General features: G+C 33.0%; 2 protein-coding genes across 2 annotated transcripts; one reads left to right on the top strand and one right to left on the bottom strand.

Annotated features, from left to right (window-relative positions):
• Window positions 1-16,184: 16,184 nt before the first annotated feature.
• On the bottom strand, window positions 16,185-22,976 carry LOC132742840 (uncharacterized). The gene is made up of 8 exons (XM_060731335.1): window positions 22,258-22,976; window positions 21,372-21,669; window positions 20,724-20,891; window positions 20,147-20,320; window positions 19,516-19,668; window positions 18,407-18,512; window positions 17,480-17,601; window positions 16,185-17,058 (listed from the first exon to the last, which is right to left on the bottom strand). Exons 1-8 carry the CDS (start codon window positions 22,863-22,865, stop codon window positions 16,774-16,776), a joined length of 1,914 nt encoding a protein of 637 aa, XP_060587318.1. The 5' UTR covers window positions 22,866-22,976; the 3' UTR covers window positions 16,185-16,773.
• A 16,147-nt stretch (window positions 22,977-39,123) lies between these two features.
• Window positions 39,124-68,438, top strand: LOC132742839 (uncharacterized). The gene is made up of 6 exons (XM_060731334.1): window positions 39,124-39,415; window positions 45,552-46,152; window positions 46,509-46,667; window positions 52,961-53,545; window positions 59,724-59,754; window positions 65,603-68,438. Exons 2-6 carry the CDS (start codon window positions 45,577-45,579, stop codon window positions 68,209-68,211), a joined length of 3,960 nt encoding a protein of 1,319 aa, XP_060587317.1. The 5' UTR covers window positions 39,124-39,415; window positions 45,552-45,576; the 3' UTR covers window positions 68,212-68,438.
• Window positions 68,439-72,089: the final 3,651 nt, after the last annotated feature.

Raw genomic sequence — 72,089 nt, 5'->3', positions numbered from 1 at the left:
TGACCTTCAAGGTAGCGACCCAAATTTTGCACGCGACACGTCGTCTCAATATCGTGATAATTTCTGTGAAATACTAGTAGTTGTAAAATCCAGCTTCAAATAACAATGTTATGGGCCGGACACGAACTCGAGACGTACGTACGGACGGAATGGCGAACGGAAGGACTGACAAACGGACAGACTGACGGAGGGACGGACGGACAACCCGGCGACTACATGATCCCCCGAAAAAAATTTCGGGGAGCATAAAAACCAAAAACCCTCATGTGTCAATAGTCATACTATAGAAATATATTGATGTGCTGCAAAATCAGTTTTTATCGCAGATAACGTGTTAAATCATAATTTGAATGTTTTAATCCTTTTAATTTTTTTTAAATTCTTAGTATATTTTCTTCATGCTTGATTTTCTTTAATTTTTTTGCTCATATGGAGGCATGCAGCTTTAAACCAAGGCCCGGTATATGCTATGTTTTACACTTCAATAAAACTTGCATCTTTATGGATGTATCTTGGACTTTTTTCCGATGAAAATGATACTTATATCGGTCAAACGAATTAGATTGATCCCATGTATTTTCTAAAGAATTTTCCTAACTTTGATTTCGTAGGGTCATCTACGAGCAAACACAAGAATGTCACTGAGCCATTCGTATTTTCAGCACCTACTGTACAATCGAACATCCACCACACAAGGAGTTCTCTCGATTTTTAATAATGTATAAATAGTGTTGAAAATATTTAGATGATATTTATGGTGGCTGATTTGTGCCATTCGTTTTTTCGTCTGCGACTCCGCTAAGCGAAAGTAAAAACTGCGGGGGCGCTGAGCGAAAACACGCTAATAAGCGGGGGGTCGGGGAGGGGCGAGGGGATTAAAAAATTACCCCTCGCCTCACGGAGCGAAATGGACCTTATGTGATGTAGATATTCAAAAAGCTATATCAATAAATAAATACCCTTGAAATCAACCAAAAAGTACTACCTGATATTTATTATTCGTAGTTAACTTCTTAGTATTTGGGATTATTGAACTATTGGAAGCATCAGTGTCAACAATCTCATCTAAAATAATACTATATATATAGATAATTTATGATAAAGAACAGTGTTAAAAAGACATCATTAGTAGCGGTAAACAAAATAATTCGATGATATTAACGAGGAAAAAAGGTATCAAATACCAGAAAGGTTGACAGGCGGTTTATTAATTTATTAAACAGCAGTATCAAATCAGAGATAAGGTGCAAAGGTTTTTACTGAGAATAGAATAGAAATTTTATCCCCTGTTAAAAAATCTGTTTTTGAACTTGATAACTTGATGCAACATGAATTAAAGAATTGCTGTAACTCTATATTTAGAGTAAATCTTAATTTCTTCAGTACTTGGTGTTTAACTTCTCATTTTCTCTTTCAAGAGTACCTTTCTACTTTACTTTTTATAGGTTAAAATAATTTTATACAGTTGCAAATATGTATCACAAAAGTCAAATAACAACCATTTTTTAATGCGCAATGGCATCTAAATTTGAAAGGTGAACACAATATAATGCACCTACATTTTAAATATTTTTAAAAGATACCATTTACAATATTCCATGTAATTGCGGTTTATTTTAGTATAATCCATACTGAAATGCTTGTATGGTCATTAAAAAGGTTTTTCTTAAACAATTTCTACTGAGATGTAGATGCTCAGTTTGCTTTATTAAGTAAACACATCTTAAATCAACCGAAAGTCATAGTAGTCATAGTAACTTCTAAGCCTTTAGAGGCATCAGTGTCAATAATCTTTTACTTAAATGATACTTTATGGGATTCATATATATTTTACTATAACTGTTCTATTATTTACGGTCAAACACAACATATAGATGGCATCATTAGTAGCAGTAAACAAAATATTCGGTGATAATCAGCGAAAAAATATGGTATCAACTACCAAAAGAAAATTCAGGGCAAGGTTGACTACCGGTTAATAAGATATATTAAAAAGGCGGTATCAAATCGAAGATGAGGTGAAGTTTGTTTGTTTAAGATAGTTACTGTATAAATATGACATCTCACACACTTATGTTTTACTTAAAACTTTGCGTTTAACAAAATGGAAGTTTTACAGATATTCATTTATTTTAGGTGTGTTCTCATAGTGATAGGGCTAAAAAGCATGCTTACTAATGAATCGTTATCAAATTACAACAATTCAGATCTAGTGTCTATTTTGATAGCAGAACAAAGTCGAATCTGCCCTTATATTGCTTTGTGTCATACATCAAACAGCTCTTCTTTTCAATTTGATAGATATATGCTAAAATTACCGTGCTGCAAGGTATGTTCTTGTCAGGACACTTGTGTTCAAGAAGGTTCTTGTTGCCTGGATTATGTTAATGCAGAAGGTATAGGTTTTAAGGAAAACCAGACATCACATGATAAAAATAAGAAACCGGTTAATGCTAGTGCTAACACAACGTTAACACATTCACATAAATGTGTTAAAGTACAACATGGTCGGATACAAAATCAAGACGGTTACATGATGGTATCATCATGTCCACCCAACTTTGATGACATTGAAGTAAAACGAAAGTGCGAAATGAAGATAGATCAAAGCAACCGCTTCGACATAATTGACAACGTCCCAGTAACATATGAAGATCAAAGAAAAACATATAAAAATCAATACTGCGGACAATGTAACTTGCAAGAAGATGTAGTTCCTACATTTTGGCATGTTATGGTCGTGTGTGATTTACATTACTTTTCTTTCAAGTCCATTTCCGCGGTTAATCGATTTGAATTCATAGAGGCCGTTCTATTTACACTGCGTGGGAAGTGTAACGTAGTCTATGAGTATGAAACTACAAATATTAGTGTAAATGCAGTACCTCAAAAGTGTGCATACGACACAATGATTGATACCTGCAATGAAGAACATTCGAACACTTTTCTTCAAACAATTTGCAAGAACTATTTCTGGCCTATCACTGTGCAAGTCATTTCTAACAGACAATTATACAAAAATTATGCATGCATTCTCTGCAACGGGATAAGTTTCAGAGAGAAGTGTACAGTATACAAAGAACGCAGACCAGTTGTTATTCAATTTACATCTGTATTAAACATCACTCGGCAACCATCAACTTTCGTCGATACTTCGAAAGATGAACAACATATTATCAATCGTTATTTTCCAAACACAGACGGGGAAATTCGCTGCAAAAAAGGATTCGCACATGATATTAGAAAGGTATTGAAAATAAAAAAACAATTGTATCGTGTATGTCTTTGTACCCATTGCTTTATTCAACAAAACATTTTTGTTATGATTATATAAAAAAATACCCGGAACGCCATTACAGGAAGCTATTTTACGTGGCGTGCTGAGTCAGGCTTATTAAAGAAATTGGAACGACGGCGTGTTCACACGTGATATTCTACGTAAATGCATGATTTTGTGTCTGTACATGTATACGTGCGTGCGTACTACTTTTAATGCATGCAAGAATATAGTTCATTTCATGAATTAGTAAAATCATATATAGAAAATTATTCTTTTTATGTAATAATGCAATATTTTTTAACATTTTTCTTGTCTCATATACAACATTTTATAATAATTCTAATGGTACACCAAAACAGTATACACAGTTGGGCTTTTCAAATTAATGATTATCCCATTAAAATATTATGATTACCGCTATATACCGTAGATGCATTGTCTTAATGTAACAAAATGCTAATAGGCTTTTTTCTGACTTTCCAAACGCAATTCAAAACAATAAACGGACATTGACTGCTGTTGAATAAAGAGGTCATTAAACATATTTGTCTTTTCAATACTTATTTTTTTACTCTTTAACAGCACCTCAGCCGGTATAAGTGATACAGTTGTCTACTACTCCATTTCTATTCAGTATAGTACTCAGCAATATATAATAACAGCAGTTAGCAGTCAATGGTCTATTAAGTATTATGTATTTCTTAAAACTTAATCCAATTAGTTGGGAACTTTGAAACTCTACGTAAACAAATCTTGTTAAAACACCGACACAGCAAATATCAACAAAAAAAACAACATTGTATCATAGATGAAACTGGAAAACGTTTACGGTAAACACGTAACCTATTGATCATGTCTCGAAGGCAAGTCTAATTCTTACGGATTAAGCGTCATTGAAATTGATAACATGCAATATTAAGGAAGCATTAGTGTAATGGTTTGGTTATATATTTATCCATAACATACTTTTTTTAATTGTAGGATGTGTGCCGACGTGTCCTGTGTCCTTTATACTTCATCCTTGCCGACGAAGTATGTTTACCGCTGTTTTCAAAACTACATAATGTTCATTACCTTATTTTGCTGCAGGCAGATGTTGTATCTGCGTCGGGATATTTCCACGACGGAGAAATAGAAGTTGCTCTTTTAACAAGAGGGCTTGATGACATATTAAGTGAAAAATTAGGTAATGCACTTATAAAGTTCTCTATTTGGAAGGACGAGAATTCGCCTTTGAAGCGCCAGTTTTTTGTAACAATTACTGTAGCTGACGATTTTGATAATGGAAGATATATAAACATTTTGAAATTTATGCATGATATTATAAGACACAGTCATTATATCAATAAAGATCTACAAGTATTGTTCAGCTTTAACTCTAAAGTAGGTATAGACGAAGCTGCTTATAGATTTGAACTTACACTGAGTGGATTTTTAACTCCTCTTCTAATTTCACATACCAGTAAGCAGGTAAACACGAGTGAAGAAATGGCAATGCCGTTATACATTTCAGCATCATTTCTTTGCTATAGGTTTAAACTTAACAGAGACGAAATAATAGAAGATTTTGGTTCGCTTATGTCCTTTTACCTAAAAATAAAAGTGTCTCAAGTGAATTTTCAAGTTTCAAAAAATGGCGATTACATCATGTGTTTACAAGAAGGCTTACACAATGCAATCAGTGCAATGGATATATTTTCAAACACTAACTCCTCAAATTATAAATTCATCTCAAAAACATCAGGAAAAACCCGAAATGATATATCACCAAAAGAAAGTAAAGGGAAAAGTGCAACTAATGATATTGGTGAATCTCTAGTAGCAACTATTGCGACAGTTGCTGTCCTTGCGTTTATTCTTATAATCAGACGTGTACTAAAACGATGTACGGTTGATCAAGTTGATACAAATCTAGTTGAATTTGCTAATGACAGAAATACTCAATGCTCGGAATCGCTTGGTCAACATATGAGTGGAGAAAATGAGACTGCATTTAATGGTGACAACTCGGCAGGAGCAGTGGTTAGACATGTAGAGAAAGATGGACAATAAGGAATGGTTGGATGATAAAGGCGCTGTTTCTTTAACCTTTTACCCCATGAGCATATTGCGAAAAATGGCCGTTTTCATTAAAAAGCCTCCTGTAACAAGTTCAAACTGCTATGAACCTATGAAAAATGCTTCAATACAGATGAAACTTGGCACAAATGTTGACTACACCATAGCCTCTGTAACAGCATGCTCAATCGTAAATTTCCTGTTACCATGCAACGGGGTGACGTCTCAAAATTGCCAAAAATCACTATTTTGCATTCCATCAAAACTGATTTCAAAGTGCTGCAACTTCTCAATGAATTGAGATAGAGTAAAAGGCTTTTCAGCGTCGGTTACTAGTTACCCTAAGATCTACCTGAGGCCATTTTTAGCCTGTCACATGTCCAAAATTTTCTTGGCGATGAGGGGGACTCCGCCCCCCTTAACCTCCCCCCAAACAGAAGGGGGCACATCCCCCTTCTGTCAACCCCCTGATGTAACATTTGGATGGGGGACGGCGCCGAAAAAGTGGTCACTTTTTTAACAACATTTCTCAAACGAAAACCAGTGTTTGGGGTCTAAAAAGGGCATTTTTTTCACTGTTTGAGGCCTCAAAAAGGGGGGGGGGCAAAGAGCCTTCAAAATACGCTTATATAAGGGAAAAGGTTAAGAACAGAACAGAACAGAACATACGTTTTATTTAGACTTGTACATAGTACATCGTCATGCATATAGATAAATAAAACAATTATCACGTCACGTGATCATGGTAACACAAAGTACAATATGATACTTAGAATATATAATAGAATGTACATTGTTATGAGTAATAAGTAAATATTTTCTCAATCATAGCAGTACTAGAAATTCTACTGGCAACCTCACAGGATATTGTATACCATATTTTACCCAGTGAGTCTAACCATCCCACTGAAAGTAAAACTCCCTCCCGATAGAGGCGAAGGATAGATGTTAACCAGCAGCAAAACTAAATACTTCTTGAGCAGTTTCTTTCTAGATAGAGAACAGTATCATTAAAAGTTATACATGTTAACACACAAATATCATATGATAATGTATCAAATACGAGAAAATACCTTTAATATTTAAGAACGATGCATGATTACACAAAAAAACATGATGTTATAATATATGAGATTAGTAAAAAAAAAAAATTATTTTCCAAGAGGATGTTAAAAAATCAAATATTTAAGAGAGTATTTCTGATTGCCAAACTTTCTTTAATGTATCTTGCTAAATTCATCAATAAAAGCTTGTTTGAAGTTTGCAATAACTGAATAAATTTGAACATCGATGGTCTAACATAAAAATATTTTTTTATATATGTCTTACGAATATTATTATAACAAGGACAAACCAGAACAAAATGATATTCATCTTCGATATCAAGGGTATTACAGCACTGACAATATCTCTCGTTTCGTGGTAATCTATGTCTACTATATCTACCAGTTTGTATTCTGAGAGAATGGGCTGATAATCTTATTTTGGAAATATACATTCTTAAACTACGTGGTAAAAGGTCGAGGTAAATTTCATACGATAAATTAGTTTTGCAATTTTTATATAGATCTAAAACATTATTATTTTCAATATTACCATGCCAATCTTGTACATAATTATCAATTAAGTCTTTGTTTAAATATTCTAGGAAATAATTTACCATCAACATTATCACTATATATAAAACAATCAGCAAAGCCAAATGTATACAATAATCGTTTAACATTTGAGACCCAGTTATTATATCCATGTTCACAATCAATAACACTTTGTTCATAAACTTTTTTCATAATTATATTATCAGTTTGGATTGTTTTACACCAAAACTTGATTACTTTAACAAAACGAGCAATATATAATGGCCATCTTCCTAATTCACCGTAAACCCCTGCATTACATGTACTTGTTCTGACATTTAGAACATTTTTGCAAAATTTAAGGTGGATACGTTCAATTTCTTTAGATTTAGAATGTCCCCATACTTCAGCAGAGTAATTTAAGATAGAACCAACAAATGAATCGAACAGTTGGCATTTGAGTTTAGGTTTTATATCATATTTTTTACAATTATATAGTAAAACATTTAATGCCTTAAGGCCTTTGCCAATTAAGTGTTCCTGGTTTAAAGCAAAGTTGCCTGTATAATTGAAAATAGTACCCAGGTAGTTAAAATTATCAACTGTTTCTAATTGTTGCCCATTGTAGTACCATGTTTCATTTGCACGTACCCTACCTCTTTTCCTAAAAACCATAACCTTAGTTTTTAACGTATTAACTTCTAGTCCCCAACAGTTGCAGTAATTATATAGATTATCTAAACTTGTCTGGAGATCTTCTGGTGTTTTACCTAGTATTGCCATATCGTCAGCAAATAACAACAACAATATAACTATATCATCAATTTGTAAACCTACATTGATATCATTTTGAAGATATAATTCTAGGTCTTCAACAAATAATGAAAACATCAGAGGTGAAATTACCTCCCCTTGTCTTAGACCCACTGCGTACATGAAGAAATCGGAATATGAACTGCAAGAACGTACACAAGATTTAACTTTATCGTACATATCTTTAATAATACACAAGATTTTACCTTGAACACCACACTTATATAATTTTAACCATAGACAATTTAAGTAACACAACGAAAAGGATTTTATTACCTTTTGCATGATAACACAAATTTGAAATTGAAGCAAATTTATGTTGGTCACCATGCCACTTTGCAAGCTCTTGTAAGTGAGTTTCTCTTGCAGGCATAATAGATCAGGTTCCAGGGCACTCGTCCATGCCCTGGAGTAAGACATGATTATAATTTACAAATATAATACTCTGATGTTGATTTAAAGAGCACAATGTATTGAACTACATTAAACAAAAGCCATATTACTCAAAAAACCAATTCCTATCCAAAGAACTTATTCCTTTCAAAATGGTTTTAAGTTTATAGGAGACATGTTGAAGATGCTTGCCATATCCAAGAATTTTGAATTGTTTATGTAAAACATTCTGCAAATTATCACCATGCCTATAATAATTTCAATCTGTCGTCAAATATTTAATTATTCGTGTTATATTTTATATTGTGTTTCGTTAATATTTCGGTAATACAAAGTAGATTTCGGTAAACTTGTCGAAATCAATGAGTTTGGTAAGGTATAACACTCTTGCAAGGAATTTGTCCAAATTATTCCGCAATATCTATTATCTGAACATTAAACTACATGTACATGTATTATAAATTATTATATATTGTATCAGTACTAAACAACTTCAAAAAACAAAACAAAAAAACAATATGATGTAATCGGAAAGATCAACCATATGTTTAGAATATTGTTTGATAAGTTGTGTGTGAAGGTTTCCTTGTGGCATATAAAACCGCTGAACTCCTAAAATACGACATTTATGGGCAATGTTCTCTTTCTATTATCATGCTTAAAGGCTTAAAACTTAAAACGTCATCAAAAGATAAAATTTCACCACAGTCTCATACATATGGTGGGTAATTTGTGCCATCCGTCTTTTTTTCGCCCCGCGACACCGTTAAAATGGCGGGGCGCGGAGTGAAAACACGATAAATAGTGGCGGTGCGGGGGAAATTTAGGGCACGGTGCGCGATAAATAGTGGGGGCGCGGGGCGAAATTTAGGACACGGAGCGAGATTTAAGAAATTAAACAGCGGGGAACGCTAATCAGCGGGGCACGGGGCGAAGTTTAAGAAAAAAACTTTGTAAAGCAGGCAAACGAACAGTCGAGAATTAACAAGTTAAAATGGCTTATTAGCAGGAGCGCAGGACGAAATTTTAATTATTAAACCCTAATTCAGATTTTATGTCTTAACTCGCATGATATTCTTACGTCTCCTAATTAGGCTTTTTATTGTACTGATTAAGAGTTACAATATTATAATTAGGTTTATTTCTCCTAATTATGAGTAATTCTTCCTAATTTGTTGTACTGGGAGTAACAATTTTGTAATATTTTTATATCTCTCCCATTTATAAATCCTAACAATGATTTTGTAACTCGTAATGAAAAGTTAAAAGGTCCTTATAAGGCTTTTAAAACTCCTAAACATTACAAACAGTTAGGCTTTAAAATTCCTTATAATAGTTCAATTAACATTAAGATTTTGCACTATGCGATTTTCGTAGCGAAATACTTGTGAAGACATTGCATATTAACAGAAATTATCGACCGTGCGACCACATACACGCATCAGGACATGTTGTAAGGAAAGTGACCGTGCGACCACATACACGCATCACAGGATTCCCCTTCTCTTACGAGAAAGGGACAAAGAGTCGTCCGCCCTTTTATTAAAGGGCAGAGTCAAGTCGTGTGCCATTTTATTAAATAGCAGACTCAAACAATAAGTATGGAACAGAATTAGTGCATTTATTACATCTTGCTTTATGATATCGAGACTTACATTATGCTTGCTTCCATACTTCTTTATGACAATGAAAACCTGTGTTTTGCTGAATTCAATCATGCCTTATTATTACTGAATGCACTTTCATGTAATTGCAACCTTATGTTCCCTACTAAACCATCAAACTCACATATTTTAATATGCTATATGTTTAATTGCATCTTTTTTTAAGGACAGCGTATTATGTTTGGTGTTTAAGATAACATTCTTTGCTTGTTCTTGATATAACTATATGTAACATGGTAAGTTTCTGTCAGTACCTTTAATTTGCTATAAATCTGCCACTTATATTGTCGACATTATGTCACAATAAATTATTAATTTTGATCAATAATTGGCGAATTTGATGTGTCTTAGCATTCATATGCTTTAATATATTCACTGATTACAAATAGATCACTGCGCATCGACAACGAAGATGACAACGATAGCGATATTATAGTCGCATGTGACAGTACGCACTAAGCAGTTGGCAAAGCATAATGCGAGTTGCAATAATTTGTGTTCATATTATGACAGCAGGTGTTGCTTTGTCGGTACATCCCGTTATTTTCCGGATGATCCCGTATTTTGGCCCTTTATATAGGGGCGTATACAGAACAGTGTTAGTTGGGGACTGACATGTAAAGGGAAAATTTACTGAAAAACAAGAGAACACGATGCGACTGGCGAAAAGTGCGTGTTTTTGAAGATTCCGCCAGCAGGTGTAAAATTTTTTTTTAGATGTCTCTTATAACTCATCCTACAAGTGGCAACTCACCTTTACACTTCTTTTTGAGCGTGTGTGATAGTCGTATGAGCAATAGTGAAATTGAATTTTAAGATATACTATGCTCAAACTTACGGTGGCACAAAGGTGACATGTGTGTGTTTTTATTTATCTCGTGCGCACGAGATACTGTGTCGTGGCAACGGGTTACTAAGTCGTGGCCACGAGATAGTTAAGTCGTGGGAACGAGATATTATGTTGTGGCCACGAGTTACTAAGTCGTGGCCACGAGATAATTAAGTCGTGGGAACGAGATAACTTAGTCGTGGCCACGAGTTACTAAGTCGTGGCCACGAGATAAATAAGTCGTTGGAACAAGTTACCTTGTCGTGGCCACGAGAAAGTTTAGTCGTGACCACGAGAAAGTTAAGTCGTGCGAACGAGATAAATAACCAATCAAATTACACTATTTATATGAATTTTCCTAACAAGGATGCCCCGTAAAAGTGCCATTTATAAAAGTTATTGATTGGTCAATGATTTAGCGTCATTGTGACCTCTGATTTCTGACCAAATTGCCTAAAAATTATTAGGTGTCATCTACTGATCCTTTTAGGTTATATAAACTACGGCTTATTCTTTCTAAATCATTCAACAGACAAGGATTTTACATAAATCTGACCCGTGACCTCAAACATCCTTATAGGATATCTACTGTCCATGGGCAATGTCCCTACCCAATAAAATAAACCAGGACTAAGTCCCTCTCAAGTTATGGTATAAACAATATTAACAGGCCGTTGTACGTACAAAAAGACCAATTCTATCATAGAATTGTCCCAACAAAGGACTATAACTTAGTCAAAATTAATGTCTGATTTATGGGCCTTATGATTCTAAATACATGTATCAAGTTCAAAGTGAACACTTCAGTATTTTCAAAGATTAATGTTGCACGTAAATCTTTAAACAGAAATTTTCTAAGTTTAAAAAATCATGGTGTAATCTGATTGGTTAATTATCTCGTCTGCACGACTTAGTTATCTCGTTCCCACGACTTAAACGACTTAGTAACTCGTGGCCGTGACATAGTATCTCGTGGCTACGATATAGTATCTCGTTCCCACGACTTAACTATCTCGTGGCCACGACTTAGTAACTGGTGGCCACGACTTAGTACAGTACAAACTTGATATTTTCTTCTTTTTTTTTCTTTTTTTTTTAAATAAAATAAATATAATTTGGCTTCACACAAATATTGTGCTTTAAATCCTTTACACTGTAAGTGGGCAGTATGAATATACATGTATAGTGTTATTACAAAAAAATATATGGAAGTTTCTTTTGAAGACAGGCACAACTTTACTTGACTCGTAATAAGGAAAGCACAAGCAGCAGCTTCCTATACATTGTGTGTTTTTATTTAAATAAAACATATTTAGTAATAATTTTATAGATTTCAATAAATTTCTGTGATGAAAATATATTACTGAAAGATGTGCATAGTATATCTTTAAGCACAAATGTATGTGAATGTGGTGGTGTGTGCGGGATGTCTGATCTATAATCAGACACACATATGCCCAACATTTGTAATTGACTATGCACATGTTACAAAAATAAACAACTTCCTTCTTTCCTTATTATACATGTATATTTTAATGTGTTACATACCTATTCGCCACTATTAGTGACTCTGAGACATTTATTAAGTTAAAAGGCCAATAAATTTTGCTTTTTAATGTCCAAGCCATTAGATAAAGACCTTCGCAGTTCCTAGGCAGGTGCTTAACAACTGGATGACAGCATTATATGTTTTGGTAAGGGAGTACACTATGACCAATATTGCATGAAACTGACACGTATATATTCCATCCCAGCTCATGGACGTATCTTTGGAATGAGCTGGGGGTAGGTGCAGCCCTTAAGCCATGGCCGTGGCCAGAATCCGCCACTGTACGTATAACTGCCCCATTGAATAACTGTTTACGAGCATATTTTTTCTATTATACTGTATACATATACATTGTATAAAATTATATTGCATAATCCTTTACTACTTGTATTTATATTCTTTCCACTGCAATTTATGTATTAAGTGCTTGGTACGTATTTATATATACATGTACGCAGTATCCATACGGAAAATTCCGATGATAGGCGAATCGTGGAAAAAATCCGTTGATATCGATAACAGAGTTCTCGCCCCTTAACAGTTCACAAATCGCTAGACATTGTTTAAATTGTTTATCATAATGTAAGATGATCAAACATAATCCACAAAGCCTCAGACACCGAGCTTTATTAAGCATAAACACTGAATAATGGATATAAGAGAAAGCTAATAGTAATCACGCCATGCGAGCTATAAATGAAATAAGTCACATTTTAACAAAACCCATCAGGGAACAAAAAAATAGTCAATTTTAAATGACTTCTAAATAAAAGTAATACAAAAAAAAATAAACCGTAAATGGTTTGTATAGAGCATGAAGAAAGGTAGCTTATACATAAAAGTATATGACGATAAATGGCTTGTTCCAGTTTAATAGTTATCACTCAATGAAAGAATTGGTCACTACGAAAGTTTGAATGAAATAATGAAAAATGGAATCCAGCATAATGCAAAGTTTAAATGTCATAAAGCAAGATGTAATAAAGCATAATGCAAGTTCTAATGTCATGTAGCAAGATGGAATTAAGCATGATGCAAGTTCCAATGTCATCAAGCAAGATGGAGTCAAGCATAATGCAAGTTCCAATGTCATCAAGCAAGATGGAATTAAGCATAATGCAAGTTCCAATGTCATCAAGCAAGATAGAATAAATGCATTGATTCTGTTCCATGAATAAGCCATTTCCAAATTGCTATTGACAAGGAGGCTTATTTCCAATAATATGTTTTAAATTGGTTTATATACTACAAAAGTAAAGCGAACCAAGCGGGTATCATTTCACGTCTTTTTTAAGTTCGCTTTGAAATTCTAAAAAGATCATCTTTAATTTATTGGAAATTTTTGAGTTCACATTCTTTTTCTACTTTTCATTCATTGAATATGATAAAATTATTTCATTTTTGCAGAACATGAATGTTTCAAAATTAAAGATGGGAGATAACTTCACACTTTGTTTGCAAATATTATCCCGGGGGGCATTTTTGTCACAAAATACGCATTTTATTTCTATATTCGACTTATCCTACTTTAAATAGAAGTGATTGCCTGCAAGAAAAAAATATTGAGCAGTCGACATTGCTGACACTGGTAAGAACTTCCATTTCTTTTTGGCACTGGGAATATCATAAGGGAAGTGTCAAAAGTTAGTCAGCCATAAGTGCAGAGTCGGTTTATTTGCCTGGCTATACCGTATACATGTATTTCATTACGGTTCCACAACAGTTAAACAGTTGTAATATTAACACAATCGCTTTTGATATAAGCTCAAAGTTTTAACAAATTATATTATACAGTTTTCAATCTACCTTATGTATATGTAACTGTAGTATATGCCTTTAAACTTTCATTTGTTATATATTCTCAAGATGGAAAAGTGACAAATGAAGAAACAATTTTTAATGACACTCAGTCAACGCAACTTCAAATCACGAAGTCGTTCAATTCAATGTCATTTCACATTACATGAAAATATAAAAATATCCCTACGTATTTGAACAGAAAGTGACACATAGGAAAATGTGGTCGTAGTGAATCTTGTTTTGTCCTGTAACTGCGTGTCAATACAAAGCTTTTTGTATGAAACTTTCGTTCGCTTCCTGTCATGAGAAAAATATTACAAACATGATATTTTATAGTCTCAAATGTTAATAAAGGTACGATACGTATAATAGAAAAATAATATAAAAAGTGAGCGTGATTTCTATAAGAATGAGCAAAATTTGTAAAAATCTGTAATCTAATTGTGGCAAACTAATGATACATTCAGCATTATGTAGACCTGTCATACCGATAAAACCGCAGGCAAACATACTTGAAGGTGAAAAGCCGACACAAAATACAAAAATTATGATCTATATGAACTTCAAATATATTTAGATACATCTCAAGCTGGTGTCATACCTCGAATCCACGGCATCTGGGTTGCTAAATAAAAAATATTTGTTGGCATATTTGGGCATATAATTAAAGTACTCATTTACAGAAGAATGATGAAGAAGAGGATTTCATTAAAATTTTGTATTCCCTTTAATACATATCTGTGTTTATGGACACCAAACATTGACAATTAATCTATACTATTTTTGTTTAATGAAATGTTTCTGGTGATAGAGATGGACATGTCCCACACTACAAAACACTTCAAAATTAATAAATTATTTAAAAAAAAAAAAAGCAGAGATAGATTTATACTTTTTCAATGAAATTGAGACTGACAAGTCGAATAATGTGTGAACATAATAAATTTCTATAATAAATACTTTTTTGAGAAATCACCATGTTAGCCAAGACCCAAAGTATGAAAGAAACAGAGCAGCTGCAATCATCTGGTACACACATATTTTTTTTTTAATTTACACTATTAATAGTTTGAGAACGGTGACCCCAATTTTGTTTGGTTAAAGTGTGTCTGTTTTCATATTCTAACGACATGCCAAGTATAAAGCAATTCTATTGAACAGTTTTAATTTTGCCTATATGTCTATATCAAAACTCCCGAAAACGTCCTTAATATATATGTGTCAACATGATTATTTTACAAAAAATCGACACCCTGTACAAGATGGCGAACGGAATGGTAGACTGCTAAATGCCGTTACAACCGCATCTGCCGTAAAATTAAACCATCGAGAATTACTTCCCTTGTAATGTGTTCTTAAACAGTATTATACTTAATGTACGATCTCACTGACAACTGTTTATACTCTATTTTGTTTTACTTATTCCAAAACGCTCACAATGTCCAAATGACAAATGTTTTTGTTTTGTTGCTGTTGTTGTTGCTGTTTTTTTTTAAATGTTTTTGTTGTTGTTATGGGGTTTTTTCTTTCTTTTTTTTTAAATTCTGGTTTTAATACAATTTGTTGGAAAATTTGCATGAATAAAAAAAGAATTAAGCAGCGCGCCTCCAGATTCAGGCAAATTTCCATGAAATTTTTAAAAAAATTGTATTAAGATTTAAAAGTTAAATGCTGAGAAAAGAACAAAAATACTTTACACTTTGAAAACGATACTTAAAATCCACGTAAATTACAAAAAAAAGTCAAAAAATGCAGACAGCAGTCCTTAATGCGTTAGTCACGCTTTAGAAATATGATGGTAAATACTGCAAAATCATTCATTAATCGCATATAACACGTAAATTATTACTTGAATCTTGAATAATATTTTTTTATTTAGTAAATTTTTCAAGTTTACTTTTCTTAAAATTTTTTGACTTGTCTTTGGACGTGCAGCTTTAATGTGGATGTTTAACGATACAAAAAATGAATTAAAGCTCTAATCGACTTTTCCCTTTTAGTACTCTATAACCTACATAACATAATACTTACAACATAAAAACATCGACAACAGAAAAAGTTCAGTATTTCAGGAAATTCTGATTTTCTGGAGTTTTTGTGATTCTGATAATCAAAGTGTGTATAGACTGATATAACTAGTATATGTATGCAAGTCCAAACCAAACACTGTTATATTACTTTACACATAAGTTCACAAAATAACATAACAACTTATCAGATCCTTTGAAAATGGTGTTTTTTATTTTCCTTTTTTGATCTATTAAAGTAATTATCACAGATTTCATAGGACATTTCAGGACTAAAAGTTTGTTTTGCAAATGATTTAACCTTGATCCGAACAAAGAACGAACGATAAAGGTTATATCTCGCAAATTAATTAATTAATTTAAAACTAGAAGACAATATGTTTGACTTCCAACAATGGTTGATCTTGTGTGCGAAATCGAAAACTCACTTCAAGATTCAACAGATGGAGTATTTAGATTAGTAATATTCGCTGAAAAACATGGTGACCTTTGTATAAGTACAACCTCTGCAAAGCGGCCCTTTGTTAAGAAGTAAACTCCTTTTAGCAGAAAACATTTCTTTCCAAAATAAGTCATCACAATAAATCTAACTCTAGAGCAACGAGTCGTAGAAACAACTTGCATATTTGTCTACAAAAAAATGTTGCTCTTCAGAAGTTGTACTTTATTCAGAAATTTTAAAACTTTCATCTAGAGTTAGTTTATTTTTTATGTTTTGCCTGGTGAAAATTAAAATCATATACAAATGTAATTATAGTTTTTGACGAGATATTCATAGTCTTATTAGTAAACGCTATCGAAAGAGTCGTTGGATTCAAAAGTATTTGAAAATTTCGCGAGTGCCAGCATCGACGTCACGTATGTGTATGGTTCCGAACTCCAGAACGGCCAATAATCTGGGTAGTTGTTGTAACCATGGAAATCTATCGGACTTTTACGACCAAACCATTTTTTCTTCAATAAATCTTGGTACTCTTCTTCAGAAACCACGCCTTCAAATACAAGCCTGGTGTGGCGATAATCGTGACTTGATTCATTAAGAGCGTTCATTGGGTAAGAAGGGTACGTCTGAAATATAGGAATTAAACTGTAGGTCATACACACTTACTGTCCCCTTTTAGGTCAAATTACATTAGCAAGCATAGCTATGGGAAACAACTCTAAGAATATTGTTCTTATTGCTTTACCACAGTTATCCTTTTTTATTAACTATTTTTCGATCGGCATAATTTATGATAAATCCCACATTCCTATTACTTGAGACTTACAACAATTTTTAATGAGGACGACTAAGGGGGAATAAACAGACAGTTCATAACTTGCAATTACATTTTTATTCTCCCTCGACGAACTTTCAAATCATTTACTTTGACCAATGGGCACGTTCTTCATTAATATTACAATTGAGAGGGTTTTACAACTGAAATATTATTCAGAAAATAAGAAAGGAAAACAAAATGAAAAGTGTAAATGAGTTGTCACGACGTACCGTTTCTCCTTTCACAGACCCCGAAAAGAAAGCATTCCACGGTTGATACCTCAATCCGAACATATTATTCTGAAGGAACATAGCTGACTTAGATACAACGTCTTTTACACTCTGTGGGGTACCTAGAACATACATATCATGGTAAAAGACTTTTGAACCTCCGACATGGAGTCTAATGGTTATTTGATTAAAGCATAATGAATAATATGGGATTAGCTGTCGGTTACTTGCAAAGAAAATGGTAAATAATTGTTTGCTATCCAGGAAAAACGGTCATGTTGATCGATAGAAGGGATATGACCAAATATTGTTAAAGCAGCATGTCTCCGGATTCGTGGTAATTTGTTTCATGAAAATTTTGAAAATGTTTTTAAAAAGTAAAAAACAATATATTGTGAAATGAAAAAAGAAGTCATTTTACACATTGCAAACGGCACCTAAAGTCCACGTAAATTACAAGTAAGAGGTCAAAATACGCCAAAATAGCCCTTACTGCAAACTCAGTACTCGGATAAAACGCGCAATTATTACTTAAAATTTCATTCTTTTTTATTTCTTAAAATCGTGTTACATTTTTCTCAATTTTGATTTTCTTGAATATTTTGCCTCATGTGAAGGCACACAGCTTTAAAAACCAGCCTTTAAAAAAACTACACAAAAAAGCAACAACAAACAGAAAATCAAAGCGCCACAGTTTTTTTGCAAGGTAAAAAACTAAAAAGATAACCAATGCATTCACAGAGGGCACATATTAGCCATCGAGCTAAGTGAATAAGTGCATATGATTTAAAGGATTGTGGCGAAAGAGTTAGAAGCAAAACATTCTACTTTGCAGTAGGCCTTATAATTGATTTTAGGGCAATAACTTCATATGTACTGTTTAAATTCTCGGTACAGAATACTTTCTTATACTGTTTTTCAACCAACCTTTCTCCCAGTACAACTTTCTTGAAACTTCATCAAATGTCGTCCACGTGCTAAGTAGAGCGTTCATGGCCATTCCTGTCGTAAAAAGACGATCTTGTCCTCGTACCTTTAAACATTAATACATTCTTATATTGCAGAGTCACTTCCATATAAAGAATCATATAATAAAAACTATTTGTCACAAATGGAAATGCATTCTGCACGCTTTGTTAAGGTAATAGATACCAATTTTAAATGCATTGTTGAAGCATAATGCAAGGTTCGAGTTCAAATGCGCAGGAATATAATCACGAATTTCCATTCTGATATGTTAATAAAAAAGAGAGATTTCTAAAAATATGTTGAACTACATTGAGCGCAGAAGTATTTTTCCTGACGTCATTAGGTTTATTGACGTCGTATATGACACCATATGACGTTAAATGATTTCCAGTTGACGTTGTTTGTTCATCATAGCAATACTGGCGCTCGCTCACTTAATTACTATAACTCTCGAAGAGTAACGAAAAATGCCTCGATCTTAGGCAAAGAGTGTACAATTTTAAGTTTTCTTACAATTAAATTAGACAAAAATCAAATATCAGAGGGTAAATTTCCGAGAATACAATGTCCTAGTGTACTGCTGACTTTGTGATCAAAGTGATTATATTATCAACATATAAAAATTTGAGCTTCTAACATCACATAGTCTAGTCAAGCTGCATGGATGTTCAGGCCAGCTCGCCATTTATATACCGGTGACAAATGCTCAACACATTTGGGCACATCAGGCTCAAAACTACTAAATAATTTCATGGCAGTTTACAACCACACAGTTTTATCAATATTTTGATATTATACATTTTTTTAGCTTTTTAATTTATTTTTCATTATTTTTAATACTTTTGATATTTTTTTGATAAACTATAACAAACGTAGGTGCGAAAAGTTCAGAATAAAACAGAAAGAGAAAAATGACGTTAGATTTTCTATGTAACGGTCGTTATTTACATTTGAATTTCAACGTTACGTTATGTGACTTTCATCATCAGTGATTATAATTCTGCCAAGGGAAGTAATCACTAAGAGGTTAGCAGTTTATTAAAAATAAATGGAAAACAAAAACTTACTATGGTGTTGTTTTTTAAATCTAAATCTCCATCGCCAACAAAATCGTCAAAATACATACTGCCGTCACTGTCAGTTTTTGATTGGTTGAGAACCGCTGACGTCATATGCACGTGCAATGATACATCCAGTTTTTCTTTAACTTGTTTCAGAATCTAATTAAAATAAAATTTGCAAAAGAAAGGTTAAAACTAAAGAAAATTTTACAATTAGTTAACAACTATAATCTGTAGATATTTTCAATAGAAAAAGTCACAGTTTTAATGATTTTTTAAAGTGTTTCACAACTGCAGAGATTTTTTTAAAACAACAACAACTTATAACTATTAAGAAATTCCACAAAATACGTCACAGCTATAAAGAAATTTAAAAAAATAAGCTATTGCTTGAGATGTTAACTAAATAGGTCACATCTATAGAGATATAAACAAAAAGTATAGGCCACAGCTATACAGAATTCTAACACAATAGGTCACAGTTTTAGAGAATTTTTAAAAAAAAATGCCATATCTTTAAATAAATTCTAAACAAAATATTGATAACATTTGTAGTGAATTTTAACACAATCAGTCAAACCAACAAAAATTTAACAAAATAGTCACCGCCAGGGAGAAGTTAAAAATAGATACTTACTGGATGTGGTAATGGGCCCTGGTTCTCTTTTCTCCTAATCTCGCCGAATGTCCGAGCCACAAACCAGTAGAACTCTATAGCGGAGGGATAATACAGAAGTGCCAGATCATGTCGGGAGCTGAAGTTTGTCTCTATCATAAATGCAATCAAATTTGATGTGTTGACGTAAATTTGCTGAAATTTAAGAACCAATAAATATATATAAGACCTATTATCAGCTAAATCATGCAAAAGTAAGAACATGTGCATGTTAGAATAATAAAGTCAATCCGTGTCTTTCTCCATAAGTTCTAGAAAGAAGAGGTTCGAGCATGGTTCAAGTATGCTCTTTAAGGTTTCAACACTTCAATGGTAAAATAAATACTTTTTCTAACTTAACTGAATTGTCCCGTATTGGTGACATAATATGTTTTTATTATATTTTTTTCTGCAAGGCGTTATTATTTCTTTAATCAAACGTGCCTTTGGTAAAGATTGGCATAGGTGTTTAATCTTTAGCTGGACAACACAATTTTGAAGAATAATTAGTCACTGCATGCTTACAAATTGGCTTCAAATATAAATTAATCGTTCAAACCTGTATTTCTGGATCATCTAGGATCTTGGCATCAACAACACCATTCAAGATGGAGGTGGTAGTCCCAAACACGCCATTGGCCGCCACAGTTACATCAATATTATTTGCATTTAAAGGCATTTTAACACCACGTTCTCCCCAGGTTTTCAATTCGTCGGAATCCTGAATCTGTAAAACAACTTATATAGTTTTATTATTATTATTATTATTATTATTATTATTATTATTATTATTATTATTATTATTATTATCATCATCATCATTATTATTATAATTGTTATCATCATCATTATTATTATTATATTTATTATTATGATGATCATCATCATTATTAACATCATCATCATCATTATCATCATCATCATCATTATTAACATCATCATCATCATCATTATTAACATCATCATCATCATTATCATCATCATCATCATCATTATTAACATCAACATCATCATCATCATCATTATTATTATATAGTCTGAATTTTAGCGGTCACATATGCAAGAAGTAAATCATTGTGAAACATGTTGATTTTCCACGGCATAAACACGTTGTACTTTTTGAACTGAAGAAAGGGGGGGGGGGAATGGACGTGAATACATATTAACACTTGACATGAAACAACGAAGAGAAACATAGCTATCATACCCAAGTAGGGACTAGAGCAATATCTTCCCCATTATTTTTTGCATTTTCAAGGAAAAATCTCAAGTAGAAATACGTCCGTCCATCTATAGAATTAATCGCTTTGTTGGATGACATCGGTCTATAAGCGTATTTCTTCAGTGCGTCGAAAACGGAAGAGACGTTGGTATTTTGAGATTGCCATTGCGCATGCGAAGCGGGAAAATGATCTTTCATTTCCGCTAGTAAGGCGCCGAGACCTAAGTTGACAAAGGTGTCGTCGAAATCAGGAGGAATCATAAATGCTTGAAGATAACCTGATCTGAAAAAAGAACAATATATCATGTACAGAAACTAGTTATCTAGCTTCTGAAATCAAATCCTTTAATATTCATTTCTTTTTTTTCTTTTGTTTGTTTGTTTTGTGTGTGTGTGTGTGTGTGTGTGTGTGCGTGCGTGCGTGCGTGCGTGCGTGTGTGTGTGTGTTTGGTTTTACAGCGCAAAAACACAATTTATGTCATATAGCGCCGAAATAGGGAAGATGAATTTGTCTAACCTTGGGTGTTACAAACTCAAAGCAACACCATTAGCCAAAACCACCTCACCTGCTGGAGCTAAGAGATGCATAGACTTCAGTAATTTTAACTCACTTAGTCGCCTCAGAGACAAACGGTGTATGCAATTCTGATGCCCATACGCTTAATGACAACCCCTCAATCACAAGCGGGGATGGGTTTTATAAATAATGCATATATTTTGAGATAGAATGGCCCCTTAATTATACAATTTTTCTTTTTTACTGTTCGTTTGTAAGTTTGGTAAAATTTGTCTTTACTTAATTAAAAAATTATTTACGGTTTCTGCAATGAAATTGGTTATTCATGACAAATAATAGAATGAATATACTCACTCGCTTTTTAGTAAACGTTCCATAATCTCAGCAATGTCTTTTAGTCCAACTTTGTCTAGTATTTCTTCCAGTGTTGTGGCATTAAAAGAGGCCGCCAGATCAAAGAAATGATGTAAATTTAGCGGGTAACTGGACCAAGCTTTGAATGTTGCGTTGTATTTTTGCGGCCAAAATGTCATCAGGGAATTTGAATAATTAACATTTTTATTGTGATATTCTTCAATCGATAATATGGCTGCTGTAATCATCTCTTCGGAAGGCTTCGGACCGTTTCCGTATCTGAACGTCTCCAGCAAACATGACGTAATCCATGCTGTCGCAAACATGTTATCGTCATATATGCTGAACGCTTCCCGGAACAAAAATAGCTCCTCGTGCCCGTGAAAATAGAATCTGACGTCACTTTCCCACATTCCTCGATGTTTTTGCCAGAACATTGGCGGGATATATGGCGTGTCTTGCTTCACTTGTAACGATTCTACCCTCCGAAATAACGATTCAACCGTTGATTTGATATCAGAAACGCCGTCAGAATTATAGTCGGCGTTTACGGCAATTAATCCAATATATGATAACGTTACGAACGTAACGAAAAACGTAACGTTCATATTTCAAATGACCGTACGTGGGTACTGAGTATTGTAAACTGGCCAGAAGACGGGTGTGAAGAGTTTAAATAACTCAAGCTGGTCGAATTAGAGGACGGTATCTGGTGATTCTCTTGACAACGCTAGAACGTTATCGCCGTCTCTAGTGATCATCAGTACTACATGTATTCTATGGTGGATAAGTTACGCCATCTAACCTAAACTTTTACTTATTGAAATCATATTTACTTTGGGCCCGTTCTAGTTCACGCACGTATTGAAGAGACTTTTACGCTGCGAAATATACATACTTAAACGTAATATTTTTTAAACCTAATAATATTGGTAAAACATTATTTAACGTTATATTTTTAAACATAACATAATTTAACGACATACTTTTTAACCTTTAGGTATTGACATTTTTGCCAACTCCTTACCATATCAGTCCGTACTGTAGTGTAACATCTCAACAAAAATATTAATGTTTACGTAAACTTGTATTCATGTACTGAATACGACAGTAATGTACTTCATAATTAAACAAATGTATGACAATTTTAATACAAATTCTGAATGTGCAATCACCAACACAGTGATCTCCCCTTACACGATTAGCTCTGTGCTATAATTAAAACAGCCGAGGCGTAACTGGTGCACGGTGTTTGTTGATAGTGTGGTATTCAGGTGAATACTAATATTACGTGACACGGGTAACCTGTTCGTGGCAACCCAGTATTTCTTTTCTTGAAAATGTAACAAGCGTCCAAAAATAGCCAGACCGAAGTGAAAATACTGCCGTTGAAGCCAGAAATGTATTTTCGAGGTGTCGATGATAAATTTACAACGTCTCTTTTATTATTTTCTTTATTCGTATCGAACCTTATCCAGAATTTAGAAATTAAACTATCATTAACAAGTACATGTGTTACTTTTTTCTAATGACAGAACAGATATAAATGCGGTAAGTGCATAGATAAAACTGCATATTTGACACTAAACAAGATTCACTACGACTAATTATTGTAAATTCGCATTGGATAGGTGGACTTTGTTTGATTTTAAATTAAATTTACTTAGTGTCATTAAAAAATGTTTCTTCGATGCACCTATTGTATTGATAACTTTTTTTTCAACATTGAGGAAATAATTATTATTACAAATGAAAGTAAAAAGGCTTATGCTACAGATACAAATACCTACATATTTATGAAAATTATACAATAGAATTTGTTAAATCATTTTTCGCTTAAAAATATGATATAGTAACATTTTAAAATGGGTAATACGGTGTGGGTTCTTAGCTTATTGCTCAAGAAAACCACGACACCCCTGTCGGAAATATATAATATTTACATTACTAGTCTGACACGTTTGATATCAAAAGTAATTGTGTAAAAACAACACTGCACCTCCACCCTGCTGTAACCGAATTGATTTAACCAGTATAGAGGCAAGCCAGGATGATCAGTCTGATATACTGTTGGCTGACAAACCTTTTTTTTTAATTTAAATTATCTTGATAATGAGACAGTTCCAAAGATGGAACATTGAAAAGTTCAATTCACAACTGAGGATTACGCTTGTAAATCTGCACTGTTTTAGAAGTTTAAGCACTGCCGATGTAACGCTGTAAATTGACCTCCCCTCCATATATAAAATAGTGACCCCTTCTGTAAAATACTGACATATAGTAAATAAACAAACCTTTTTTTTACAAATGTGCAAATATAGTTGTAAGTCAAGTAACGAAAGAATAAACATTTATAAAACTCGTAAGACATGATTCAATATTGTTAAAAAAAAACAGGAAATGAATACATTCTATCTAAAATGATTTGGGAATAAACTCATAATGATAATACACTCAAAAGCAGGTTCGAAGTTGAAAAACTGTTAATATAAGCTTAACGCCATAACCACTGCACTTATTCAGCTTTACATTAACTTTATTTTAATAAAATACAGCTCAAATGACGTTGATATTCTACCGCATTTGTTGGCACAGATCACAGCTATCTTTAAAGAACTTGCTTCATTTTGCCAAAAAAAAAAGAAGCTTAAAGATATTTTCCATTGACAAAATTGCCTATGGTAGTTTTCAAAACTAAGAAGAATCGCACACTTTTTATTGATGTTGACATTTAGATTTGTTTGCTTCCTCCCTCATAAGTGGACATATAAGCATCATATGTGTACCATGTGTGCAGTGTAATGTAAGCATTGTTGATCTTGTCTCATTAAAAAAAAATGCAATTGACAGTACAATATTTCATTTTCTGGACTATAAAAAAGCACTTTCGGCATGGGAAAGGATGTTTAATGTCTGCCTGGAAGTGATGTCAAAAATTCGTTATATTTTATGATCAATAAGATACTCATATATCATGTATATACCCCCCCCCCCAAAAAAAAAAAAAAAAAAAAAATTAGGCGAAGTGATGATTTTGACAGCTTGATAGCTTTATTACCTTTGAGCATAAAATTGTAAGTCAAAATTAAGAACAAACAAGGGTTGCAGTCGTATGACATATCCATAGCCGTTAAAATCATTTGTAGAAAATTCTATTTATCTTTATGTATAGATCAAATCCATTTATAGTCTCCTTCAGACTGAGGCTAGGCTTCGGTTAAAGTAGCTATCTTCGAGAGTTTCCGTCCAATTGAAGTGGACAGATTTGGTCAAATTGTTGCACGGACGTACGGACACACACGGACAAGTGACATTACCATATTTCTCATCTGAGGATAATTATATTGACAGTGTATCTTGAAAGTGTCCAGTAAGGGCTTTTATAATTAAAGTTGGCGGTGGTGTCATAACTGGACTCTTTCAAAGATACACTGTCAATATAATTATCCTCAGATGAGAAATATGTTATGCCACTTGTCCCCGTGTGAACGTACGTCCGTGCAACACTTTGGTGTAACGTTGTAAACAGACACCCATAATGGGTGTCAGTTTACAACGTTACACCGACTGCTAAAGTTGAATTCATTTTAAATTGCAGCTTCTCTATTACAAGTAGGTTAGTGGAGTAAACAAAGTCAGTCATGGCAAAAACTGTCATCAGGTATGCATTTAATGCATATAAAACGTTTTTTACACGTTCAGAATTTTTTTTTGCAGGAATATAATAGTTCTATTATATATATATGATGTAAAGTAGAAAACAACTAAAATTCTGAACAGATCATACTAGACATTGTATTTAAGCTTTTTTTAAAAATTCGTAGGGAACTTTATAGGTCGAAAACTGATTTCCGCTTGGTTTATGTTACTACAGTTGTAAATATATAAATTTACGCGACCTTGTGAAAATATACAAATCATGTATTATTCATGCAGTGCGAACCTGGAATGGTTTCCTATGGTGGAGTATATAGGACTTAAAAATCCTATCTTAAGGATCAAGCGGGGGCGGGGGGATGGTCAGGAGGAGGAAGTCGTTTCGTTTCCGGACAGTCTACAGGATTTGCAGAATTTATCGCATTTTTAGTATCCTTGATATCAGATTCATCCAAAAGATGTTAGTGGAACGATCTTACAGTATATATCATTGTTTATGAAAAGGTGAATGGATCATTGACGTTGAAAACAACAACTACTTTCTTCAGATGCCAATTCATTTAATTAACAAATCCACACATGGAATAAATAGCATAGCAACCTTATAGAAAATGGCAATTACTGAGTACAAGACATTTTGTTTTCGCTATATCAATAAATAAATCAGTTTTCCCCCACCTCTAAAAACGACCATGTCCATTTATGCTCACTCTTTGGCTTGTTTTGCATTCTTTGTAGTTCAGAATTGACCCATCTGTCCACTTTCTGCACAATTTCTGTATCGTTCTGTACTAGTACGCCCTCTCCTATTGTCGTTAAAGGTTTCGTTATTTCTGAGGGTTCGTATCTATTCACAATCTTTTTAAGCAAGTATTTTCTGCCAGTGATAGCGAACTGCCACGCTTCATCACTGCCGTAATCGTCTGTCATATTTAGATCAGATGCAGCTTTCTTTATTGTTTTATAAATAGGATCGGCCAGAAGATCATTAATATAAAGTATAATTTCGCTGAATCAGATACGCTTTGTCAGTGGTTTAGCCAGACGTGTTTGTGACCGAGGCAAATTATGGGGTATGGGGCATGTTCCCCCGTAATAATTTTTACCTAGCATGTCTTTGATTTGTTTTGGAACACTCTGGAACAAGCTTTTTGCATTATAAATCTTATCATCTGTATACTCGTACCATTTAATAAATTTTACATGTATGTTTTGGAAAACAAATAAAACAATGTTGATTTGAATTTTGTTTTAGAATTAATTTGTTTCTGGTTTGATATACAGCTAGCCAATCGTCTAGGAATGTTGCTAGACGTATATTCTAACGATGTAAATGTGCTGTTACTGTAGCAACAATTTTTATAAAAACCTTTGGACTCACTGTTGGGCCGAAGCAAAGAGCTTGAAATTGATAATCCTGATTTTGGAAAAAACAAAAAACGATTAAAAGGAAGAAATTTGCGATGTCCCTTGTAAATCTTGATGTGAAAATAAGCATCTTTTAAGTCTAATGTCCATACTTGTTCAGATGCCTTTGATTTATCACCGGTCTCATTTCCCCATTTTTCCTTTGATACTAGGAATAAAGTGCTGTAAAACCGGCATGTGCAATGCTTTTGTCTACTTTTTCGATATCTTTCTTTTCCAAATGATTTTCGTTTTCTAAAGCTAGAAGATTTTTTTGAGAAGATGGAACTCGAGTTTCCTTTATTCCATTGAAACATTCTAGCTTGTAGCCGTATTAAATGATTTCTAGCACCCATTTGTCTGTTGTTATATTTTTCCAATCTTGAAAAAAGTGAGACAAACGGCTTCCGACAGGTATTTCTGGAAACTTCGCAATAACACTTACCGTGTCATTTCTAAATTGTATTCTACTTGAACTCACTCTGGGAAAAGTTCCTTAATAGCTATAACTTTGTTTTTCCTATTTTCCAAGTTAGAATTAGTTGCACACTTCTCAGTGGAAAGTTAGAAATAGTGTCTCTATCCCTAAGTTTAAACAAGTAAGTGCCTTCTTTTTATATGGTGAAAAAACATTCTAAACATTTTGTTGATATTGCAAAAATGTCACGTATTTGTGTTGTACATTTTTCTTATCTAAAGATCCTTCTTGAAAAGACATTGCTGAGAATATAATTGCACAGTAAGATATTTGGCTGCTTGGTGACCTTCATTTAACATGTGTCCCACCATTTTATATGACTGATTGAATAAAGAAGTCTTTTTTTTGGTGTGAAAGCGGATTATTCAACAAGGATATCCTCAACCATATAATCAAGAGATGGGACTTGTATTTTTTCAGTTTCTGCATCTACAGAACAAAAACTCTTAATTATCACCAGTCATAAAGGATTGCTTACCACAATTCCTACTACTATTCCCGGACAAAGTTCAAAGTGTCAAAATGAACAAAGGGCAATAACTCCAAAAGTAGGTAAGACAGTGGTACAGTTCTTGTGCACTGCAAACCTACTTAATGAGACTTTTCTACCTACAAAGGTTCATGTTGATACCTCATATAGTTTACAGTTATGTCCTGGACAAAGTTCAAAGTGTAAAAATAAACAAAGGGGAATAATTCAAAAATTAGGCAAGGCAGATTTACGGTTCTTGTGCACTGCACACCTACTCAATGAGATCTATCTACCTACAAAGTTTCCTGTTGATACATCTTATACTTTTAGAGTTATGTCCCGGACAAAGTTCAAAGTGTAAAATAAACAAAGGGGGATAATTCAAAAATTAGGCAAGGCAAAGTTACGGTTCTTGTGTACTTCACACCTACTCAATGAGATCTATCTACCTACAAAGTTTCATGTTGATACCTCTTATACTTTAAGAGTTATGTCCCGGACAAAGTTCAAAGTGTAAAAATAAACAAAGGGGAATAATTCAAAAATTAGGCAAGGCAGATTTACGGTTCTTGTACACTGCACACCTACTCAATGAGATCTATGTACCTACAAAGTTTCATGTTGATACCTCTTGTTGTTTCAAAGTTATGTCCCGGACAAGAAAAGGGGACGGACGGACGAACGGACAAGGCTGCGACTATATGCTCCCCCGAAATTTGTCGGGGAGCATTAAAACGACACATCATACAATTTAAATTGTTTTATTGATAATTTTCAATAATGGTGACACAGGTTCCCGAAGATTTTTAACAAATCACAAAGGCACTATATAATAACAACTCAATGTCATTATAGCGCCAAAATATGGAAACATTGAACAGACACAGTAGTTGACACTGGCATCAACTGAGATACTCCGGAACTCGACAGATGCAGGTTTTTGTTCTAAGCTAATCCTTGCGGCGTACACATGCACATCGGAAAATTTATCAATAAGAAGCATCACGGGTTGACTACCCTTTGAAAACTGTTATGCTCTCTAAAAAGTTAGCAAAAAATGTGTTGGTACACCGGAATAAGATTAGGGAAAGTGCTTGAAAACCCACTTATCTGAGAAATCCTGTCTACGGTCATTTGCATTATACCTCTGCTCATGAATAAACAAAAGTTCCTTACGAAAGCGATGGCAACTATTACTTTATGGTCAACTGCTTAACAGACTGCCCGGAACGATTTTTATGGTTGTCTATGATAAACAAGGTTAACATGGGAGACGACATTCAATGAACGCAACCTCAACAGGACCCATCACGAAGAACCAGTGGCAAGGAGCCCAGGAGGCTTTGAGATTTATAAAAGAATTATAGTAATAGAAACTGCTTTTCAATTTGTCTTTGAAGAGCTTGAAAAGGTCTGTAAACTAAGATATACAAAGAACATGTTCTACGAATTTTGGGAGAAGTGATATACAAGTATATCATAGGTGTGCTTAAACTTATTCATCACAGTAAACCAAAACTCCAACCCAAATGACACAAAGTCCTGGTGGATGGGACAATAATAAGTGTTGACAGTATAGTTCAGAAGCTCCAAGTTCATTCAATGAACTGAACAATGAAAAGTCGATGTTTTATAAACAAAAACAGATCGAAATGTTATCGTGATAATTATATCCAGTATTGCAATAGACATTGTTTTAAGCAAAGACATATTAGTTCGAGCAAAATAAATAATACAAAAAAATACCATAAATACACTTTATTTAGACTAAATGTGGCTGATGGGTTTGTGATAAATTCAAATAATTTACTGACACTAAAGGGTAAGTAAACATGCATGAATTGCATTTCTTTCCGAATCAATGTAGGTGTCTTGTTATCGTTATGTTTGTTGTTTATTTTATAGATCTACTTGTAGATATAATTTCACCAATAAATTGAGAAATGGATTGACTGAAGAGATACAGTTTTCCTGGTATGTCATCTAGTGATTTTGATTATATTGAGATGATAATTCTCTCAACTCATTTTGTGTCCTGTACAAAATTTTAAAAAGGTCAAGTGAGAAGTATTTCATTTCCGGTTTCACATCAATGTTATCAAGCAGTATGCATTTATAGATATACTAGTATTAACAACAAATAATGTCATAAACGGTAAAAGTAACATAGCAACAAAGTAGCCACGTGATCAATTGTGTATAATATTTTAAAGCTGCGTGATCTTAAATCAGCCGAAATGTTTCAAGGAAATCAAACTTGAGCAAAATGTAGATTTAAGAAAATAATAAAGATTCAAAAATTCAAGTTATAATTTGCATGTTTTTTGCGATAAATGACAGACTACAGTATTAGCATTACATTTCTACTTCGATACGGACGCAAAAAAGGTTACATTTGCTCAAAAATTTGCATATATTACACAGATAGTAAATAAATAAACAAATATAAATGAAGAAATAAATGAATGAATGATTGAATGATTGAATGAATGAATGAATCAATTAATCAATGAATTAATGAATGAATGAATGAATGAATAAACGAACGAATTAATAAATAAAACTTTTTATCTCCTCAACAGAGTGGGTTTTTTCTTATTCCTATCGTCGGATTATCGAAATTTTAATAATCGTTTATAATATCAATCATTATTCGATTAATATATAATATCAATTATATATCAGTAATATGAATTATTGATATATTTTTTTTACTTTGAAAACTGTCAATAATGTGTTTTGATAAGTCTGCATACCATGGATCTTTATTGTAATTTAAATCCGTGTACATACTTATACATATTTTATTTTTGCATTGTAAGATAAGAGAATAAGTAAAGAAAAGAATATTTTATTTCAGTCTCATTCACATTATGTATACATTTTACATATCTAATCTACAATTTACATGTAAGTGACCAATCAATTAATGATTTGTAAAAGACTATATATATTTATATTGACATAAAACACATGTACATTGTAACATCTAAAACCTAAAAAAGTCTATGTATTAGTTAACACATGTCTGAAAATATAAAGATCGACTTGATTTTGTTCAATTACCTTATGCATTACAATAAATATTTCACATTTTAAATGTACAAACTCAACATATATCATACATATATGTATATATCCGAAACAAGATTTGTTAAAAGAAAATAAAATTTAAAAAACTGCTGATTTAAAATTAGTAAAACTTCTTAGCGGCTATGACCTAGAATATAAAAATGTTTTCCCATCATTTAACATGTTAAAGCAGGTTTTGGCAGCAACACACATTAATTTTTCATTACTATGAGACAAAATTATTCATTGTCTGACATATTATCATACATGACATCTGATATATAATTTTAAGCTGAGACTAAAACAGTCCCGACTTCATCATATAAAGAGAACATGTTTTTCATCCTCAACACCTTCGCAGTTAAATCAGCATCATCTATCTAAAGGTAAATTTTCATATCTTCCAGTTTCTAATCCAAGAGGAGTTACACCACATCTAAATTTAGTATTTGCAGATCTATATTGAAAGGGAATATTCTTAAATAGGTATTTTTCAGTTTCAAAATCTGACTTAATCTTTAACCACAATTTCCTCGGACTGATCCCTAACTAGCATATATTTTCATTATTCTTTTTCTAACTCAAACAATTTGGACTCAATCAAGGACATTGTAGGCTTTGCATTCCTAATATGTTCATTCATCAAGTATTCACATTCAATATCTTGCACCAATTTCAACATTTTACTGAAACTATTTCTAGCATTAACATTCCTTGACCACATGAAAATGATTTTGTTTTTCCTATTGATTTGCATATTACAAACTCTAAAATACTGTCTAAAGACTGAACCGCAAAGTTAATTATTTAGTTGTTTCCAGCCAATCTCCCAATTAATTGCATATTACAAACTTTAAAATACTGTCTTAAGACTGAACCGCAAAGTTAAACATTTAGTGGTTTCCAGCCCATCTCCCTTGGGAGGGTACCTTCCAACCCCAAAAAATAACGCATGGCTCTATTTTGAACAGCATTTATACATGAAAAGTTCCTATCTCCCAAAATAGGTGCATTGTAGTTAATAATGGGCCACACCCATGAATGATACAATTTTGTAAATGTTGAGTACTGGAAACCACCAAAAGGTTTACTCTTTGAGATGATCAAACCAAGTGTCATTGAGGCTGACAAAGCAACATTCTTTGTACTTTCTTGGAAATCTAAAAGTTCATTCAAAACAACACTAAGATATTAAGTGACATTGTGGACATATTCTAATACATTTGAGTTTATTCTAAATACATGATCAGATCGTTGCATACTGTTTATACGAAACAATACAATTTCAGACCGTTAGGTCGCTGGGCCGCCAGACCGCCACTTTCACAAAAATGATCAAATAAAAAAGATTTCTCAAATTGATTTTTATTCTTTTTATACACCCTTTTAATAACAGGAATTGTCTTAAGAACTTCATTAAACGCTGTTTTATTGTTAAAATAACATTTCTACAGCATTAAGAATTTTTGGCTGTCAGGCCGCTGGGTCGCCAGGCCGCCGACGTCATAAAAAAATGAAAGAATAAAAAAATCTCTCAAAGTGATTTTTTCTTTTTATATACCTTTAAATGTCAAGAATAGTCTTAAGAACTTCATAATGTCTCGTTTTCGTCATATTTATAACATTTCTACAATTGTAATATTTCCGGCTTTTTTAATAAAATAAAACATCTCAAAGTGATTTTTTTCTTTTTATATATCCTTTACATAACTTAAAATAACAAGGATTGTCCTAAAAACATCATTTATTGCCGTTTTTATTATTTTCATAAAATTACAACAGCAAATTTCACGCCACCAGGCCGCCAACTTCACGCCGCTGGGCCGCTAGGCCGCCAACTTCACGCCGCTTTACAAAAGAAAAAAACTTAAACTCCATCACCCAATATTTACAAATATCTTCAAAACAAAGCATCAACTAATATAAACTTGACAAGACAAAATCATTCCAAACATTCAACCAAAATCAACCAATTATATCTTTCCAAACAGATATAACTCAAAAACCAAAAAAAACCAATTACAACCAAATAAAACCCTTCTTTTAAAAAAAACCAAAATTAAAACCCCAACCAATTTTAACAAATCAAAAAAAACCCCTTTTTAAAAAACAAAAAATTTCTCTTCTCAAAAAAAAAAACACCCCCAAAGTGTGTTTCTTTTAAAACCTCCCCCAAAAAACTGGGAAATTTGCTATTTAACTTTTTACATAACTGATTTTAAATAACAAAAAATTTATATATACTTTCTTTATAAAAAACATTTACGGCCCGGGCAAGCTTTTTGGGTATATTTTGATTTTTTGAAATTTAAATCGACTTTTAATCTGGGGTATATTTTCCGGATAATTTTATTTATAACACTTTTAATTTCATCTTGCCCCCGGGGCCCCCGAGCCCCCCCACACTGGCGAAATTTTTTTTACAAAACCCATTTATTTTAAAAATACGGAATTTTGTATGACTTGAGTTGCATCAAAAAATCATTTATGTTCATTTTTTGTGATAGCCACACTTAACCCTTGCACATCGCGGCTACTTCTTTTAAAAAAATCAATAAAAATAAGAAAAAATAAATAAAAATAAATAGTTGCCACAACTGGGATTAGAAACCTAGACCTCTCAAACCCTAAACGAGCGCGTCACCCCTGCACAACACACAGGGAACTTATACAAAGAAAGCCTGAAAAAAAATCAAATAGTTTTAAATTTAGAATTTCAATAAAGGGTTTGTAATTGTGTTGTTTAACACTGATGTAAATAAATTAGCGAAAATCTTCTCGCCAAAACAGTACAACATGTAGATACTCCACTACTCGGCAATCAAATTTATTTGTGTAATATGCTCTGAAGTCTTCGGTTATCGACATCGCTAAAATACGTGGATTATATTACCGGGTGTAGAAATTAACTATCGATCGTCGACTGCCCTAAATTAGTCCCTGTCCTAGAGTCAACGTTACATCCTTACTTTTATTTTCAGAAAGTCTAAATACCAAATGTTTTATTCCGATCACAATAATCCGAAGCTTTACGGAAATTAATAGCCATTTAGCAATAGTTAAAATGATATATTTATTCATTGTGCATTTGTTGACAATTCTATAACAGGGCTGGGAATCAAAACTGCGTCGTATCCTACAAAATGTAAACAAACGCCGCCATCTTGGAACGAAAAATGTATGTTTTTGTTTATTACTTTTTTTGTTGGAAATGACTGAAAACCAGATATATGTATTAACACGCTATACTATTTTCCGCTTCGTTCGGTATATGTTGCTTGCACAACTATTTTGTAAAACAAAAGTTATAGCGAACTTGCAACTCGAAGCGGGGCAGAATTTTTATGAAATTGTGTGGATACGACGCAGTTCATATTGCTTTATCTATCGTTTCTCCTTCAAATCAATTATATACTCGTTTTCAGAGTTCACCATGAACTTCAAAACATAATTTTGCATCATTTACTAAATTTTCATTAAAAAGAGATCTTTATTTTCCAAGAAAATAATGGTTTTTACGAAATGATACGACGCAGTTGAAAATAAAATATGATACGACGCAGTTGTATTTTCATTGAAGGCTGCATATTGGTTTTAAACTATTTAAATTATGTGCTATGTATGCTAATAACGTCTAACAACATTTCTTGTTTACAACTTAAGTCAAAAGCAGAATTCCATAAAAATGGAAATGTAATACAATTCTATTAAGGCTGCATTTTTCGGTCGCATTTAGATAAATGTTCCTATCATAAGCATCTACAAATTCCGAAAAAATGTATCAAACGCAATACACATTGTGCAATAAACACGTCGTGATCGCAAACACATATGACAACGTGTTCAAGTGTTGCCTTAGCATGCTTCTAAAATTGTTCCCGTGAGTTCGAAATGGGAGTGATTACTATTTTTGATACAAAATTCAATATTCCAGTGTAACCTCTCCTGAACCCTGTACTAGTATTAATCAGGAATGACATTTTTTTAAAAAAAAAAAAAGAGAGAAAGAATTACAGATTTTGAAAAGGTCTCTTGCTATCGGAAGAGAGCTATGCGCAAATTGCATGCCTACCTTTGTTACTTGTAATGAGCAATAATTTCCGTCAATTCCGTTATTACTTATGTCTTTTACGTGCCGATTTTATTGTATTCATTTTCTTGGTAATCGATGAGAACAGATGAGCTTTATTATTTGAATCTGAACATTAAATTTTTAAAATTATATTATAAATGGTTATATAAGCTACAATATATTTTTGTAAGTAGGTTATGCGTTCCGTTTAGTCATTTTATGTTCAGCGCTGCGGAACGTTACCTCTGATTTTGTCGTATTGCATATTTTCACGCCGATGAGGAAAGGTCTACGGAATAATAATATCTGTCGTATTTTTGCGGTTCGGATCGGAATATCCGTCCCGAGGTGACCCGCCCATTGGGCGGTAACGAGGCTTGCCGAGTTACCGCCCATGGGCGGGTCACCTCGGGACGGATATTCCGGTCCGAACCGCAAGCATATGTCAGAGATTTTTTTTACATATTCTACAATATTCGATTATATTTTAAATTCTTTATCTTTATTTTCAAATGAAAATTTATATCATTACAACCGTTAACTACTTTCTTAAAAGAGCGTATTAATTACAACTAACATTCATAACGGTAAAATGACGTCATCCTAAGCGTGCCATTGTACAGCACGAGACTCATCTGGAACCCCCCATGCCAGATGAAATTTCCGGCATGGGTAAAACTCACAAAAACGCCAATCTGATATGCAAGACTGTATTTTCTATATTTGCACTTAATTTAAGTATCATTCTTTTCCATTAAAAAACTTTAAATTTTCAAAATCGAGTTTCATATGATACAACTACAGATTATTTTGTGAAGAAGGTGTCTGTTTTGCAAAAGTATTTTACGCTGTGTACCGATAAATTTGATACAGATATAGGCAGACATGATCTTTCAACAGTATTGAAGAAGTTTTCACATTATTGAACAGAAAATTAAGGGCAGATTATCGCATCGAATTTTCAACAGACTAGAGACATGGCATCTTAACATACCTTCATACTAAAGTGTGATTTTTATTTGATAATGAATTGCCTGAAAACTTAATCAAAGGTTTTCAGAAAATGACTTCACAGAGGATTACCCCCTGTTTACATTGAAAATTTCTCTGCTAGTCATACCGAAATAAGAATTTTAAATGTTATTCTCTTTATAATTAATTCAAATATTTATAATCTTATAACTTCACGCCAGAAGTTAATAAAAAAGCTGCTTATTTGTACAGCTGACGTTAACAAATTTTGCTGAAAAAAAAACAAATCAGACAGGTGTGTCCGACCGTGGCCGAGCTGTTTATGTTTACTGAATTCAAATCACTTGAACTGAACTGAACTGCTATGATTTCGAAAACCACCAGGGACTTTTTATTCTTTCGTGTGGAAAACCTATCAAACTAGTTTCAAAATGTCGATGGTTCTCTGCAGGTGCAACATTTTGTCTGAAATAATGCACAAAGGCGCACCTGAGGTCCTTGTCCCTAGTAAAGCTAATGTGTAGAGTGAAAGTTTGAAAACAAACCACAAAAAAAAGCAGTCATTACCCAGAACATGCAGAACCACAGTTAACTTAGAGCGTAGCTAGCCAACATGAATTCAAATTAATAGATTTCTATATTTTTTTGCGAAAAAAATTAGGGATAATATTGAACATACAGGAAAATATAAGAAACTATTTCAGATATTATGATCAATTAGGTAACATGTTTAACTGAAAAGTAGCTTCCGCAATGTAAACTTTCACATTAAATGTTATATTGGACATGACAAAATGTATTCTAAATAATCAAAAGCAACAGAACATTGCTATACACCGCAAATGATCTGGGTTTTTTTTTATCTAGCGCAAGTGATTATTCCATAAAATAGAAATATTTTGCCAAAATTATCCTTGTTGAAAAGACTGGCAAAAATACAACTGCGTCGTATCATATTTTATTTTCAACTGCGTCGTATCATTTCGTAAAAATCATTATTTTCTAAGAAAATAAACATCTCTTTTTAATGAAATTTTAGTAAATGGTGCAAAATTATATTTCGATGTTTATGGTGAACTTTGAAACAAATATATAATTGATTTGAAGGAAAAAACGATAGATAAAGCAATATGAACTGCGTCGTATCCACACATTTTCATAAAAAATCTGCCCCGCTTCGAGATGTAAGTTCGCTATAACTTTTGTTTTACAAAATAGTTGTGCAAGCAACATATACCGAACGAAGCGGAAAATAGTGTAGCGTGTTAATACATATTGCTGGTTTTCAGTCATTTCCAACAAAAAAAGTTATAAACAAAAACATACGTTTTACGTTCCAAGATGGCGGCGTTTGTTTACATTTTGTAGGATACGACGCAGTTTTGATTCCCAGCCCTGTATAAGCAAACGCTACTTTTAATCTTTGAATGCGTTATAATTTATTGGATATTTGTAACAAAATAAAAATATTTCTTTCTTTTGCATCGCTAGTAAATAAATAAATCAATCAATCAATTAAATAATATATAAAAATATAGATTAATCAATAAAAATGAATAAATGAATGAATAAATAAGTGAATAAATATATAAATGAATAACTAAATGAATGAATGAATGTATCATATCATCAGAATGAATGAATGAATGAATGAATGAATGAATCATTATCATCATCATCTTCTTCAAAATGCAGGAATGAACGGACAGACGGACGAACGAAAAGAGCAAACCCAAGAAGAAAAGGGGTTTTAAAGAAAATTAAACCCTTACTTACAAGACATATATATTGCAATACATGCCCAAAATTGAACAGTAGAATTTCCCCAAAATTATGTACCTTTTAAACAATGCAAATACTTTTAAAATGAAAAAATACAGGGCTTTTCCGGGGGTTTACGTTTTAAAAAGACCAATATTGACTAAAAAAAAACAAATTAAAGCGGCCCCTTTAGCTAGAATACTATCCCTTTTTTGGTTTTTTCTTATTAAAAGAATAACCGAGATAAAAAATCATATCATCGTTTCGGTCCCACACGTTTTGGGGACGGGCCATATAATCCAAAATATCCGGAACATGTAAATTTAAACGGCAAAAGGCAAAATATAATTTAAATTAAAAAACTTTTAATTTTCAATTTTTATTAATTCTGATAAATGTCTGACAAATGTTAGATTTCTTTATATAGGAAATGGGCAATTCAGAAGTTAATCTTAATTTGCTAAAAGACCGATTTTCGTATTTTACTAATATACTTGTTAGTAAAAGTCCGTATTTTAGTAAAACACGGACTTCGTATAACAAATTCCCGTATATTTCGAGTGTACGGATCACCGTATATTAGTCATATACGGAATTGCATAATATACGGTCCCCGTATATCTGTATCTCCGTATTTCAAGTTTCCCGTATTTCTATCCGTATATTAATGATATACGGACCTCGTACACTTCCGTATATCCATACATTTTTGCAGTGCTATAAACATGAAATTTATCCAGTTATACAAATAATTATCTGATACTTAAGTAAACAAACACAAAAGTTGTATAAATAAACATATAATTATCTATTATTTAACTGGTAAGTTTTGGCAGTCCTTCGCACTCTTTAGTGCTCTTTGGAAGTTATATGACATTCATCTATCTAACAAAAAAACTAGTAAGTCTGATAATTATCTATTATCTATCGTGTTATCACGAAAACTAATTAGTTAGTCAGATAGTTAACGCAATAATTATTCGGTTAACTGTTGGCAGAAATATGCCACCAAAGTTCACTTCACAATGTTTTTCTGTTATAACATTTTCAATGAATCTGCGGGCATGCTGCTTTAAAACCGTTTTAAAGTTCATCAAAGTATGTTATATCGACTATTTCATGTGAATACGCACAGGATGTGTTATTAATTGTGTACACCATGAAAATGGTTTATAACGTCAAAAAGACTATTTTCTGAAGTGAAAACATAATTTTCAAGACTGTTTGAATGTGATTATTTGTGGATATTCCCGAAGTTATAAAACAGGTACGTGTTGTATTTTTTCTCAAGTTTCTATCTTAGTCACAGTCTCTAGAAGATAACAGAAAATAAATCTACCAACACATTAATATTTAATAGCCTCTCTTTAAATGCATACAACTTTGGAAAGTTATCGAATTGTTGCTATAAACTCGTTTACTAAATGGACATTTAAGCTTCGAAGATAATCCGTTTTTTTGTGTTTTTTTCTCACAATCGGGATATCTGTTTGCTTTTACTCGAAGAAGTGTTAGTAGTGCCTGTTTAATGATTTAATAATGACAGTAATTAACTGTGCAGTTATGCAAGATTCTCAGTCCGGTTAATCCAGCAAATTATACTATATATACGAGTTGTTGTATTATCCTCTACGACACAGGTACGGTACACACAGATTTTTTACCGATTCTAGTTGGATTTTTAAAAAATAATTTTACTGTTACTCAACCAATTTTGATCAGATAAGGCGCAAAGTACCTGTAATTCTATCAGCTACCCACGGTTAATCAAACTATTGAAAACCCCTGAATTGTTTTTGAGAACATTCGAGTACAATTTTGTTTTCATAGCCGGAGCCGAGGGGAACGGTACGCACTCATTTATCACAGCAATCGATTTCTAGCAAGTCGTCCGTTCTTTTTCACTGTTTCATAGACAAATGATCATGATTGCTTAATCTTACATATTTACTATGTCCAATTTATCTAGTGAATGCAGTGATATTTTCATAAGGTTTTTTTTGAAATGGTACGGAACACACCGTTATTTTCAAATGTACGGTAAACACTCATCTGAAGCCTTAAAAAATGTATGAACATTGTTTTTACTTATAATGTGTCTTTTTCTCCTACATATATATTTCATTTAATCCTACGTGGACCCTGTGCCTGTTTTGCAATGTTCCATTACACTAAAAGCTTCAAGCAAAGGGGTCGTTTAAAAACAAAAGAACATTTTAATATAATGTCGGGCACGATTCGATTATAAAATGTTTTGCAATTAATATTTTGGCTGTAATATGTTTATATTACAAGATAATGTTGAAGAAGTAATCCGTAGCAATTAGATATTTGAAATAGAACTTTTTCAAGAAATGCGACTTTCATATACACTTTAAATGTTAATGTTTATGTGTGCATTCATTGTTACGAGATCACGCTTAAGATTAACGAACTTTATGTCATTGTCATGTTTAAAATCCACTAGGGTATGTTAAATGCTTCGATCTAAATTGGGGCCATGCAATTGCATGCATAACGCTTGTTCTATAGTTGCTGTTGATAGAAAAATATGTTGACTTCTTTCGAATTTGCCATTTCAATATTAAAATACTGTCATGAAGCTTAATTTTCCAAGCAAGAAAGCGTACTCTTTTACCTATTATCATGTAGAATTTAATGTGACTGTGTAGGTGCCTGAAATTTGTCTATATATTCTTTTAAATCTTATATGAGGTCAAAAAGACACAAATAGTCAAACCTTTACTTGCAATTTGATGCCTGAATGTTTAAATATCAAATCCAAGCAGTGCGAATTAAATAATGTAAATTACATATAAAATCAGCCGAAAATCAATATATGATACGAATATTCACTATATTGAATGATTTAATACCTTTATAAGTTATAAAGTTATAAGGTTTCAAACCCTAATGATATTTTTTTCTCATAACATTGACCATCACTTTGACAAAATTTAATGAGAACGTTGTAGAGTTCAAGGTAAACACAGGTGAAATGCCTTAAAGAGAGGTTCCCTTGATGTTCAACATTTTCAGATTTTAATGCCTTCTTCTACCATAGATGTACTATTAAACTGTTACAAATATAGTCACCGGTTTTTACCAGCAACTAATCAGATTCACTACTCGAAACTTACTTATGACGGAACTTTAAAGCTAGCTGGTAATTGACACGTAATTCTTCGTTAATTGTGCGAATATCATAATATGAACTAGGGTCTAGCGACTTAAAAGATGTGGAACTTCCAGGGTTTTCACCGATCCAATGTTATCTATATAGTCTCTTATTATTCTATCACACTTTTTTGTTAAAAAAATCTAGTTTATGTAGCCTCGTTTTGATTTTAGAGCATTTTGTCTCATTATCATATTCATCCTGATCTTTTCTTATTTTCCAGAGTCAAAGTATGCGTTATATTTATAAAAGAGAATTGGTTGATTCAAAAATAATTTATTGGGAAAAAAGAACAATTTTGATACTTAGTAAATGTACTTCTAAGTCGAGCACATTGTACACTAATGTAATGTAAACAAAACTTAATCCTTTAGTCAAAAAAGAAATGTAAAAAAGTAAAAATACTATTTCCCTGCACTAGTTTGCCAATCATGAAATAAGCTGCGCCACGATAAAACCAACATAGTGTGTTTGCGACCAGCATGGATCCAGACCAGCCTGCGCAACCGCGCAGTCTGATCAGGATCCATCGCTTACAAACCGTATAACAAGTAGAGAAACTGATAACGAACAGCATGGGTCCTAATCAAACTGCGCGGATGCAGAAGAAAGAATATGATATACTCACAGCATAAGCATATAAAAATAACTTCAACACGATTCATTTTCTTAGTAACATTTATATTACTTAATTAAATTGTTATACAAGATATCAAAAATGATTTCACAGTGCAGTCCGTTCGTTAAACATAAACATTTAAAGTGTATAATTATGAAAGTCGCATTTCTTGAAAAAGTTAGATTTCAAATAACTTCTTCAGTTTTCTCAAACTGCTATTGATAACTTCTTCTTTAAAAAATAAAATTGTAATATTAACATATTAATTGCAAAACATTTTATAATTGAACTGTACGCCACATTCTATTAAAATGTTCTTTAATTTGTTTTTAAATGATCATTTTGCATTAAGCACTTAGTGTAATGATTCATTGAAAAACGGGCCAAATGATTCACGTAGGATTAAATAAAATATGTAAATTTGAAAAAAAAAACACTCACATTACAAGTAAAAGCAAATTGACATACATGTATATTAAATAAGACTCAAAATGTGTGAACCGTATCTTTTAATATAAAAGTGTAACGACAGAAGACAGGTACTCTCTGCATCGGATGAGTAACGGCAAAGTTATTAAAAAAAGATATAAGTCGAACACGATAACGTTTACATAAATCGGTCGTACCATCATGATATGATGGATTGTTCAGTTCTTCAATCATACATTTTTCCTTTTTTTTGCAACATAGAAGAATAAATCTGGAAATAGAAACGTTAGTCTCAGGAACATAGTGGTTAGAGAGTTCAGATTATGAAGATCTCGGATTATGAACATATTTTTTCGAGTTTAAATCTGCAACTGTACACATTTCTTGAGAATGGTTTCTTACTTTCGGAATATATTTTTATAGTGTCACGTAACTTTTCAATTTCTTTTTTATAATGTTTTGCACAATACAATGTTAAACTTATGGTGGTTTGAATGCATTTAATTTTTAACTGTCATTGAACAGAATGAATAATATAATCAATTTTATTCTGTTGAAAACTCTGAATTTTATTCGCCACATTTTTAACAATTTTGGCTCATATTTATTAACTATATATATATTTCTTTCATTGCTCGATTATCACTCTAATCACGACTGTGTTTTCTTACACTTAACCTGTTGAATGGTAATGTGTGTATAAGTAATTATTATCAAACAGCATTATGTGAATCAAATTCACGTGGAACTTAACTGCATTTTTTTGTAAAAAAAAAAAAAGAGATAAAAGATAACATGCCTTTTCCTTGATTGGAACCAGGGTCTGCACACTCAAAGAGTAAATACTATACCAGAGATGTAGATGTTTTGTATTTCTCTGACTCTAGCACTACACTATTATACCAAACGCTGATTGATAAGGTGGTAAAAGATTTAAGCGATAAATAGTATGCTTTTATATAAGAATTATCGACACCCCTATTTGTCAATTTTAATGGAAACAGATAAAAGGAATAGCTAATTCGAGCTGTACCTGTATCGGTGCAATATCTGCGTGTTTCGTACCCAAAAAAATCACGTGGTATGGCCACATTAACAGAGTGATTTGATTAGCAAACGCTTTGTGAAACGAGGCGAAGGGAGACCACTGCGTCGGAGTTTGTAGTATTTTATGATATTACCTAATATATTATGTGTATCAAAAATATTAACAATCTATGACTACTTCGTGAGTTATCATTTGAAAACATTTTTTCTTTTAAAATCTGTTTTAAAAAGGTCATAACTCTGTAAAAAAATAAGTTGTCTGAACCCAATTATAATATCTGTCGACTTCTGCAAGAGTTTTAAGCAAAATTGGCCAAATGCAAACCTTGCTTAATTTTTAAAATGACCCTAATATTAAAGGACTTTAACCGCTATGTAAGAGTCGAGTCCTAATACTGGTGAATCATATCAAAAGTTGGACGCCAAGCTTCGGTTAAAATTGGATGGATTTGAAATCTAGGTGGTTTTCTTTTGTTTCCTCAGTAGAATCCTTACGTTATAACGGTTCGCCGTGACGAGCCGGCATCAGCCACGACGTGTTACAATGAGAAATACTTTGAAAACGTCTCGACATTGAAATAAAACAACAATCAAAATGGTAAATTTAATTGTTATTGAAGTATTAATAGTAAGTTAGACCTTAAACTGTTGTCTGTTGCAAGACAATATGTCAAGTGGTGTTTAAGTAGATGAAATTAGATTTTTCAACTCATCTATCTTTCTTGAAATTTTCTTGCCGAGTACTTAATATACGATTCAGCAAGTGATTTGTAAGGAGTTCAAGGTTAACAGAGCAAGTTTTTACTTAATCTTTACGCTGTAAGTAGTTCAGGAAACTTACCAGAACAAGTCTATCAGAGCAGTTTTACTTAATCTTTACGCTGTAAAAATGAGTCATTTTAAACTGCGGAAAACGGTCATCAAGCGGTAACAATTTTTATTACAAAATGGATTTTTTTGCTTGCATACAACTGATGCGCGTACTCGTACTGTTAAAAAACTGCACAGCTCTAATTGGAAAAGCTTGTCGTATGATTAAAAAATGGCATCAACACGTTTCTACGATTACATCATTTGACAACACTCATTGGCTCATTATTATATTAATAGCGATGGTGAAAAAATTGAAATAAACATTTGGCGGTACACTTAATAGGGATTATCAGGTCCTATAAAAAAGTTGAAATTACAATAATAATAATTATAACTGAGCTCATAATGTTAATAGTAAATAAAAAATAATGAAGTTTTTTTATTGTCGACACTGCTGAAGTTAGAAGCACTTATCAACCAAAATATCAAACTATCTAATAACTTGGCAATTTACCTGCCATATGCTTATAAAGAAAATGCCTAGTCATAGACTAAACATGTATATGCACACATATATTACTTAAAGGGAGACAACCTCACCAATAATATGCATAGTACGTGAAACAGTAATGTCAACTTAGTAATACATGTAATGATATTCACCATTGTTAAATAATGTTTACAGATATTTTCTGTGAATGATATATATGTTTAGTTTTTATCATGTCATTTTTGTCAGCTTTTTCATACTTTTGTTAAATTGTTACAAATAAATTCTGCTTGAAAAGGTCAATTACCTTGTGTACCAAATATACTAGTCAGCAAAATTTCTCAGCTAACTTACTGTCAAATATGCTACTTTTTAACAATTTATACAACATTATATTTGAACTGTATAACTATAAATTGTATGTATACAATTTTACGCTGCATAAAGTATACATATTTCGTCAACTGTGAGATAATTGGTATCTACATTAAAACATTGACCCAACAGATACCATCTTCAATTATCAATAAATGACCTCCTGCAAAATGTGTTGTTATGTTGTGTAATGATATGCTAAGTAATGCTATGCTACGTTTTGCTATTTTATACTATGATGCGCTTGGTTGTCCTGTGATAAAGACCTATCTCACAGCCAACACTCCCCTGTTTACCTCTAAACCGGATAACCAACATAGAAAAAAATGATTAAAAATATGAGGTTTTGTTTATTTGAGTTTCTGTTTGAATACGCTAGCATGATTAAAATGCCGATCTTTTAACATTAAGAAACATTATAAAATCACATTTATAAATATATTTTCATTCAGACTGACCTGTTTCGAGAATGCTATAATGGAAAGTGAAGAACTGGATTCAGATATGTTTGCGAATTGGGTGCGAGGCTCAAAAGGACTAGAATACTTACAGGAAGGTCTTCAAGAATTTGTTGGAGAAAAGGTACTGCAATGTCGTGATAATACTCTTCAAAAGATTATATTGACATTGTCATCTCGATCACCACAACAGTGCAACCAGTGTACGTCACATAATCTTTCTCCAGATCATTTAAACACTTCAAAGGCATGTAGTAGACGCACATGTCACCAAAAGAACCCAACCAACTGTTTTGGAAGCAGACCAGTCGGACGTAGGAAATGCCCTGATGGCATTTGTAGTAAATTCTACGACTCAATTTTAGACGAGCATGCATTTGAAGATCCCTTATGGAAGAACACTGACCCAAGTACGTGGTGTTCGGACCCTAATGGGTGGAGTTATGCAAAATGTTTCCAAACAACTAAAGGTCCAGGGATATCAGCTAAAGATACAGATGCTGCTGGCCTGCTTAGCATTATCATAAACAACAAGGCAATGCAAAACTTTGTGACCAGTATTAACCCTCATAACAACACTAGTCCGTTTCATTTGGTAAGTACAGAAAACAGTCAATAATTATATCATCAAAAAATTATTTAATTATTTAATAAACTAATTGTTTCAAATAATCATATAGCCATTTTATTTAACAGATTTAACCGTAGTCACAAAATCAGTTAGTTGTATTTTCTGAAAATTAATGTTAACATTTAAATATTAATTCGAACAGCATACGTTATTCAGTTTTTCAGTATAACATTAGAAGTATAAAAACATTAAAGCACTCATTCTTTTACCACAAGTAGAAAAAATAATGTTCTTAATGTTGATACATGTTTATCAAAAATACGAAATAATGATGGTAATTATGTAATTCCCCTTCTAAAAATTTATAAAACTTCTTTCAGGCGAGAGATATCCGTAATAAAATCTTGCATAGCTCAAAGCTTGAAATCGACGAAACAACTGTGTGCTCTTATTTGGATGCGTTCATTGTAGTTCTTCAAGATCCAAAGTGTTTGATTAACGACGAGGCATCAAAGAAAGCGGTTCATAAACTAATACAGGTACATACTATTATTATATTACACAAATTAGATTTATTAATGTAATAAGTGAATATCTGTTCTGATTTCAAGTGATCGTTGAACTTCTGAAGGGATGACACCCGTTGTACGAGGTATGATCAAAAAGTTCTTGGCCTGATATACTTCTAGCCACTACACTTACATTCTCAATGAAGAATACTGACCGAGTTGCACGCGGTTTTACACAATTTAAGTAACATAAAACACACTTTGATCAGTACAGGGGTTTGTCAATAAGACCAAATGGAGAAAGTCGAAATCAGTGCCGTCACAAAGTACCTCTGTAAGAAAGGAATGTTCCCCAAGGAAATCTATGAATACTGTGAAAAATTGGGCTGCTGAATTAAAGAGGGACAGAGGGAGCAATAGATATGTTGAGGGGCCTAAGCGGCCTAAAGAGGCCACAAACGATGAAATTGACGAATCTGTGTACGATCTGGTCATGTGCGACAGAAGGTGAGACCTACGGAGCATTGCAAGGGAAGTCGGTATAAGCATTGCTTCAGTTCAGGCAATTCTGACTGATGTATCTGGCATGTCAAAGGTTTCCGCTAGATGCTTCCCCAGAGAGTGGACTGACGACCAGAAACGGACAATGCTTGACATTTCAAGATATATTTTGTCTTGCTACGAAGATGAACTGATTTTATCTACCGGATCGTAACTCATGATGAAAAATGGTCAATCACTTCGATCCAGAATCAAAACAAAAACAACAGAGCATACAGTAGAAGCAACCTGGCTCACCCCCTTCGACGAAATTCAAGAGAGTGTCATCAGTAGGAAAGATTATGGCTTGAATTGTTTGGGGATAATCAGGGGATAATCATGATTGACTATCTTGAGCAAGGTCGTACCATAAACGGTTCGTACTATGCAGACGAACTGAGACGGTTGCGTCAAGAAATTGCGCGAAAAGGGAGTGGCAAACTGACTCAATGCGTTCTGCTCCTGCATGACAATGCGCCAGCTCACACATCCCAAGTTGTGATGGCTGCTGCGACTGATTGCGGCTTTGAAATTCTTCCCCATCCCAATATTCTCCGACTTGCCCCCCTATGACTGCTACCTGTTTCCAAACTAAAAACCAAGCTTCGTAGTAGACGTTTTGGAAGCAACGAAGGTGTCATGGAGGCGGTCAATAAGTTATTTTAGGACCTAAGTAGAGAGTTCTATTTTGAAGGAAGCAGAGGTGGGCATTGATAAAGAGGACGATTATATTAAAAATTAAGACCATTTGTTGGGTTCTCTGACTACCGAAAGTACATCGGGCCAAGAACTTTTAAGCAATTCTCTAATTTGAGTTTTTGAGTTATTTTGGTATGTTTCATTTAAATTTATGACTGAAATACAAGGGCTAAAGGAAATTTTATGTTAATAACAAAAAGTTAAAGAAATCAATTTTCACTTTCTCTTATACTCGGTAGGTACTTGGTTGTGCGTGCAAATTCGTCTCAAAATCGATGATTTAACATTTTGCTACACATATATTGCTCAAGGGACAAGACAATAGAAAATAACTACGCAGAACAATTATGAGCTAATGTTAATGTTGCTGAAATAGAAAATAAAATAACAGTACCGTCCGTGAACAGGTTTAATCAAACCGAGCATGCAACATTTTCAATTATTACGTGTTGGGCTTTCTTTAGGGATTCTTATTTTCTCTATTTTAGGGACTAAGTAGCAGCCAGCAGTTTATATGTTAAATCGATATAATGGAATATAGAAGTTGAATTAGAATTGAATATGAAGAATAATATAAATGACTTATACTGGGGTATATTTGACTGACAAATTGATGTGCCAAATATATTGATAAATTGATAAATTGATTTTTCCTCTTGATTGATTAATAAACTTCCTTAAGAGCCATATCGAAATTGTTCAGAATAAAGTTCAAGGGAAAAATTAAGCTTTCTGTTGTTAGGGAAAAAGTATTGCTTACACTGAAGAAATTCATTTTTTTTTCATTGTGTAATGTGTTAAAGGCAAAATAGTGAGATAAGTAAAATTTGCTTACCGAATATGATAATATCTAATGTGTGCTAAAATAACTTGAGAAATCCAGTCTTTGTTTCCAGATTTTTAAGTATAAATATAAATCATAAAAACTTATTCTATACATACTCTAAACTTTTGAGATTATTCTGTTATATCTTTAAATAAGAATAGATAATAAGATAGTTATCCTATAAACTGTAAAGCGCAGTGCAAAGAATTATTCTGTTTATAAACAGCTAGAATAGTCTGTATGGAAAGGAACAAGCTATTTTGAAGTTATTTTCACTTAAAAAAGATAAAACCGAAACCTAAAAGGACGAATTAAACCGTAATCTACTCTGATTAAGCATAAAGAAGTGGTTGCAAAATGAATTGAATATTTTAGCATCTGATATAAATGCAGGAATATTTCTGATAATTATTTCTTTCAAAATGTTTTGGAGACATATTTTTTTTTTGCCTTCGTCATATGTCCAGTTCTTCGCTTAACAGAATTGCCACAAGAGCTGAAATAGAAACATATTGTCCGGCTTAATCAATTCAAACTGCTAACGTGATTTCAATGAAACTTCACAGGAGTGAAAAGTAATATCATTAGATGTGCATATCGTCTGCACGTAACAGTCCACTGCAGAAAAGTTTCTCCATACCTAAAGATAGAAACAAACATGAGGTTTCACAGGTCATAGTTCCTGTGTGATTTCAAGCAATCTTCACAGGAGTGATCTGTGCAAGCTTTGATGTGCAAATCGGCGGCACGTTCCGCTTCGCTGCACAAATTGGCCGCCAAAGCTTAAAATAGAAAAATCGTGACCTACTTTCACAGGTCAAACTGCAGTTGGGATTTCAACCAAACTGCACATGAGTAATCAGTACTCACTGGTTGTGCACAACGCCGGCAATTTCTGCTTCGCTGCACAAAATGGCTATCAGAGCTTAAAAAAGGAAAAAAATGTCTTTCGATCATAGTTCGAATTGTTAGTGGGATTACAACCAAAATTAACAGGAGTGATCAGTACCATCTTTTTTGCACCTCGACGACGGCACGTTCCTTTTTGGTGTACAATATGGCCACCAAAGCTTAATATAGAAAAATATTGTTCGGCTTTTAAAGATCATATTGTTGTGGGATTTCAAACTACATGTATACTGCATAGAAATTATCAATTCTATCCCTAGATGTGCATATCGCCTACATGTACCTCTTTGGTGCACAAAATTGCTGCGAGAGCTATAAATAGAAAAATATTGCCCGGCTTTCAGAGGTCAAACTGCAGATGAAATTTCAATGGAACTTCACAGAAGAGGTCAGAACCATACCTTGTTTTGCATTTCGCCGGGAAGTTGTGCTTCGCTCAACAAAATGGCCTACATAGCTAAAAATAGAAATATCGTGTCCGTGAAACGATACAGGAGCGGTCAGTACCAGCCGTACGTACGGCTTCTTTTAACCAAATGACAGCCAGAGCTTGTCCGGCTTTCACAGGTCAAAGTTCTATCGGGATTTTGACACCACCTTATAATGTGATCATACATTTTTGCGCATTGCCGTCACAATCCCCTTAAAATGGAAAATTTTTGCCCGGCTTTCTAAGGTTAAACTGCTTTTGGGGTTTAAAACAAACTGCATAGGTGTGATCAGTGCCAATCCCTATTTTGCATATCGCCGGCACGTTCTGCTTCGCTGCATTAAAAGGACTACCAGATATATAAATTGAAACATCTTTTCAGGATTTGACAGGACAAATTTCAAGCGGGATTTCGACATTACTTCAAAAAAGTGATCAGTATCATACCTTATGATGCATATGGCCGGCACGTTCTGTTTTGCTGCACAAAATTGCCACCAGAGCTTTAAATAGAAAACAAAATCCTGTTTTCTCTAAAGTGCATATGTTTTTTTCCACAGCGCCCATTTTGCATGTAAACAGAAACGTTCACCATACTGTACTTGTTCATCAGATTTGAAATGCGTTGGTAGGGCGGGGGATAACCTTGAGAGCCTTATTTATTTATTTATTGCTTCCCTCGTTGGACTTTGCCTTTTTCTCAAACAAATTTTTTTTCAATTTAATATGGAAGTATTTGTTGACCATCTGGGGCAGGTAAGTCTGATCACGCACAGAATATTGCCCCTTTTATATGGTGCTCTTTGCGACGGACGGACTCTCAGGCGCGTTCGGAGCTATGTCAACTATATACGGGATTTCGACAAATTCGCTCGAACCGAATAACATCTTAATAAATAGTTCAAAATTTTATCATATAAAGCACACACATAATGTCAAAATAAATAAAATAAACAAATGAATATCATTTAAACGTGAAAACATCGTAAAATTCCACTGCCTTGTCCTAATTCATCCAGACCCAAGTAGAACCAAACACGGGTTTTCATAAATCAAAGCCGTAAAAATCACAAATTATTACTATACTAGTATTAAGCTGTTTTGAGAACTACTTTGTGTTGTTTGGTTTGTCGGGAAGCGATCTTCTAGATATTAAATGTCTGCTTATTATTTCCTGATTTGCGTTCAAATAATACAAAATTCGTACTATTATTTTTAATATAAAGCAAGAATACCAGTAGGAAAATAAGGAAATATCTCTTTATGTAGAAAATATGTGCTTAAATATATTTTGTGGTGACTGAAATAATATTCAAAATAAGTATTCCTCTGCGAAGAAGCACTATTATTATCAATGAGATTGTAGTATAGTAATTTTTGACCTAGTTGATCATACCAAGTTTTTAAACTGCAGGTTCTTTTCATTGAAGTGTATTTAGATATTCGATATATTATTTAATTTCCTTCTTTTGCAAAAAAGGCGTACATTATATGATTTCGCATATGTCAAATCAACTTAAAACCTGTGTGTACTGTGTAGAAGTATTTACTATGGTAAATTGTGCGACTGAGATATCCCGCTTTACTACCTGATATATTATCAGTTATTAAGATTGTTGACAGGTTATATGGCCCTATATAAACGGCTATTTGTTAGTATAACCCGAGCTGCAAGGTGAGGGTTATATTGCAAACAGCCGTTTAAATACGGCCATATAGTTTGTCAACAATCTTTATAACGAATTTATAATACAGCAAGCATTCATCTTTTAGAGAAAAAGTAAGATTTCTTCATGAATCTACATCAGCCGTGTATATAAAACCATTTCAACATCAAGATTATCCAATGAAAAGTTACGTTACAAACGTGCAGAATTATAATGAATTAAATGTATTCAATATGCAATATTTTCTGAGGTTGGCGACATAACATTTATTGTAGAAGATCAATGTATCCGGGAGTACAACGAAACAGTCGTAGTATATGAGAATGGATTTCAAAGACAGTTGTTCACGGGCGGCATACTTATTTAGTGAATGTATGAACTATTTACTATCAAAATTCGATCCATACATTGAAATCGAGTATTGTTTATTTCTTTGATTTAAAAATGTATCATTTTAAACCGTTGAATAACATTTTAAAAAAAGCATTATTAGTGAAAAGAAAAGCAACGACACAAGTCTTTTTTCGGCATCATGAATTTTACTGGTCTTCGATCTATCTTCTAGACAAATACGATCTGTAGAAGTTGTTAATTGAGATATTCAGGCTTTGTTTAGCTATTAGACTAAGATATGCCTCAAACTGAAGATTTTAATATAGAAATAAAATTGATTTGACCATTTATATGTTTTTTTCTATATTGAACATACGTGTGTGATAATAACAGGTAAGGATCCACCTTGGGGCTTTAGGAGCTGTTGCCCCCAAGACACCCTGGCCTGAATTTTTTTCGATCGAAAAAGGTACATTGAGAGTAGAATATTAGCAAAAATGGCTTAAGATAAATGTAAATCACTAATTCCTTGTTAATTGGAACCTGGACCCCTGTTGAGCTTCCTGACATAAAATTCTTCAGTCAAATGTAGACACTTTGTTAACATAATGACTCAGACTATACACATGCAGACATTAGATATATCTAATTTTTCTGGGTGAATAAGCGTCTACATAATTTTGAGTAAATAAGCCTGAGGAAAGGGCCACTTACTCTTACTTGTAAATTATACATAGCCCCCGTGAATGTGATGATGATTATATTTTCGTCGCTGAAGCGATAGTTTAAGCGGACCATGGTGTGTATACTGTGATAGTTCTATAAAACTGTAAAATTAGCCATATAAACGCAAAGTTTTATTAGCAACAACATGTAGTTGATAAGAATATAACACTTATATATGCCTTTTGTATTGCAGTTAAGAAACAACACAATACATATAAGCCAAGGAGACACAGTGTCACTTCTTGAGAACAGAAATAAGGCGTTAACCGAACTTGACGAAAGAACAGCAGAATCATTGCGTAAACTTGATGAGAAAGCGTTAGCTGTACGAAATACATTAAAACTAGATGTTGATAAATTTAAAAATGCCGCTTTAGTTGAGGTTGAAAACGCTGGGACATCGGTAAAGCAATCACTTATGGCAGAGATTACCACAGCCGGGAAACAGGGAATACAGGACATTGCTTTGAAGACTAATGATGGTTTATCTAAAATAAACACAGCCGGGAATCAGGTATTACAAGACATATCCGAGGCAAAAGGCGATATTGATGGACAAAAAAGAGGAGCTATCTCTGATATTAGTAAAGCAAAAGACGACGTTTTATCTGCAATCACCAAGGCTGGTATAGAAGCAAAAGCAGATATTTCAATGGCGCCTAGTGCTGCTTCATCTGATATGAGCGGACATGATGTTCTAAGAAAATCATTTTTACACAAAGGTCTTATGAAGCTCAGGAGTGTGTTCAGCTCTTCAAGTCCAAAGTCACTCTTAAAGGTTCGTTTTCAACACTTCATATTAACTTTAATTACTAACTCAATCAAGTACATTGTCCATATGTGTAGCAATAGCTTCAAAGTTACTCTTATAATTTATTATATTATATTATAAGGGGACTTTAGGTTTACCCTCCGTCCGTCTGTCCGTCTGTCCGTCCGTCAGTCCGTCCGTCCACAAAACTGGATCCCGCGATAATGCAAAAAGTACTGAAAATATTTTAATGAAACTTGATATATGGATAGATGGCAGTATGGAGATTATGCACGTCTTTTTCTTTTCTTCCTATGTTGAAAATTCTGGTTGCTATGGCAACAAATAGACTGAAAATGTGGCAAATTTTACACATTATCTGGATCCCGCGATACCGCAAAAAGTACTGAAAATATCTTAATGAAACTTGATATATGGATAGATGGCAGTATGGAGATTATGCACGTCTTTTTCTTTTCTTCCTATGTTGAAAATTCTGGTTGCTATGGCAACAAATAGACTGAAAATGTGGCAAATTTTACACATAACCTGGATCCTGCGATACCGCAAAAAGTACTGAAAATATTTTTATGAAACTTGATATATGGATAGATGGCAGTATGGAGATTATGCACGTCATTTTCTTTTTTTCCTATGCTGAAAATTCTGGTTGCTATGGCAACAAATAGACTGAAAATATGGCAAATTTTACACATAACCTGGATCCAGTGATAACGCAAAAATGACTGAAAATATTTTTATGAAACTTGACATATTGGTAGATGGCAGTATGGAAATTATGCACATTCTTTTCTTATCTTCCTGTATTGAAAATTCTGGTTGCCATGGCAACAAATAGACTGAATTTCAAGATTTCTGATTATAGTTTTTCAGTTTTTTCACTATAAGTTCTTTATTTCTTAAGGTATTTTCTTCAAACTTTAAATATAAGTTGCTAGTCATCAACCACATCATATGTGAAAAAGTTTACAACTCTAGCACAAAATTTATCAGAATTACCTCCCTGGAACTTAAAATTTTCATGAAAAAAAAAACATTGTTTTTTTTTTAATAACTTCTTTTTTTCTGAACATATCTACTTCAAACTTCATATAAATGTTTCTTATTATCACTCAACATTTGTGAGTGTTCAATACTCTAGCAAGTCTATTTCCAGAATTATGCCCCTTTTGAACTTGACTTTTTTTTGAGAAATTGGTAATTTTCTTCAATTATGATAGGATTTTCTTTTAACTCCCACATCATAATAATATGACAATAATATGACAAGGTTTATAAATCTAGCATCCATATTTCCAGAATTATCTCCTCCTTAAACATTTTATTTTTCCTATTCGTTCTTTTAACTTTCATTTACTTCAAATTCAAAATAAACATTCAATATTCATACCTTCATTACTAATTGTTCTTTGTTACACTCACATCATGTATGACATTGTTATCTCCTTTTTTTTAAATTTTGCTTTAAAAATGTTATATTTCGATAACAGGGATGTTTAAAAAATAACTTTAGAGTGTCCTTCAGTCTGTCTGTACATAAAAACTGTTCGCTGTGATCACTTAAAATAGAAACATAAGTGAATGGCCAATGGGCCTTCAGAATGTTGCTTGGGCTCTTACCGGTAGGGGACTTATGGATTGCTTGCAATACTATGTTAATTGTTTGTTTTTGTTAATTTGTTTGCTTTGCTTTGGTTTGGTTTCATGTCGCAAGATAAGTAGAGGAAATATAGTGACTTTTCAGCTTGTATGGTGGAGGAAGAATTCATGTGCCATTCCGTTTTCAGGCACGAGCGGGCTTCTTTTGTAAGAACATCAACGTTCGGAAAGCTGTCAAGTAATCCACAGTCTCAAGTGGAATTCGACTATTACTAGGGGCAATTATTTTCAAGTCAACGATTATAAAAAAAGACTATTGTAATTGTGCATAAAATGAATTACAGGACCTCCAACAATAATTGAGACTTCTGTTTCAATATCTCCGATTAATTCATCTATATCGTTCTTTATTTACTATATTCATGTGAGTATTTCTATAGGGGCTCAATTTCGTTACGTATCTTTTATAGTATTCAACACTCTTTGAAAGGTCTAAATGTATCGATCATGACATTGTTATATCAATATATTGGCTATAAATTTGCAAAGATTCATACCCACAACCATCAAATGACTATTAAAAGTGGTATAAAGCCAAATTGTAGCTTGACCTATGTTTTACAATATTACATCTGTGTACCAATAATTTTACGATGTTTCATCTGTGAACAAATACTGATTAAAAATCAATTGCTTTGTTCTCATCTTCTTACTAATATTTTGTTTGCCTGCAATATGGGCTACTTTCAAGTTCATTTGATTTTGAAGAGCAAATTTCCACAAACTCCGAGTTTGGAGACAAAGGTAAGGGTATTTTGTTCCCCGTGTTTGTTTATATATTGTACTATGGTTGTATTGTCTGACCGTATCAAGACATTTTGACCTCGTTACAGATGACTGATTTTTTTCAAAGCAAGAAACACTGCTTTCATATCCAGGCAATGTATTGAAGCATCTGTTTGGGGAACCTTTTTTGTATCATCTGAACTTGAAATTACCTAAAAAACCTTGAAAAGCCGAGGTAAAAGGTAGGTAGGTAGGTAGGTAGGTGGGTAGGTGGGTAGGTGGGTTTGGGTAGGTGGGTAGGTGGGTGTGTAGGTAGGTAGGTAGATCTATTAGATAGATAGACAGATAGATAGACAGACAGACAGACCAGCAGACAGACAGACAGACCAGACCAGACCAAACAGACAGACAATTCAGGTAGATAGGGTTGTGCATGTATGCATTGCTAAAATGTAAAATTGTGTAATCGCGTTTGTGAACAAAATTGAGAACAGACTTTTAAGACTTCATTTTGAAATAATCGCGTTTCAGATACTTGTTTAGGGCCTTAAATTTATAAATGGCCTTATATCTCCAGTTTTTAAAGCGTACTGGAAAAACATTGTTTAACCTGGTCTAGAGGTATTACTTCTATAGCATGTTCTTTTTAATAATATATCTACCTCTAGAAATTTAATATCTAATTATTTTGGGGGGGCAGGGAGGGTGGGGGATTGAGGTGGTGGCTCTTGTTTCCAAAACCCCATTGAACTTTGGTATTTCTACAAATTCTCACTCTCTTCTTAATGTCCTAAAAATCATGTAAGCCTGTGTCAGCTAACGCTGCTTATCTTCTTTCTTAATGGGGAAAAGCACCACAACGAGAAATTTGATCCCATGACTTTTAAGACATTGCAAAGATATTTCTAACACACTGTATGATTTATTCTACATTTAGAGAATTATGTGTAAACGTCAATGAATTTCCTTACGCTTGTAGTATGCATTAATTTATAATAATACGTGCTGCACATTGACCTTGAAATGCTTTCTTATCAAGTACTTCGAGAGGTTGTGAAATTTAAAGATTGAGACTTTGAGGCTGCTTTACTACCATATTTTTTCAACAATGGTATTAATTGTTCTTATTAACAAATCTTCTACAGAGCCGCTTGCAGGAAAAGTTGACTTATAACTGTCTTTATAAGCTAAAATTCTAGAAGCGTCTGAACTACGCAATGACCATTAAAGTACTGTAACTTTACTTTCATGAAAAAGTAACCCTAATGTCTTTGTCAAGTTTAGTAAGTGTATCTTTACCAAATTTTTGTGCTAACTGTTTTTCAGTCTTAGAACTGTATGTAATAAAATAGAGAAAAATAAGAATTCCTATGTCAGAATTGAAAATGTTGCAGGCTCGGTTTGATTGAGCCTGTTCATGGACGGTACTGTCAAGTGCATACTACTGTCCTCGCCATCTTGCACCGGCTTCAGCAGAATTCAACATTTACACATGAAATGGTCAAGTTTTGAATTCATCAACATCAGCAGATGTGTTCATACGAAAGTTATCGTAGAACTTTCAATGTAACACAGTAGTGTCATTCCATGAATAGCGGTGTATGGTCCCAAAGTAATAAAAAGCATGTGCCCTAAACGGGAAAACAAACTAAACAAAACGGAATTTTGGAAGGGGATCAGAGGTTATGAAGCCTATAAGAAATTGAAATATGCCCATTTTGAGTCAATATTTTGATGAGTATATAAGCTTTTGAACCATTGTAATTTTACTTTAAGAACAATATTTTAAAGATTTCATAGATATAGACTACTTTTAGATTTTGCGACCTTCTTATTTATCAGACTGAAAACAGTTATATTTTATGTAAAAGGGTTATTTTAGGATCAATTAATATGTTTATGTCAACATCCTTATTGTGGTTGAGGAGAAAACTTATAATAACGACGGAGAACGAACAACAAACACTACCATTACAAAAGTTTCCCTCTTAGTTTTTTGTGCTCTGGCAAGCTCAAATGTATCCCAACATTCAAAAAATATTTGTGTTTGTCTACCTGGAATTAGGAGTAACCAACCCTTTTTAAAATATAGAAAGGAATACTCCTATAATTTAAATGTATATTTAATTTGCTTTACATAAGTTAAATTTGAGGTATGAACTTGAAATATAATATATCTTATTTAGGTTGAGTTCCGTTGGCAAGAATAATATATGTACCTTTCTGTATTTCTTTTTGTCTACAATGCTTATGTTGTCTCTTTTTATGCAATACTATGTCCAGAGCCGACATTAATGTGTTGAATCTTTAAAGCTATATAGACATGTTTAAGAAAGAGCGCAAACAATACATATGATAACTGTACCCATCATAATTTTGAGTAATTGCCCTTCGTTAATGTTTATTCTTTATTTCTCCCGGACTATAACTCAAAAAAGAACAAAGAACAGTGTATTAGAAAATGAGTTTGATTTTTTTTAGATATATGCATCTTAATTATAAGATATGCTATGCACAAGAATGATAACACTATCCAAAGTATTGTTTAGTTATTTCCCTAAATCATGCTTATTTTTATCCAGAGTATAATACGAGATGTATTTAAGATCTGTATTTCAAAGGTTGCATTGCTCAAGTGTTATAACTCTCCGTTTATATTATTTAATTATTACTCTTTGTTATTTTTTATGATAAATACTTGTTTGGAGCCTGGTTTGAAATATCAGTTTGAACATTCATATGAAACTCCGTTTTTCTTATATTTGTTTCACATTCTTAATTATTGCTCTTGTTGTTTTCTGGCTTAATTAGTATTCGATTAGTATTTTTTAAGTTAGTTGAACCGTTCATCCGTACGTTTGTCCATAAGAGGTAAACATAAACCGGCATGTTGAATAAATATTACGTTCTAGTAGTACCAATGGTTTTATTCTTTTTACACTTTCATTACAAAGTACAAAAATGAACATGATCGTGCCAAGTTATATAACTATTGGAAGTTATTTCATTTTTTAGTTTTTTTTGAAAATGGATATGGTTAATCCAAACCGGCAAGTTGGATTTATCTTAAGTTCTATCTGTTTTAATGTCTTCATAGTTAACACTTTTAAATATCAATGCATGCTATTGACAAGTATTATAACTGTGCTATCCTTTTTGCCAGTTATTTCCCTTTATAAAATATAGGACCTTGTATTGATAAGTTGTTTTTTTTTTCTCTTAAATTTGTCCTAGTAAGTTTATTAATTTATTATATCTCTCATATTTGGTATTTATCCTCTAGCTTTAAGTGGAACTTGGGATCACATGTATCAAGGTCTATGTTATTGTTGTAAAGAATGAATTCTAAACAAATGTTCTGTCTAAGTTTAGGTTGATTTTGGGGACTGGGCTTGCATTTATACATACTTGATCAACTTTGGTTGTACGTTTAATATTTTTCAACTTCATCAAATTGCAATAGAATGCGTAGATCATGACCTTCTCAAGAAATATAACTGTCTACTCTATCTTTTGTTATGTTCGTCCCTAAAGAAGTGAATGGGGAATTTATTTTTGAAAAATATGTAACTGACAAGAATTTGAGCCGGATATATCATCATTATAGTTATATAAAATAATCACGTGGATTTATTGCCCTGTTTATAGGACAGTCCTATCAAAATGAAACCAATAATTCATCTTCATTTTCAAGGACAATATACTAATTGCTTTACATTTTGAAAGAAATAACGCTAAAATATCTCATCGACAACCATCATAAATATCTTGATAATTTTATCTTTCATTCTTTTCACAGGGACCTCAAAGCCGATCTGGGAAAGCGTCAGGTAAGTGAATTCATGTCTTATTTTTTCAGCTTTAACAAGGAAAAATTTTGATTAGCCTTGGTCAGTCTTTCCATGCGTCCGTCCGTTCTCATATTGTGTCACAGTCTCTAAAAGTATTTGACCTGGAGTCAAGAATCTTTACAGAAATGTTAATCAGCATGTATAGTTGTGTACGTGACTTAATCAGGATTTGTAAAGCCTTTGTCCTTGACTGAGTAAAAAGGAGAAATTTACAACTTATTTCGTGCGTCAAAATGTGCTGTTATAACAAAAAATAGGCAAGCCTGGCACAAATGATCTTTTGGTTTGCGTTGATGGTGATGAAAATGACGCAAAACAAGGTCACATGGCATAAAAAATTCATCAGGTGAGTAATATAGTCCTCCTGGCCTTCTTGTTATAGATTTTGATAGTTATTGAGGTGAAAGGTTACAATTCGTTGTTACTCTTCATGACTGTTCTTTGCACCTTAAATCTTGTTTAAAAATCTTTTTTTGTCGGAGTTCAGTCTTGCTGGGACAAACATATCTTGTCCAGGAAAAATACATAACCATTAAACTATGCGTAAATAAGCCAGTTAATTCAATGATAGGGCACACTTGAGTTTCATAAAGTTTAAATCATGTTTAAGAACAAGTTAGATGCTTATCAAATGCACATTTTAGGGCTGAGAAGGGAAAAAAATATGTGTCATCAAAATAGGAAAACTTTAACAAAGTAGTATTTGGCCTGTCACAGAAGATACAAAATAAAAGGTTTTGTTAAAACTGTCAAGATGCAACGAAGCAAAGGATGGTTCGGGTAATTGTACTGCGAGTTACTTTTGAAACCTATATCACCACTTACCAAAAATAAATCGCTTTAGAGAAACTGAAATAAAATCATTTCTTGGACATAACGGGCTTTTTCATGAACTGGAACTAATGTCTCACATAGTATATTAGTTTTTTTCTATTGTTGCTTATTGTATGTTTATGGTGTAAACGATGTCAATAATACCAAAGGAATAGTAAAATACAATGCAGAGACGATGAAGCCACTTGCTTCTGACCAAAAGCGAGAAATCCAATAAAAACACTCATTTCAAGGTTTCAGATCTTTTAAGTACTTCAAAAACAAATTAAAAGCTATTCAACGTTCTAGTCAGTATTCTTTTTCCATGTTTTCGGATCTTTCAACTTCTTCAAAAACAAATCACGTGTTTGATTATAATATAACTAAACGTTCTAATCAGTGTTCTCACTCCAAGTGCTCAAATCTTTAAACTATTTCAGGAACTATGATGATAAATGTGAAAATAATGAGCCTTCTAATGCTATAAACATGGGCTTACTTCATTTCATTGATAGTTTATCACAAAGTTCTAATTGTGGTCCAGTTTATATGTTACATGAAGCAGAAAAGTCTTCAAATACTTTATCATGTTCTTAAAATTTTGATGAATTTAAAGTTCAAATGTTTGTTTCTTTTATATCAGTAATGATTTAATCATTTATGTAAAATATCAACCTCACTCTTCCACTTTACTAGCACTTTTTGGTATGCAAAAATGTTAAACATACCTTTTAATCTATTGTAAATTATTGTTTTTATCCTTGACATAATAATGAAAATATTAAAACATTTGATTATACATGATATGAACAAGCATATATACTGTGTGCCAAAACTGGATTTGTATTATCAGTTTTTTATTTCTAAATGTAGGTGCTTTAACTTCTAAATTGTTATTACCAGAATTTGATTATAATTGTATTTAAAACAAATTTTGCTACTTTGCTGAAACAAAGCTTAATGTAGAATACCCCTTATGGTCACTAAAAGGAACTGTAAAATTGGCAACGTATGACCGTTATATATCTTAAAAGACACCCCTACGCAAAATTTAAACAGAATTTACTGTATGGTTTAAGAGTAATGGATATTTATCTGATCTAAAACTTGGCTATTAGATGGGCTCTTTTTCAGAAATGAGCAAACACTAAATGATCTAATATATCATTCTTATAAAAAAAATTTCCCATTAATGTTTGATAAGAAACTAAAAGTAACATTCAGCTAACAATCCACATAAGCATAATTTTGTTTCTACTCAAAATTTATGAAATATGTATCAAAATGTTACACTACCCCATCCATTTTAACACGTGTTTAACCATTTTCAAACCTAGAGAGACAAATATGAAGTATGTCCATAGGACACGGGTGCCCCTACACTCCACTGTTCTGTCAATCTTATTACTCTAGGTCAAAGTTTTATGGACTACATGCGCCACAAGTTGAAAGCTAAAAATATTTTACTAAGTAAGGGGCAAGAACTTTACAAATATTGAATCAATCAACAAGCAAACCCAAAGGTGCATAAGTACACATGCTGACTAACATTCTTTAAACCTTTCAGGCCTACAGATCAAATACTTTTTGAGCTATGCATGAACAAGTTGAAAATGGCAAATTTATAATACTGTAAGTCAAGGGCAATCACTCTAACAAAACTGAAAAAATCCACATGCAAAGTCCCAGGTGCATAAAAACTCTAAAATACTATATACATCCACAGAAAAAAACCCAGGTACACAATTACACATGTGATCAACATTCCTGTAAAGTTTCATGACTCTAAGTCAAATCTCTTTTGAGTAACATGCGACACAATTTTAAAATTGCAAATTTTTACCACCTTAAAAGTCAAGGGCATAAACATAAAAATACAATGAAAATACACATGAAAATACGTAGATGTACATCTACACAAGCTTATCAACATTCCGTAAAGTTTCATGACTATAGGTCAAATACTTTTTGAGTTACGTCAGAGACAACTTGAAAATTACAAATTTTTACTAAGTCAAAGGCAATAACTATAAAAATACAGAATAAATCCACACGAAAATACGCAGATGCACAGCTACACATACTGGTCAATATTCCTGTTGGATGTTAGGTCAAATACTTTTTGAGAAACGTGTGACACAAAAGTGAATGGACGGACAAACGATCGAGGATAAATCTAAATCCTCCCTTCCCTAAAGCGTGAGCACAAACATCTCTAACATTCAGCAAAATCAGTGCCGGTTTTCAAAGTTTCTTAAATATTATCATCTCTAACTTGCCGTATGTAATAAGATACACATTATTAAAATTGCCGTGGCTTTTGGCCTGGCGGCCTTCTTCGGCAGCATTTATTAAACGTTATTATTTAGTATTTACTCAATATGGTTTATGTTATAGGTTCTTAATTTATTTTTCCACAAATATTCTATTTTTCGTAATTGGTCAATCCCGTATGTTTTTTGCAGCCACATTATTGATAAAGCACTGATTGTGCGCCCGTTTGTGTAAAAATGTGTATATACAATATATAATATATATTATAGTGTGTATGTGTATGAAACCTAGAAGTGACCATGAAACGTCTTAATATCTTTTTAAACATGGCAGTGTATCTTTCCAAAAGATGTTTCTTTACTACTATCAGATGAAAGTCTATTTTTAGATTGATGTTTATTAAGGTTAAGTCAGTGTAATCTTCTGTGTGCATTTTCATATTAACTGTAGCATTGGCAACAGCTGGTAGCCTAAAAAACTAATTTATATTTTGATGAATTTGTAAGATTCAGATAGAATTAACAAGAGCCGGTTGAACCGGGTGATGCTCCGCGAAAAGGTTTTTGACACAGGAAGGTATAACTCTTGTAGTGTCAGAGTTATGTCACAGACAAAGTTCAAAGTGTAAAAACCACCAAAATGTTGTGCACGACACATTGACTCAATATGGTGATCATTTCTTTGAAATTGTTGTAAAATCTGACTTCAAACAACGTAGTTAGTGGCCGCACATGATTTTTCAGCAAGGTCATGCTGTGACCTTGACCTTCAAGGTAGCGACCCAAATTTGCATGCGACACGTCAATTCAAAATGGTGATAATCTCTGTGAAATAGATGTTAAATCCGACTTCAAATAAAAATGTTATGGGCCCAACACGATTTTACTGCAAGGTCACGCTGTGACCTTGACCTTCAAGGTAGCGACCCAAATGTTGCGAGAACCACGTCATCTCAATATGGTGATAATTTCTGTGAAATAGTTTTAAAAACCGACTCCAAATAACGAAGTAATGGGCCGGACACGATCTTTGCTGCAAGGTCACGCTGTGACCTTGACCTTCGAGGTAACGACCTAAATGTTGCACGCGACACGTCGTCTCAATATGGTAGTCATTTCTGTGAAATAGTTTTAAATTCCGACTTCAAATAATGAAGAAATGGACTGGACACTATTTTACTTCAAGGTCATGCTGTGATATTGACCTTCAAGGTAGCGACCCAAATGTTGCGCGGGACACGTAGTCTAGATATGGTAATCATTTTTTCGAAATAGTTTTAAAATTTGACTTCAAATTACAAAGTTATAAGCCAGACACGAATTTGGGACAGACGTACGGAAGGACTGACGGACGGATGACAACCCGACGAATTTATGTTGCACCATAACAAGTTTGAAGCTACTAGGCCTAAGCGTTCTTTAGTTATTGATCGCAAACCGTTTTTACCTGCACGGCCAATGTGACCTTGACCTTTGACCCATTTACCAAAAAAAAATCAATAGGGCCATCTGCTGGTCATGATCAATCACCATACCAAGTTTGAAGTTGTTAGGCTTAAGTGTTCTTACGTTATTGATCGCAAACTGTTTTGACCTACAAGGTCAATGTGACCTTGACCTTTGACCCATTGACCCAAAAATCAATAATCATCTGCTTGTCATTTCCAATCACCATACCAGGTTTGAAGTTTCTAGGTATAAGTGTTCTTTAGTAATTGATCGGAAACCGTTTTTACCTATAAGGTCAATGTCACCTTGACCTTCGACTTCTTGACCCCAAAATCAATAGGGGTCATCTGCTGGTCATGTCCAATCACCATATTAAGTTTGAAATTCCTACGCCTAAGCGTTCTTTAGTTATTGATCGGAAACCGTTTTACCTACAAGGTCAATGTGACCTTTCACGCCTTGACCCCAAAATCATAAGGGGTCATTTGCTGATCATGACCAATCACCATACCAAGTTTGAAGTTCCTAGGCCTAAGCGGTTTTTAGTAATTAGTCGGAAACCGAATTCGGGACGTACGTACGGACGGACTGACGGACGGACGGACAACCCGACGACTATATGCTCCCCCGAATTTTTTCGGGGAGCATAACAAAAAAGTATGTTGTATGAGTTTTTAAATCAATATAAAATGTGTTCGTCTGCCACTCTACTGTATACTTAAAGGTAGCAAACGAACACAGGCAATTTTTGTATTTTCTTCTGAGTGTTCTAATTATTTCAAGTATATGAGGAAAACATATAAAGAGATTTTGTATTTAAATGCACATTATGCCTCAGAAACAAATAACTTTTACTTGCTCGGAAAGGGCAAACATGAATTTTATAATGTTTAAATAATAGTTTTAGATACTAATGATAAAAGAACGTTTGATGCTTGTTAGCGCTAAATGCGAAATATTCGTCATAAAAGTAGCAAAATGTAAGTAGCAAAATGTAAAAAAATGTAGTATTTTGACTTCCATACAAAATACAAATTCAATATAACTGTACATATTGCCAAAAAAGCAACAGGTCAAAAATTGAGTTCATTAGTGAATAGCCAATAAGTAACGGTTTGGATACTATAAAGTACACCAAAATTAAAAAGCTTTTGAGAAACATAAATAAAAGCATTTCTCAAGCACAATGGACCTTTAATTTCTGCATTATTTTTTAATTGTTCTTAAGAATGTAGAACATGAACGTCATGAATCTATCTTAATGAATAACTTGTGATTTTTTTATATTTCAGAACTGAAGGATGATTTAATTGCATGGTACAAAACCAATCAGAGTACAGTTACTCTTTCACCTATCACTGATGCTGTCCCTACCCCTCTAGCTGGGTTCTACATAATGCCAGAAATCGACATACAGAATTATCTGCCAGATGGAAGGAAGGAAACAAGTCGAGTCAGTTCGTTACAGGACCTGTTAACATCGGGTGGAAGAGGTCCACGGGAAATATATCTATCAGCAGTCGCTGGATTTGGGAAAACAGCATTTTCAAAATATCTCGCCTTGACGTGGTGTCAAGCTCATCAAAATGATGAAAATTATAAGCATTTTAAAGAAGAAGAGTTGATGGCGTTATCTGGCTTTGAGTTCTTATTTCTAGTGCTATTGAGAGATTCAGCTAAAGTATGTGATGTTGACGACATGATTGAAGAACAACTGATACAAAATCTGCCTTGCACATCCTCAATGCCAAAAGGTGTTTTAAAGGACATTTTACGTGATGAAAAATGTCTTGTAATATTAGATGGACTAGATGAATGGACTCATCCTGACAAAGATTGTTCAAGACTTCCTAAAAGTATTCCACATCGATATGCACGTGAAAAGTGTGTAATCTTAACAACGACTCGGCCATGGAAGCTTGGAATGTCAAACTTGAATCAAATAGGCGAAACAGTAGAGTTAGTTAATCTAAATAAAGACAATGCCTGGCAGTTTAAGTGTAACGCCATGAAAATGTTGGATGTAAACCTTCGAGATGATGAACTGGAAAAGGAAGTGTGTAGATTTGAAGAAGCAATCAGTGACCATGACCTCGAAAATATGGAATCCACCCCTCTCCTGTTACTCTATCTTTTATGTTTATGGGTTGAAAAAATTCCAATAGGAAATTCAGCAGTCGGATTATATACAGGCATTATTCAGCTCCTTCTATCTAGAACAGAAATGTTGCATGGAAAGTTTCATTCATCATGTGAAAAGTCTCAGAGGTACGTCCCTGAATGTTTCAGAACACATCAACATTTCTGTAGGTACTTCACGTTTCTTTTGACCATTGGGAAACTAGCTTTTTATACATTGTTCAATAAGAAAAAGGAGCACACATTAGTGTTTGATGGAATTGTTGCTGAAAAATATATGAATCAAGAAGATTTGAAATCAAGCTGTCTATCAGGAATATTATCAGAAAGTAAAGTGAAGACTCTAATAAGTGAAAGCTCTAAAATCTCATTTTCTCATAAAACAGTGCAAGAATACTTTGCGGCTATATTTATAAGTTTTCAAAATACAAGTGAAGTCCAGAGAATCCTATTTGAAGAGTGCAATTGTTTACAAAATATGCTAGACATGTCAAAAATGTTTGTCTTCATCAGTAACTTGAACCCTAAATTAATGTCGGCAATATCAAGTAATCTAATGCCTGTGATAAACAATGATGAAATAACAAGCAAATACAGAACATTCACAGGTTATGATTACATGTACATTGATCCGTTACAAGACATACAAGACATGTACATTTCTTGTGCAAATGAAAGACAGGAAAACAAAGACCTCAAATTGTGTTTACAAGATTTCATCATTAAGGAAAAATGTCAGCAAGAAATCTACTTCAAACAATTACAACACCTGTGTCAACACAATAAAGAAAACATAAAGTCAATAATGATAGAAAATAAAGGTATTTGTAGTCTACAAGAAATGATCAATTTGTTAACACTCTCTGACCTTCCACATATAGAAAAAATATACTATAAAGGAGAAATTGTTGAAGAGGAAATAATGAGCTTGTGTTTGAACCCTTTAAAATGTTTAACTCTGGTATCCAGTAAATGGGAAAATCATAAATTTGTAGGAATACGATGCTGGCTGTCTGAGGAGATAAATGGGCGACTAGTAAAATTACAACACCTGGAACATTTGCATATACAAGGTTTCACTATGACCCACGAGGTAATGAATACATTGTTAAATGTACTCACTAGTCAAAAATCAATGAAAGAAATTAGATTGTACAGGTTATACTGCAGTGATCACAAGAATTCTTCATGTAGGGGATTCGACCTTGACCTTTCTCAACATTCACATCTAAGATGTTTAGGATTGGGCCTGATACCAGTGTCACAGTTAAACATGGATGTATCGTTGTTAGAGGAATGTCATATAGGTAAATTGTATAAACCCGGTGTTGTGTTATCTTATCTCAGTCAACTACCAGCAGCTAGTAAACTACAAACATTTGGGTGTAGTGATCTAGAATCTTCCAGTGACAAAGAATCAGTGTTACAAACATTGCCATTGTTACATCATATGAAAAATGTAAGGTTGTATAATATCAATCTAGGTAAAAGATCATTAACATTGTCACCTCAAATGATCAATATTGAATGTATTGACTTGTTTTATATAAAAATGTCTTGTTCAGTGTTATATGATCTCATTACTGTTATAAGCAAACTACCACATACAGTGTCAGTATATATTGGGGGTTGTGATATAAAACCAGAAACAGAATTTGAAAATTTTAAAGCATTTATAATACACTCAGACAATTTTCTGGTCACACGTTTTGGCACCAAGGAGTCTGGAGTGTATGTGTTTGAGTTCAAAACAATAACATAGTACTGAGTAACCTTAAATGAACTTCCATAAACAATTTATAAATACAGATGACCGTTGAAATAGACATCATTTTTATCATGAATCAGACTTTTATATCGATAAGGAAATGTGTACACATACTCAAAGGTGCTAGTCGCATTTATTTGGCCCAAAATAATGATGTTTAATCTTCTTATTCATGTTATATTATATCAATACATTAGAAACATTAAAATATAATTATTCTTTTTATTATATTATTATATACATGGTATGCAACAGCCGAGTACGAAAATTATGGGTATTTCCGTTCCCGGTGTCAAAATTTTGCACCGGGTTGTAATATCGTCGGATTTTTGCAGGAAAACAATGCAATATTTATTTTTCTGTCAAAACTAACTATTGACAGATCTATATCTAAACGTAAACTACCACAGTAAAGTCCGAAAATAAGAAATCATCCAGGTCCGAAAGATGAGACCTTAATGACATGTACATTGTAGCCTGGTTTTTTTGCTTGAAATGTATCAACAAAGAGATCAAACGGATCGAACACACAGTATGCAAACAACTGGATTTTACAGAAGGTGGCCTTTTCCAACAAAAAGTTGGCTTTCTATTTAGATTGCCCTCTAACACTGTCTACAAGTACTGGTTTTTACAATGGGAACAGTTTTGAGTGCATTCATTTTATCGCAAATAAGCTTTAACAACCTTGAACCTTTTTTGTTATATATCTGTTATTTTGTGGTTATAAAAATGACTTTAATATGATCTATATATATATATTAATAAGTATGTATGAAATATACAAACGGCTGTTTCAGCAAATCATCAAGCAGTCTAAGTAACTGGATTATCTTTCTTCTAAAAGAAAACCACAAAATATTAATTAAATAACATTTCAAAAGTTCAATGTTGTTTAAGCTTATTTGCGATGCAATGAATGCGTTCGTAACTGTTCCCATGTTTAAAAAAGTACTCATAAACAGTGTTAAAGGACAATCTGGATAGAAAGCCAGCTTTTTGTTGAAAAAAAAACCCTCCCACTCCGAAGTTGCAGCCTCATGTTCAGACTACTATCAAATTAAGTTGGGAGTGTGTACGTTCTAGACTGTACGTGTTTGTTGACACTTCTGCAAGTTGGACAATTTTTTAATACATTTATACATTTGTATATACAAAACAATGACAGCAGGAAACCCGTTCTTTTGTCATTAAAAATGTCTTATCAAAGTTATCAAAATTTGTAAATATTGTTTGAATTTTCTTAGAAAAAAAAAACAAAATGTTAGACGCCAAATGCATTTTTAGAAAGCATCGGAAAAGCCACGGTCAGTATACTTTGTAACATAATATAGATCGGCTCGATTGAAAAATAATCACTTCAAAACTAAAATTGTCCGAGCTATTTTAGCCTTGTACGTTGACTTTTGTGGTCATGTGACACAAGTTGCTTAAGCATGGTAGGTATTTTATTTTCCTTATATGTATATAGTAAAACTTAAAATATCTTCTTCTTTTAAAATACACAAAGAGCTAAACTTAGATATTAAGCATGAAAATCTTCTAATGGGTTTCTACCAAGTTCGTTCAAATAAAACCTTGGTTCAAAATTGGACCCGCCCTATGTCTTTATATGTATGTTGTAAAAACTTAAATTCAAACTCTAAAAACAAACAACAAAGAGCTAGAGCCTAGACTTTTAGCATTAAAATTCTTCTAGTGAGTGTCTACCAAACTTTTTCAAATAAAATCCCTGGCGTATGAAATGGCCCTACCCTGTGGGGTAATTGATTTTTATTTGTTTGGGTCGATAGACAAAACAAATAATGATAGCAAAATTTCAGACCCTGATACGCTTATTTGCAAAAACTCCTCGATGTGGTTACTTCTCTTTATAAGTACCGTAACGCCGAAAAATTAACAGGAGATCAATACTTAAAGATTGTAAAATGACAAGCGCATTAATTTTCAAGCCTTCACGGGTAGGAAAAGATCTTTCCCTATTGGTAGAAGATTTCTAATATTGTGTAATTCTTTACAGATATACATACTTATATTAAGCTCCATGCTTATTTACACCAGTGTTAAACAACATGTTTGTACATTTATCAAAGGGCAGATATTAAAAACACAATGTATGCAATTTTCCTTATTGTTATTGATAAGGAAGCTAATTGTCACAGATACGTATTGAATTGTCTTTGTCTTAATGTTTTATTTAGAATTTTGATAGTCACAGTTACAAATGATAAGAATTTGAACTCCTTATTAGCAGAACTAAACCTAATTACACCTTTATAACTCTAAGGGATTTTAAAAACTTATTTGGGAGATATGAAATTTAAATTAGGTCCCAATATGTCCTAATACTAGTAATGTTGAGAAATTTATTTCAATGTGGTGTCCGAAAAATTAAGATCTTTATCCTAAAATGAGTTTTTTTTTAACTTCATTAGCCTATTCAAATATAAAGACTTAGCCTGTTATATGGTATATGACAGTGCTATGAAAATGCTTTTGTTATAAAAAGTATGACGTTTTATTATAATCTCTGACACTAATTGTTATCACTCTTACCTGGTAATTACAGTGATCTTAACTTCCCGTTAGAATGTTAGCCATTTCACAGCTTTTCTGATAACATCGACAGCCTCGAAAATACGTGTACGGTTCTCCATACAACGGCAGCAATTTCTCTCCGCTTTCAGCATGTTTGGACGTCTGCAACTTTCTCTAGAAAAGGCATAGTGAGTTAAAATATGGCATGCATGGCTTTTTATTTATTTCAAATTTTGGACAAAAAATAAACATCACGATTTTTTCCAAAGCTGCCATTTTTAACCAACTCAAAATCTTTTAACAGATGGAAATGGGGGAACTGAGTTCAAAATTATATGATTTTATCTCCATTCAATGGATAATTAGTATATAACAATTACATTTACTCGACCAGAGTAGATCCAGATCATCTAGCATAATCCGGTTTGATCTGGAATTGCACTGCTCGCATCTTGGTAATGATTCTAAAATCGAACAGTGTAGATCCTGAACAAATGACATGGTGTGCCGGTTGATTTGGATCTACACTGTTCAGCCATGCAGTATCTATGCAGTAAAGATTTAAAAGACTAAAAGTCTTTTTAAAAATCTATGAAATAGATTGTATATGCAATGACAATATAGTTATCATGCTTTACTTCACGGCTATTGTATTTCCGTTCATATATTTCAAGCATATCTTTTGTATTTAAGCTTATAAACGAAAACTGTTATAAAATCTCCTTAATATAACCCTGGTTGAGTGTTATCATACGAAGTTGTGACTATGATAACGTTTCTACGTTGTCAAGACGTTATCATGTAGTCTTGACCTTGAAATGACCTTGAGAGTAGTCACCAAACTCTAGCATTTTTCCTATTGATACTGTGAGATAAATTTTATATTGACATTTTTACACTACGATATTTTCATATAAGTAGCATCTCGAGGATGTGTATTTTTGTTTTTCAAAAAAAAAAAAAAAAAAAAAAAGAAAAACAATCACTACAGAATAGTTTTTCACAATAGTCATAACTTCGTTAACAATAAGATGTAATCTAAATGATTAACCATAAGTTTCAAATAGCTTATTTTGATTTAAAAAAAAAAACGATATAATGGTGAATTTAAGTAATTAACTTGTACGCATTAATTCAATATCTTTCATTCATATTTGAAGGACATCATCATCATCATTATAATCGTCATTACCATTATCATCATCAGCAGCAGCAGCATCATTATATATTTTATTACCATCATCACTGCAAAAAAAAAATTCCGAAAAAAAAAATTGAAAAGTGATCTATGTTATCACAGTGATGTAATCGATTTCTATTAGACATCTTTCTTT

This window comes from Ruditapes philippinarum, unplaced genomic scaffold (assembly GCF_026571515.1).
Source record: "Ruditapes philippinarum isolate M1 unplaced genomic scaffold, ASM2657151v2 ctg5758_1_1_1_1, whole genome shotgun sequence".
NCBI classification, from domain to species: Eukaryota; Metazoa; Mollusca; class Bivalvia; order Venerida; family Veneridae; genus Ruditapes; species Ruditapes philippinarum.
The sequence above is the reverse complement of the archived record's forward strand: the minus strand, read 5'-3'. Positions and strand labels throughout refer to the sequence as shown.

Coding starts and splice junctions, on each gene's coding strand:
- LOC132742840 (XM_060731335.1), bottom strand. CDS start 22,865: ATGAACGTTACGTTTTTCGTTACGTTCGTAACGTTATCATATATTGGA. Junction 18,513..19,515: donor ATTTAAAAAACAACACCATA/GTAAGTTTTTGT, acceptor TAATGTTTAAAG/GTACGAGGACAAGATCGTCT. Junction 17,059..17,479: donor GGTCTGTGAAAGGAGAAACG/GTACGTCGTGAC, acceptor CCTATATTTCAG/ACGTACCCTTCTTACCCAAT.
- LOC132742839 (XM_060731334.1), top strand. CDS start 45,577: ATGGAAAGTGAAGAACTGGATTCAGATATGTTTGCGAATTGGGTGCGA. Junction 53,546..59,723: donor GTCCAAAGTCACTCTTAAAG/GTTCGTTTTCAA, acceptor TTCTTTTCACAG/GGACCTCAAAGCCGATCTGG. Junction 59,755..65,602: donor CCGATCTGGGAAAGCGTCAG/GTAAGTGAATTC, acceptor TTTATATTTCAG/AACTGAAGGATGATTTAATT.